Source organism: Notolepis coatsorum (genome assembly GCF_963971535.1).
Source record: "Notolepis coatsorum genome assembly, chromosome: 6".
In the NCBI taxonomy this organism is placed as follows: domain Eukaryota; kingdom Metazoa; phylum Chordata; class Actinopteri; order Aulopiformes; family Paralepididae; genus Notolepis; species Notolepis coatsorum.
This window is the reverse complement of record NC_140170.1, coordinates 184,340,165-184,412,253: the sequence shown is the minus strand read 5'-3', so window position 1 is coordinate 184,412,253 and position 72,089 is coordinate 184,340,165. Positions and strand designations below refer to the sequence as shown.

Genomic DNA, 72,089 nt, shown 5'->3' with positions numbered 1-72,089 from the left:
TAAGAGATTTTTTTGCGACTACGTAAGTTATATTTGGCTTATCTGTCATTTTGAAATCAAAACATTTGTGTTGGAATTTTCTTTTTTCTGTATATGGTGTTGATTTTTCAAAAAGATTTGAAAATGTTATTTATCGGTTACATTTTATTTTTCTTCTCCCGTTTAGAAACACGTAGCCGCCCAGAAGCAGAAGCCGTCAGGCATTTTGAACCATTAAAAAAAAATACAAAAGAAATATACAAAAATACAAAAAAAAAAATATAACTATTTTGAAAATCGACGACGACAACAAACGACGATAAAAAACGGAATGTTGCTTTGACTCTTTTTCTATATAAAAAAAAAAGAAAAACAAAGAGGATCCCTTTCTGCACTATCTGGTTATGAATGACAAATCTCTGTGGTGTAATTCTAGATGTGCTTCTGTGTGTTTTAACCGAGCTTCCCTGTCGTCAGTATTGCCCTCTCTAGCCTCTCAACCTGTACTCACTAGTAGTTAAAACTATTTATTGTGCTTTTTCACAACGACCAGATGTTACCGGATAAGACTACGTACAGAAGGCACATTTACCCAGAATGCACCGGGACAAAGCCCGTCCTTTACTAAACTAACCCCCCCCCCCCCCCCCCACGTACTGTTGTTGTTATTTCTATATCAAAATTGGAGTCGAGGATCAAGCATGATAGGCTCAATATGCAACTTGAATCAACCCCCCATTTTATATTCTTAACTCAAGAAAAAAGTGATACCCGTATAACACTGCTTAGAACAACACCGTATATACAATCATTTAATCCAACCAGTTCTATCTTTTTCTAGGATAATCTTCCCCCTCCTCCGTGGTCCCCCCCCCCCCCCCCCAGTCGATCTGTCTAAGCGTTACGCACTCAGCTCCGGCCTGTTGGTAACAGAGAAAACACAAAGCAACATGGACCGTTTGAATAGAAGTCTCCTCTTTTTATTTTCCCCGTTTTGGGAATCGGTCCGGATTCTTCTTGACGTTCTGCTTGGAAAAACTTGTTGTTGATTTTTCTTTTCTTTTCTTTTGAAATTTTTAACTCGACAGGTTCATTTTGTTTCTCTGTTATTATAAACGAAAACAAATGACAAAAATAAATAAAAAATATTTAACATTTTCAGAAACGACAAAAAAAAAAAGAGAAAGACTTCAGCCAACATTCTGGAACCATTTTTACATTCAGGTGGACGTTTCAGCTTTAAGAAGATGCAAGACACCCCGAGTCATACAGAGTATTCTTTTGTAAATAGAGCAATGATGTCCTTTGAGGACGGAAACCTCATGCGGACCAAGTGTGCAACAGGAACTCTTCTGGAACTACACTTCCCATCATGCACCACCGAGGTCATACTGCCAACACAGCCGATTGGCTGTACGTATAAACCAATCGCAGCTCCCGTCGCGTCAAATACGTCATGATTACATTGAAGCGATGACACTGCGTTGTAACGACCAATAATTAAGTCAACGATGACAATAATGATGATGATATTGACGACGATGATGATGATGATGATGATGATGATGATGATGATGATGATGATAATGATATCGATGATAACTTCTTGCAATATACTCTCACCTGCCTCGATGTACTGTACTTAGCAGCATGCCGTTTGTGGTACAAAGAAAAAGAGAAACGCCAACAGATTAAACATTTGGCATTCTTAGCCATTTATGGGTAAACGATTATGTGTTTCATTCATCTTGTTTTTACGATATATTTTTTATTATTATTATTATTATTACCTATACAATAATTGTAAATAAAGAACTCAATGTCTTTGTTCATTTAATACTATGCAAAAACGTCATGCTCTTACAGATTGTTATCCTACCCCTTATCCTAGAGTGTGTTGCCAGAATGTTCGTGGTCTCGACAGTCAGTAAAAACAATGTGATGTAAATTATTTTCTAGCTTGAGGGAAAAAAGTTATATGATGGCGATGATAATGATTTAAGATAATGGTGGCGGTGATGATGATGATGATGACGGTGATAATGATGAAGATAATGGTGGTGGTGGTGATGATGATGATGATGAACTGTGACCCTTGCTGCTTGCCTGTCTCATCTACCACTCCTGACAGGAGCGCAAGTGGGAAAACATAATAAAACAAAAAATGAAAAAGCACTAAATAAATTTCCCAGAGCAGCATGACCCAGAAGTGTGTGTCCTGGCCCATGTGACGTGTCCTGTTCTGATTGGTTTATTTCTATATACTCTTCCTGCCGGTGATGTCGTGCCACAGGCGCGACCGGTTCCGTCCGGTTCCGTCCCGCTCTCACACTCGAGGTTCCCACGTGGAAATGGAAAATGGTGCATTTATACAGTGGTAGAAAGTAACAAAGTACTTTTACTCAAGTATTGTACTTAAGTACAATTTCAAGCTACTTGTACTGTACTTTATGTGAGTATTTGAATTTTAGGGAATTTTATACTTTTACTCCAACTACATTTCAAGGGAAATATTGTACTTTTTACTCAACTACATTTATCTGAATCGGTTACTAGTTACTTTGAAGAAAAGGATTTTGCATAGAAAACACAATAATATACAAAATAAAGAATTTATGAAGATTATATACTTTCACATTTAAAGCCTGTCAACTTCAAGAGAACGTAATCAGAGCAGCATAACTGGAGCACATACCACATTAACATTAACCTTTATAACTCATTCTGCGCCACGGGTCGGGGCACCAGAGGGCGCTATTATGCCAGGACTGTAAGTCAATGGGGCGCTTTGTTCACTTGCGAGTGCTTAAAATATATCTTATATTATATCTATGGGTCTAATACACCCGTCGATTGTCAGCGAGTTGCTTCCAGTCAACATGTACAAAACGGATTGTTTTTTCATCCGTACATTTCCGTTTTATACAGTTTTGAATATGAATATAGTTTTGGTGATTCTTGGTAATCCCAGGAAAAGACGCGATAATAGCCCTTTAGTGGAATACACTAAACACGTTGTCATTTTTCGCCTGATTATCGAATCTTCCTGAAATCAACGCTAGATCATCATTATTATCCTTCCTCGTGCATACATGAAATGGCACTCGTAGCGCGAGGCTCCCCCCCCCCACCTCCTGCACCCAGCGACACACAGCCACACACACAGACAGCGTCGATCGGGGTAGAAAGAAATATCAGATCAATGCAATATTTTATATATAGAGTCCTTACCTGATATCTGATGTAATGCAAAAGAAATAATCCAATTATCTGATCGCCATTCCAAATACTGCTTGTGGAGGTCCGTCTCACATTACCGAGCGTTACACAATGACGGGTGGGGCGGGGTTACTGTTCCATGCCGTCGTTTAAAGCCCTGCCTCGTCTGAGTATTTAAACCCCGCCCGCATGGCTCAGATCGGCCCTGAAAAGAAACTACACCATTTCTAATAGAGTGCAATACCTGCTGGAAGGCGTAGGCGGCGGTATTTGCCCTTTTGCGAGCTCAGACCCATTCCCAATGATAACATCAGGCTGGATGGATGAAAATGAATGGATGAATGGAGCTAATAAAAGAAATAACGATTAAAACCCGACTTTTCTTGTGATTGGCGCTGAACGGTTGGCGAGTTAACCCAACTTTTTCCGTGATTGGTGCAGAATGAGTTAATCAGAGCAGCATAACTGGACCACATACCACTTTAACATAACCTATAAAGGTCAATGGATAAACGTCATGTAGAATGTGTACTTTTACTTTAGATACTTAAGTACATTCAATAGAAAATACTCTACTTTTACTTAAGTATAATTTGAATGGAGGAATTTTACTTTTACCAGAGTACTTATTTATCTGGAGTATTTCTACTTTTACTTAAGTAAAGGAACTGTGTACTTTTCCCACCACTGCTTCACATAAGTAAAAATAGCAATAAAAATAAAAGCATGTAATGGATGTAATAAGTGGCCGGATGTATTAAAAGGCTAAGTAAAGGTAAAGAGGTAAGTTTTAGGTTACTTTTGAAAATATTTAGTGAGCTAGCCTCACTAATGTCCATAGGCAGGGTGTTCCATAGCTTTATCTAGCCTCCCTAATGTCCATAGGCAGGGTGTTCCATAGCTTTATCTAGCCTCCCTAATGTCCATAGGTAGGGTGTTCCATAGCTTTATCTAGCCTCCCTAATGTCCATAGGTAGGGTGTTCCATAGCTTTATCTAGCCTCCCTAATATCCATAGGTAAGGTGTTCCATAGCTTTATCTAGCCTCACTAATGTCCATAGGTAAGGTGTTCCATAGCTTTATCTAGCCTCCCTAATGTCCATAGGCAGGGTGTTCCATAGCTTTATCTAGCCTCCCTAATGTCCATAGGTAGGGTGTTCCATAGCTTTATCTAGCCTCCCTAATGTCCATAGGTAAGGTGTTCCATAGCTTTATCTAGCCTCCCTAATATCCATAGGTAAGGTGTTCCATAGCTTTATCTAGCCTCACTAATGTCCATAGGTAAGGTGTTCCATAGCTTTATCTAGCCTCCCTAATATCCATAGGTAAGGTGTTCCATAGATTTTGTGCGAAATTAGCAAAGGCTGCATCCCCGATTTTATTTGCTGGGCACCTTCAATAAACAATATATTCACAAGAGAATTGGCCATGTAGCTTGGTCCTGTTCCATGTAGCTCGGTCCTGTTCCATGTAGCTCGGTCCTGTTCCATGTAGCTCGGTCCTGTTCCATGTAGCTCGGTCCTGTTCCATGTAGCTCGGTCCTGTTCCATGTAGCTCGGTCCTGTTCCATGTAGCTTGGTCCTGTTCCATGTAGCTCGGTCCTGTTCCATGTAGCTCGGTCCTGTTCCATGTAGCTTGGTCCTGTTCCATGTAGCTCGGTCCTGTTCCATGTAGCTCGGTCCTGTTCCATGTAGCTTGGTCCTGTTCCATGTAGCTCGGTCCTGTTCCATGTAGCTCGGTCCTGTTCCATGTAGCTCGGTCCTGTTCCATGTAGCTCGGTCCTGTTCCATGTAGCTTGGTCCTGTTCCATGTAGCTTGGTCCTGTTCCATGTAGCTTGGTCCTGTTCCATTTATGGCTTTGTATGTATTGTACACCTGGTCGCTGTCCGGCGTCCGCGTCAGACTCGTGTGCATCAAGGGGGCAAAAGGAACGTAATCCTGGTCAGAACAACGGGGCAGACTACAATATATTTGCATTTGTCAGCGATCTAAACAATCCATGCGAAAGCTAGATATGTAAACGGTGAAAGACTCACACTCACAGCCGTGCTGATTTGGCTAAATGACATCCAGCCGTTTTCGTTTGAAACTACTTTTAGTCAGGGGAGTGACCTGGTTTCTCCATAGAGCTCCATTATTCTTTTAGTCAGGGGAGTGACCTGGTTTCTCCATAGAGCTCCATTATTCTTTTAGTCAGGGGAGTGTCATGGTTTCTCCATAGAGCTCCATTATTCTTTTAGTCAGGGGAGTGACCTGGTTTCTCCATAGAGCTCCATTATTCTTTTAGTCAGGGGAGTGTCATGGTTTCTCCATAGAGCTCCATTATTCTTTTAGTCAGGGGAGTGTCATGGTTTCTCCATAGAGCTCCATTATTCTTTTAGTCAGGGGAGTGACCTGGTTTCTCCATAGAGCTCCATTATTCTTTTAGTCAGGGGAGTGACCTGGTTTCTCCATAGAGCTCCATTATTCTTTTAGTCAGGGGAGTGTCATGGTTTCTCCATAGAGCTCCATTATTCTTTTAGTCAGGGGAGTGACCTGGTTTCTCCATAGAGCTCCATTATTCTTTTAGTCAGGGGAGTGACCTAGTTTCTCCATAGAGCTCCATTATTCTTTTAGTCAGGGGAGTGTCATGGTTTCTCCATAGAGCTCCATTATTCTTTTAGTCAGGGGCGGACTCAGGCTGTTTGAAGGACAGGGGCGAAAAGAAAAAAAGGGCACCTACTGCACAACATGGGAGCCCATCAGTGAGCAAAAAGCTATGATGCGTCATGTATGGTGAAATAGTCTTCATCCTTGATTAAGATTAGAATAACATAGAAGACAATCCAGATTAATAGTATAACCACACCTCTATGATAAAAACACAAGGAACAATACACCTTAATGTTTATTTCACCTCATTGTCATGGTGTTTGAAAAGTAGATGATGATGGTGTTTGAAAAGTCAATTGTCATGATGTTTGAAAAGTGGCTTTATCATAGTGTTTGAAGGCCTAAACCATTGCTGCAGTGGTACATTTCTCAGTGCTAAAGATATCAGTGAGGAATATAAATATTTGGGAAACAGCGTTTTAATATGGTCTGGGTTGAAAAATAGTGAACATATTCTTTAAAAGCTATTTACAACATATATTTTACAGGATATAAAACAGTTTAACAGTTAAAGTTAATTCGAGTGCCATTGAGCTTCTTCCTTTCTCTCTCCTAACTCTCCTTCTCTCATGTCCTCTCCTTCTGTCCTCCTATACTCCCCTTCTCTCCTCCTGTCCTCTCCTTCTCTACTCCTGTACTCCCCTTCTCTCCTCCTGTCCTCTCCTCTATCTGTCCCTCTCTCTCCCCTCTATCTTCCCCATTCTCTCCATTAAACTTAATATATTGTACCTGGATAATGGCTGGATCAGTGGGATATTTTAATGGCAACAGGAGAGCATTCAAATTATTGGTTGTTGTGTCGTTTGAATAATTTCTCTCCCTATCATCATTTTCATCCTTGTTTTTTTTAGCATCTCCATGACCGTCTTCATCATCATTTCTCTCCATAGCATCATCTGCATTCTCTCTTTCCTCCACCATCTCTCTTCCTGGTATCATCATTTCCCTCTTGAATATCTCCATCTTCATTGTCTGCACTGTCTTTATCTAAGGTGGAGCAAATAATATTCGTTTTATAATAGTAATATAATTGTACTGTATATAATATTCATACTGTAGCCTACAATGTTATAATTGTATTATAAAATAAATATGTCATATAGCACTTCCTTGCCTTGATTGGAATACAAATGGTCTGGTCAATCAAAATGTTTAAGACACATTTTTCTGTCCAAAATAAGCATTATTGACCATGTTAGCACCAGATTCTCAGTTATAATCCAAACTATGGCTATGTGAGACAAGCTAGTAGTGATTTAGGATTTACAAATACATACCTGTATCCTTATCTCCTCCCTTACTATTGTTGCTTTGGACCCAATTTTTCAAAGAGAAGCTGCCTCTAGCAGCATTTTTCAGCTGTTTAATATTCTTCCGATTTCTTTCTCTCCTTGGCATTCTGTAATCATAGAATATAGGCCAATGCTAAACCCACTTTTAAGTTTACTACCACTCTTAAGTTATCTTTAAAAAGCAATTCACACTGAACTTTAAAGTGCTATGGGTATATTTTGTGCAAATTATCCTAAAATAATTTGTACACTTTATTTCTAAATTGAGAACACAGGTTAGCATAGAATCAGCTAAGCAAGGTACCTGTTTAGTTAGCTAGATACTGTAGCCTACAGTAGCCTAGGCTAAAACATACTGCCATCAATAAAAGCACTTGCAGTGTACATACATTCGTATTTTATTTAGTAATGCATAATTGGTTAAACAAACTCAATCTTTGCCACTTCAAAGAAAGCTTGCTGTATTACCTGCCTCACACACAGCAGTAGGATGCAGGGTTACAGCTAAGACTGCATTAAGCCCTCTGGCATCTGAACATTCAAGAGGGGATGTGTCTAAAACTGAAAACTAAACCTGTTAAGCCTGTCTTTATTATCATGGGGTATCATTGGGAAGCCACACTCATTGGCTACAACCCTGTCCAAAAATGTTCGAGCTCGCCAAATGATTGACGGAGCTAGAGCCCCCGGAGGTCGGGAGTGGTAATGTGTACTTTGGCGCACGCCTCACATATCGGCATGTAACTTGAGAACCGCTGAGCGGATTTTGTCACCCGAAAGGGCAATTGACAGACAACAAATAGGGCTATAATTCTATCTATATATTGTATTAAAATAAATGCACACCCGAGCCGCTAGAGGTCAGCACAGTGGCGCCTCGCGAATCGTCCTCATGAGGTCCCTTGGATGTTAAGAGGTAATGTTTTTATTAAAAAAAAAAAATTGCCAAGAGTAAAGACCATAACCCTATCAAAACAGCAGTCAAAGTGTATATTTTCATTTTTACCGATAAGATTTACCGAAAATAAGAATTTATCGAAAAAAATGCTAATTATATCTCTTTTATCGTAAAACCGTGAGGAAATGACTAAATCCAGATTTAACCCTGCCATTGGAAAGAGGAGCCTTTCCCCTATCCATAAATGTATGATTTGGCCATAATAAGGTCAAGTTCAAGGTAAAATATGAATTTATAATTAAAATCGATCATCATTTATTACTGTATCTACAAATCCTTCTGTTTAATCATCTTCCCTTTATTCATTTGCTTAGATTTTTTTTGTACACTTGATCTCAATAAGGTGGTGAATGAGCTCAGTGAGCGAGCTCGGTTTGCTCACAATTGTAACATGGTGTTATTCACCGGCAAAGAAGCAAAAAATATATCATCATTTATATTCTCCTTTTTTTCATTACAATTTACTCAAGCCTAGTAACAGACACAATATTTATGACACTGGGAATACATACCCCCAGCCCCAGGTCCCTAGATGTTCCTAGATACCAAGAACATGCAAATTGACCTTGTAGAAGTGGAGCAATCTTCCATTTACTTAGGCATGTACCTTTAGGTGAAATTTCTGAAAATAGGGCTACAGCTTAACAGGTTGGGTGGAATATTGTAGTGGCGGGGCTGCTCAGAGTTGTGCCTCAAGTTCCCAGCATGCTTGGACTTTGTGCCTCAGTTATTAAACTAACTTACTCTAACCTAACCTAAAGGATACATTGGGGGGGGGGGGGGAAATAGGGACAGATCGAGAAACATCAAAATGTTAAATGCTAGATATTAGCCCATCGGTTCCTTGCAAAAACTCAGAAAATATTTGCTAATTGCCATATAATGTGTTTAGAATATAAGCAGGATTTAACTATTTTGCAACACCCCTAGACTTCTTCATCATGGCAGGGAAAGCCTGCCCTAGTAAGCTGCACCACATTTTATCCACTAACAGAGCAGTCATTAAGACACGTTATTTAATTTTCTTGATATGTTTTCACCACTCAAAAGGGCACTTTAGCACGACGTTTTTCAACTGTGGGTGCACATGGTCAAGTTTAGACCATTGGAGGGGCACCAATGGGCACATCCTCTAATTTCCGCCACTCAAAAGAGAATTTTAGCGTGATGTTTTCAACTGTGGGGGCACATGGTCAAGTTTAGACCATTGGAAGGGCAACAATGGGCATGTCCTCTCATTTTTGCCGCTCAAAAGGGCACTTTAGGTTTAGTGCAATGTTTTCAACTGTGGGGGCACATGGTCAAGTTTAAACCATTAGAGGGGCACCAATAGGGCACATCCTTTCATTTCTTCCACTCAAAAGGGCACTTTTGCATGACATTATTTAACCGTGGAGTGCATGGTCATGTTTAGACCATTGGAAGAGCACCAATAGGGCATACCCTCTCATTTTTCGCCACTCAAAAGGGCACTTTATCGTGCGTTTTTCAGTCCGAGTCCGCCAGTGGTCAGGCGAGTGTCATGGTTTCTCCATAGAGCTCCATTATTCTTTTAGTCAGGGGAGTGTGATGGTTTCTCCATAGAGCTCGCGCAGGTAGTGGGAAACTTAGTCACATGACTCAGTTGGTATTGCTGATTGGCTGGAACACGGTATGTTTATATACAGGAACAGGTCTATAAGGAGGACCTGCTCTGACTGAATAATTCACATGTGTTCTTCCTGTGCCGCAGTTTAGTAACTTTTTGTGAACACGCATCACTATCGTTTCTTATAGTATACAAATTAAATTATAATTAATCAAATGAATGACTTCAGTGGAAACGATATACAGTAAATAATGCTATATAAATATATCATATTGGTGGTGATTATTGACTTTTACTGTTGTTGTCATCATCTGAAGTTCATAGCTTAAAGGTGGATTCTGTAATGTAACGTCAGGCAGTGACCTCTGGGCAAAAGAGCCCCCCTTGGCATTGCACTTTGTTTATATTTTTACATCTGGGTTGAAGTTGAGAAACGTATTCTACTGTGAATTTCTCCAGAGCCCTCTCTTGGCAGAGCCTGTGAGACGTGGCCAGGGATCGCAACCGGTCTCTGATCCTGGCTCAACTCCAACCCCCACACGTCAGACCAAAACAAAAGAAATGTAAATGAGGTGAGTGAAGTGGGGCTCTAGAGGTCACTGTTTGACAGAATTACATGCTGTAGCATCTCTTTTTGAAGAACCTCTTAACACGCAACGGCCCACGCAACGGCCCACATTTTTTTTTAAATACAATATATAGATAGAATTAAAGCCCTATTTGTTACCTGTTGATTGCCTATAGTATAAGTATAGAGTATAGTATTTTGGTTTGCAAAAAAAGTATGCAGTCCTCAAAAACAAAAATGGCCACTTTTATGCCCGGTTTTAATACAAGAGAGAGAAAACTTCGGACTCCGTTGGTGCATTTCAACAAAACTTTATTGATAAATACACCAGGACAAAGACTCTGGCCAAAACGTGGAACCTCGCTCTCTTCTTCTTGAGTTTTGTCCAACTGTCCAGATGACACCTAGTCTACTTTGTGTATACCTTGTGAGACAGTGCTCACTTGAAAACACAGCCCCCATCTGCCATAAGGATTATGGCTTACTCAGTGTCTTTGGTCTTTCTTAGGACACTTCCTAGTTTAAAGAGAAATGTATGATGCACACAAACTAGTACTTAATTAACATACCTGGCCTAAAGTTGAACCCTAAAAAGGTTAAAGGATAGTTAATCTATGGTCACCACCAGTTCCTCAACAGATGACCCACAGTACCCTTAAAACACAGGCCTTTTTGGTTTATATAGAAATACACTACAATACGTTACCATTAACCCTTTCACTACCACACTACAGAAGGTTAACCTTCTGCAGTGTGGTTGTGAACGTTTTTCTTAACCCTTTGCCGTGTGGCAGTGAAAAGGGTTAACCTTCTGTATTGTCGCAGTGGAAGGGGTTAACCTTTTGGTAGTGTGGTAGTGAAAGGGTTAACCACCTTTTTTACTTTACCTTTGGTTCCAACTGCCAGAAGGAACGCCTGTGTTGCCAGCCACACCGGGGTCCGACCGACACCACCAGGTATGTGTGTAGGATGAAATCTCACTCATTTCAGTTGTTGTGCCCTTTCAAGCATGGTTCTATGTCAAAGGGGCCCCAGCATACTGTTTAAAGTACACACAGTGGCCCCAGCATACTGTTTAAAGTACACACAGTGGCCCCAGCATACTGTTTAAAGTACACACAGTGGCCCCAGCATACTGTTTAAAGTACACACAGTGGCCCCAGCATACTGTTTAAAGTACACACAGTGGCCCCAGCATACTGTTTAAAGTACACACAGTGGCCCCAGCATACTGTTTAAAGTACACACAGTGGCCCCAGCATACTGTTTAAAGTACACACAGTGGCCCCAGCATACTGTTTAAAGTACACACAGTGGCCCCAGCATACTGTTTAAAGTACACACAGTGGCCCCAGCATACTGTTTAAAGTACACACAGTGGCCCCAGCATACTGTTTAAAGTACACACAGTGGCCCCAGCATACTGTTTAAAGTACACACAGTGGCCCCAGCATACTGTTTAAAGTACACACAGTGGCCCCAGCATACTGTTTAAAGTACACACAGTGGCCCCAGCATACTGTTTAAAGTACACACAGTGGCCCCAGCATACTGTTTAAAGTACACACAGTGGCCCCAGCATACTGTTTAAAGTACACACAGAGCATACTGTTTAAAGTACACACAGTGGCCCCAGCATACTGTTTAAAGTACACACAGTGCATACTGTTTAAAGTACACACAGTGGCCTAAAAGGATAAAGATATTCTCTTGGATCTTCCACTTATAATGTAAATTAACCCTGGGTTCTTTTAATTGAATGTCGGCGGGTGAGCAGAGATGAGACGAGTCAGATGGCAGTATACAGTTTACTGAAGTCTTGAGGCACAGGACAATAAGATCACAATCCGGACCACCTGCATGAAAACTCCTCTCCGGGAGCAGACAATTGCAGAATGGCCACGACACCAGACAGTCACAAACTTTTATACATTGGTAGTTAGACACACCTCTTTCCTGACTTGATGATTGATAGTTGTCACGTCATAGCTTGAGGACAAAGAAACTTAAGGCGGGAAGAGAGGTAGAGGGAGGGGTCGTTTCAGTACGTGTCTTTCATTAAGGGTGGGGGCCGAACGATAATTGGTCCCTGGGGTCCTCCGCATTTGGGCGGTTGTGTATCTGTGTGTATATGATTGTGTATGCGTTTGAATGAGTGTGTGCGAGACTAGACTGAGTTCATGTCCTCAGTTTTGATCATCACTCTTTTACTTCGTGCTATTCATGACATTTTTCGGATACTTAAGCAACCAAGTGGTGGCCATAAATCCTATGTGTGTTTATCTGTGTGTATGTTTGTGTGTGAAACGAACTGTCTATCGATGTGTACATGAGTGTGTGCGTGCATGTGAGACGGCCAGGCGTCAGACGCAAGCAGCAAGAGGAGATGTGCGCGTGGGTGCACGTGTGTGTGTGTGTGGGGAGAGGGGTCCGGAGCCAAAAGGTCGGCAGGTCAAACCAAGCTGTGTGTGTAAAACAGACTGGGCCCTAGCCTGCACCACGGGTCAAACCAAATGCAGGAGAGGAGAAAGCAGACATAGAACACAATGTAAGATCTTAATTCTATCACATCTTAATTCTATCACCTTATCAAAAGGGTATGACAGGAATTTGATAGTTGATTCCTTCAGGCCCCAGCATACTGTTTAAAGTACACACAGTGGCCCCAGCATACTGTTTAAAGTACACACAGTGGCCCCAGCATACTGTTTAAAGTACACACAGTGGCCCCAGCATACTGTTTAAAGTACACACAGTGGCCCCAGCATACTGTTTAAAGTACACACAGTGGCCCCAGCATACTGTTTAAAGTACACACAGAGCATACTGACTGAACCTTTTTTCAGGCCAAGTCATATTCTTATTTTAACCTCCACTGTATTTTATTTTTAATAGCGTTAACATTTTAAGGGAGCCTACTTGTAGAGCCTACTGTCCTGACTGTGACTATAGACCCTACTGTTGTGGTTGTTGTGCCAGGCAGGGAGGCTGTGTGCTGGAGAGCGTGAATGCAAGTCTTGTGGCTAGCTTCCGATTGATGGCGAGCTAGCACCCTTATCCCATTACTTTGAACCATGAACTAAAAGGCTTGTTATCATACAAACAAGGGACTAAACATGTTTCACAATTATGCCCCAACAATGTGGAACGCCCTGCCCTACCCACAGCCGTAAAAAAAAAAGTATCCTATTCCCTACCCACATTCAAAACCGCTCTCAAAGAGCACCTACGGGAGGCTGCCATTCGAAACTGGCCACCGTAAATGTCAACCCCCCCCCCCCCCCCAATGGACAGTCTCCTCCCCACCGTATGTATATATTTTTTACCACCCACCCACCCCCTCCTAATGTACAGTCATCATATGTATATATTTACTGTTAGGATCTCTAGGTAACAGTACTGTATATTTGCATATTGTATATGTGACAAATGTAACAGTACTATATACCTGTATCTGTATGTCATGTATGTCCCTATGTCATGTATGTCATAAATGTCACTAGGAATTGAAAATGGGGGACCCTGATGTAAACAAGACAAACGTCTTTCTCTGGTCTTCATCCCCTTAACAATTGTGTGTATTGAGCCGTACTGTATTGTACCCATTCTGCAATCTGTTAAATAAAGTTTTCATTCATTCAAGTTTCCACGCTCATATGGGCTCCGATGAGTATCAGAGGTGTGAGAAATACGTTTTTTTGGGTTTTGTCCGCTAAAGCAGGCCTAATGCAGGATTTGTGCACATGTGTTTTATGACATAGCCTAATGATGTGAATGCGTTTCTGCTACTGGATTTACCAGATCCAGAGTGAATGAATGAATGAAAACTTTATTTAATACACAAGACGCTCTTCTTGGGACCAAGTAAGGTTTCGTCGATAATCCAATGTACAGTTACCCCCCCACCCACCTCCAATGTACAGTTCCCCCCCCTCCTACCCAACCTCCTCCAATGTAGTTTCTTCGTCAAATGTATATACTCTCTTTTTTAGACTCTTTTTGTATCACTGTATTTGTAAATCTGGTATGTCATGAATGTATAGATGTAGCAGTATTGTCTATCTGTATGTCATGTGTGTCATATATGTTATGATGAATTGAAAATGGGGGACTCTGATGTAAACAAGACGAAAGTCTTTCTCTGGTCTGCATCCCTTTAACAATTGTGTGCATTGAGCTGTACTGTATTGTACCCATTCTGCAATCTGTTAATAAAATGTTCAATCAATCAATCAATATTTAACAGATCGCAGAATGGGTACAATACAGTACGGCTCAATACACACAATTGTTAAGGAGATGCAGACCAGAGAAAGACGTTTGTCTTGTTTACATCAGGGTCCCCCATTTCCATTTTCAATTCATAGTGACATTTATGACATACACAACATTTATGGCATAGGGACATACATGACAGGTATATATAGTAATGTTACATTTGTGACATATACGATATGCAAATATACAGTACTGTTACCCATAGATCCTAACAGAGATTATGATTGGGAGGAGACTGTACATTAGGAGGGGGTGGTGCGAGAAAAAATATACATATGGTGGGGAGAAAATATATACATACGGTGGGGAGAAAATATATACATACGGTGGGGAGAAAATATATACATACGGTGGGGAGAAAATATATACATACGGTGGGGAGAAAATATATACATACGGTGGGGAGAAAATATATACATACGGTGGGGAGGAGACTGTCTACACAGATACACCTGTGTGATGTTGCTACGGAGTTAAGCTAATAAAGGATACTCACAACCACAGCAGGGACTCACGTATTTGTACTGTGAAGTAACACAACAATGACAAATGTGTTGTTTCTGTTTTTCTTTTTGACATAGTTGCGGAACACGGAACAAGTTAACAACTCACCACTACAGCCCCCAGTAGCCTAGCCAGTCTCTTGAAACACCGCTATCTTCAAACTTCCACTCCTCTCGAAACTTTCTTTTGTTGGGTGGTGCCGCTCATCCTCTTCGTCTGAGAAAACCGGGGTGGGTTTTCTTTTTAGTGGCCGGCTTACTCCTTCCATTTATTTAACGCTATTAAGCTAACGTTAGCTAATCGGTATAGCAGGCGTGCGTAACGTTACAGTGCAAGCAGGTACATAAGCAGGTGGTGGATGTGACGTCGGTAAACAAGGAGAGATTGACGCGCGAGGAGATTGGGGCTGCAAAAAAGGCGACTGTCGTAAAACCAAGACACACCGCAGTTTTTATTATTTTACATTACTATTTTGTTACCCGCCATGTGGCGGACAGACCTCTCAGACCTCGCAAATGTCACTCGCCAAACCTAAATTAAAACCTGCCCGCCATTTGCGGGTGTTTATGTTGTTCCGTCTACAAATCATATTAATCCGTCATGACTCGATTCAAATTGACGGAATTCCGTCTCAAGATGGAACGCTTTAATGCCTGTGTACATACACCGGGAATTCTACCCCATACACACTTTTGGCAGTAGTTCTTTACCAGGCTTTATCTCACGGAGATAAAACTGGGAACAAGGTTAGTTTAAAGTATAGGGCCACCAATGTTATCACATATCCTTTATTTATTAGCCCTAGAAATCAGTATTCCAGTTTTTGGAAAATGTTTCTTCCTGGGGGAGCATGGCCCCCCGATCCCCCCATTGGTTATGTCTGTCAGGGGGAGGGGGCATAGCTGTTCCATGCCCCAGCCAGGGCACCCTATTGGCATAATCCGGTCCTGCACCCCAAGGCCTGCTGTGAGTACCAAAAGGCACATCAAACTAAAAAGCAGTGGTTAAATAATTACTTCAGTATTAAAGGAACACTCCAACATTTTGGGAAATTAGCTCATTTGCCATCTACCCTGGAGTTAGACAAGAAGATACATACCTTTTTCATTCTCTGTGCATGCAGTAGGAGTAGGAAGACGTTGGGAACTAGGCTAATGGAGGAACCTACTTCCATTGACTGACGCTAAGCTAGGCTAACGGTGCGCGTCTTTCTACTCCTGCTGTATGCACAGAGAAGAAAAAGGTATGTATCTTCTTGTCTAACTCCAGGGTAGATGGCAAATAAGCTAATTTCCCAAAATGTTGGAGTGTTCCTTTAAAATACATTACATTTCCAAATGTCTGTGCCTCTCCCCGCTGGAGAACCTGGGGTCAAAGTTGTGTCTCACGGCCGGAGAACCTGGGGTCAAAGCCGTGTCTCACCGCTGGAGAACCTGGGGTCGAGGTCGTGTCTCACCGCTGGAGAACCTGGGGTCGAGGTCGTGTCTCACCGCTGGAGAACGTGGGGTCGAGGTCGTGTCTCCCCGCTGGAGAACCTGGGGTCAAAGCCGTGTCTCACCGCTGGAGAACCTGGGGTCGAGGTCGTGTCTCACGGCTGGAGAACCTGGGGTCGAGGTCGTGTCTCACCGCTGGAGAACGTGGGGTCGAGGTCGTGTCTCCCCGCTGGAGAACCTGGGGTCGAGGTCGTGTCTCACCGCTGGAGAACGTGGGGTCGAGGTCGTGTCTCCCCACTGGAGAACCTGGGGTCAAAGCCGTGTCTCACCGCTGGAGAACCTGGGGTCGAGGTCGTGTCTCACGGCTGGAGAACCTGGGGTCGAGGTCGTGTCTCACCGCTGGAGAACCTGGGGTCGAGGTCGTGTCTCACGGCTGGAGAACCTGGGGTCAAAGTCGTGTCTCACCGCTGGAGAACCTGGGGTCGAGGTCGTGTCTCACTGCCGGAGAACCTGAGGTCGAAGTCATGTCTCACTGCCGGAGAACCTGGGGTCGAGGTCGTGTCTCACCGCTGGAGAACCTGGGGTCGAGGTCGTGTCTCACCGCTGGAGAACCTGGGGTCGAGGTCGTGTCTCACCGCTGGAGAACCTGGGGTCGAGGTCGTGTCTCACCGCTGGAGAACCTGGGGTCGAGGTCGTGTCTCACCGCTGGAGAACCTGGGGTCGAGGTCGTGTCTCACGGCTGGAGAACCTGGGGTCGAGGTCGTGTCTCACCGCTGGAGAACCTGGGGTCGAGGTCGTGTCTCACCGCTGGAGAACCTGGGGTCGAGGTCGTGTGTCTCACCACTGGAGAACCTGGGGTCAAAGTCGTGTCTCACAGCCGGAGAACCTGGGGTCGAGGTCGTGTCTCACCGCTGGAGAACCTGGGGTCGAGGTCGTGTCTCACCGCTGGAGAACCTGGGGTCGAGGTCGTGTCTCACCGCTGGAGAACCTGGGGTCGAGGTCGTGTCTCACGGCTGGAGAACCTGGGGTCGAGGTCGTGTCTCACCGCTGGAGAACCTGGGGTCGAGGTCGTGTCTCACCGCTGGAGAACCTGGGGTCGAGGTCGTGTGTCTCACCACTGGAGAACCTGGGGTCAAAGTCGTGTCTCACAGCCGGAGAACCTGGGGTCGAGGTCGTGTCTCACCGCTGGAGAACCTGGGGTCGAGGTCGTGTCTCACCGCTGGAGAACCTGGGGTCGAGGTCGTGTCTCACCGCTGGAGAACCTGGGGTCGAGGTTGTGTCTCACGGCTGGAGAACCTGGGGTCGAGGTCGTGTCTCACTGCTGGAGAACCTGGGGTCGAGGTCGTGTCTCACCGCTGGAGAACCATATTTTTTTTATCTATAGCACCTTCAATTTCTTGTAGGGTTGTCCTCAACTAAAGAATTTCTTAAGTTGATAGTCATAGGCCTTGGTAGACCAATCAATTAGCTGATGAAATCGTCAAAAACTGTGTGTCACCATGCAAGCGTGCAGAGGAACCCCTTAAACCTTTCAATACCACACTACCAAACGGTTAACCCTTTAACTGCGACAATACAGAAGGTTAACCCTTTCACCTACACACTTTGTAAATAGTTTGTAGGTTATGTCCGGTTTGTCTATATTTCACCATTCATGCGCTACAACAATCCAGCGCTACATTAATTTCAAACCTCAACAGTAACTAGACTTTTCTTGTTTGTCAGGAGTTAATTGATGCAGGTGCTCTTGATTAGTTAATCAACCAAGCCATGATTTACCAGGTGTGTTCATGGTGAGAGTGCGTTTTGAATAGTACCTGCCAAGGGATGTGTTTGTAACTTGCTTTTGATGGACATTAAAGACTATGTTTCTGGTAGGAATGCTTCTCACTGTGTCGCAAGCCTTTCGGTGCACAAGTTATGGGAAACTAATAATTTAAACAAAGTCTTGGTTGACTAAGGCCCTGTCCACACAAACGCGGGTGTTATATAACCGAGCCTTAATGTGCGCGGTTGCACTGCTCGGCCACACGCAACCGGGGTGTCCAGGGTGAAGTTTTGCGCGCATTCCCGGTTACAGTGGTTGCGTGTGGGCATAGTAACCGAGGCTATTTCCAGTGTTTACGGCAGAGCTGTCGCTATTATTTCCCATGTTTACGGCAGACTGTCGCAAACAATAGCCAAACAATAGCAAGTTAGCAACCGAACGCGGGGTAGAGAGATTAGAGCAGAGCCAGCCACATCTGAGGGAACGCCGTTTTGAAAATGACAGCTACTGAAATGGAACAAACTTTTGTTCGAAACGTATCGTCTGTGTTGAAGAGTGTTGTGATCGACTGATGATGTCTGTTGTCGCATTCCTGACCAGAGTAAACCTGTAGCTGCGGCTAAACTAAGCTCATGTGTTGTCAAGTTATTGTTATAAGGAACCCAGTCCAAACTATAACAGTCTGCATCCCCTTAACAATTGTTTGTATTGAGCCGTATTGTACCCATTCTGCAATCTGTTAAATAATATTTTCATCCATTCATTCTACTAGCATTAACGTTACTACGTTAATGTATGCTAGCCACAATACTATACTATTATAATGGCACATCCCAAATCACGTTAGCACGTAAGCTAACAAAATCGGCGATCTTGGTGGTAAATTGTGTTGATGTTGGTTTTGTTTCATCAACAAATGAGGCAGAACACAGTGAATGTATCCTTTTTTGTTTATTGCACTTTTATTGCACATTGTTTCTTGCTGAAAAATAAATGCCATCTTGCTAAATGGCTCACGCGAGGTGATTTAAAGATGGTTGGCTGTTGTTTTTGAGCAGGACATGGAGTGACTCGTTCAACCCTTCCGATTGGTTGAAAATGGCCTTCATGTTTGAGCTACATCGCCACCTACTGCTTTGGCATTGTACTACATGTATATACATCACTCGGTGCAGAATTTAAACCAGTCGTGTGGACAGAGTTTATTTATTTTTAATAATTAAAAAAAGAAACTGTGTCAAAAATAGAGGGGGCAGCCCCTTATTTCCTGCATAGAATTCATGATGGTCAAGGCTTTTTTCTTCTTCAAATTTTTTTGTATCTTAAATTCAAAATATACATTCCCCATTCTTGATTATTTCTCACACCTCTCATGCAAAGAGATGTATCTCCCAATATACCCTCAGTAGACGATAACAACGAGGCCTACGTAGTCAAACTGAAAAAGACATTGCAAATAGAATCACAGGAATAAAGTCAGATGGGTTGAAGGAATTCTGTCAATGTTAAGAGCTTCCGATCCCCGTGTAGTCCAGTAGTTCAATGGATACCACAGGGTAGCAGTGGCCCAAAAGTTAGTGAAGCAAGCTTGTGACCGGAACGGGTCGCTGGTTTGATCCCCCTGACCGTCGGAAGAGAAAAATCTGGGTGGAGAGTGAATGAATAAATCATGTCCCTCAAATATCCATCGCTTGAGCAAGGCACTTAACCCCCCAACTAGAATAGAATAGATGATTATGTTAGGCTGTGTGTATGTGCATGTTATGTTGCATTTCCATGTGTATGTATTTTGAACTCTTTATGATGTGTGTCCTGTGCATGGTGTCTGGCATTTTACGTGTTTATATATTTCTAACTCTTGCACCGTTTGTATTTCATGTGTTTGTATTTCATTACAGATGGAAATTAGCTTCTGCTAAATCTGGTGCAAACATATTTTCATGTAACAATGATTAACCCATTCAGTGCCAACCACGAGATTAGTCGGGTTAACTCGCCATGCGTTGCGTGCCAATCACGAGTATACTCAGGTTTTCATCGTTATTTCTTTTATTAGCGATATCCAGTAGTTTTTCATCCATCCAGCCTGACGTTATCATTGGGAATGGGTTAATCTTTGGTTAATCTTTTTGCTGATGTGAGGTAAGGAATTTATGTTTACGAATCTTGGGTTAATCAGATGTTCCTATCACTGCCATCGGAGCGTGCGCGTGTGTGTGTGACGTTAGCACTGAGCAAGTCACGAATAAGCGATTTTTCAGCCCGCTTCTCTAGCATGCATAAGTACACATATACCATCGATAATCTAGCGTTTATTTGAAAACGATTGATAAATCAGCCGAAAAATTACAACGTGTTTTGTGTACTCCACTAAAGGGCTATTATCGCGGATTTCTCTGGAATTACTAGAAATCTCCAAAACGTATTCGTATTCAAAACGGTATAAAACGGAAATGTACAGATAAAAAAACAATCCGTTTCGTACTGCAAGCAAGTCATTGATAAGCGACGGGTGTATTAGACCCATAGCCATAATTTAAGATATAGTTTAAGCGTTCGCAAATTTCCCCGTCTTCCCATTGACTTCAGTGCGGGCACGCTAGCCCTAATTTGGTAATATGGGCGTGGCTCTGAATGAGTTAATGTAAATGCACATTGTCTATAAAAAAATATATAATAATAAAAAAATGCTCCAGTGGCCAACAATGTCAGACTGTGGTTGCATCGCAGATTCCCACTGGGGACACCCATGCTGATGCACGTATGATACTTTAAAGCAGTGCTTCTCAAACTTTTTCTGTCAGGCCCCCCTTTGGCGGACCAAAATATTTTGGCCCCCTCGCCCCAACAAAATAGTCATGAAATGGGCCATGTTTAAATTGATTGAAATAACACCAATATCGTGACCTTTCAAATTGGCCCTATATTTTGTTTTCAGAGCTGTCATGGATGAAAAGCCAGCTTCACACAGATACTGTATGTGGTGCTGAATGGTATCAACACCTTAATTGCTGCATCATGAGATACTTGGTGGGCCATGAGATGAGATACTTGGTACTCAGCACCACACTCTGAAACGAGCTCTCCAGGTGGTATCAGATGAGATTTCAAATAGTTCTTCCAAGAGTTTGGATGGAGATGTGTCAGGAAGCTTTGTCTCAATGTTGTCTGTAAAGGTTTTTTTTATCCAGAGTAACTTGGTGATCCTTTTCTGTGTTTTATTAAATAATGATTTTCAGATTTTGAGAAATGGTATTTTCATGGAGAACAGTGCAGCTGCAACAGATAGCACTTTAGTGATAATTTTCTGTAATAATTTTTTTTTTTTTTTTTTTTTTTAAATAAATCTCAAGGCCCCCCCTGTCATGCCTCTGCGCCCCCCCTGGGGGGCGCGCCCCCCACTTTGAGAAACACTGCTTTAAAGGCAGGGTGCCCAACCAGAGGAGCCCGTCAGGAGAGGAAGCTCTTCAGGGAGCTTCGCTTTCTGGACGGTTTGCTCCAGGTTCCCAGGTCCAACTCTTCCAGGCACCGCTGCAAGTTGGCATTCCTTTTCGGGTGCCGATTTTCACCGATCACCTTTTTGAGGTGAGCGGCGATGTCTTCGGTGACGGGTGACCACCCGCTGGCCGAGGTGGTGGTGGTGGTCAGGAAAGGCCCGAGCAGGTCGTGGTTGACCTTCAGAGCCATGCCCAGCAGGAAGCGCAGGAAGACATCCAGGCGTCCGTCCTCGCAGTGCAGGCTCTTCTCCACGGCGCTCTTGTAGAGGTTCAGCGAGACGTTTTCCTTGAACAACCACGAGAGCTTGCCCTTCAGCGGCTGCTCGAGGGCATTCTTGCCGTGGTTCTCGAAGGTGAGGAACACGTGGAGGGCGGCCAGGTACTCCTGCATGGTGGCGTGGCTGAAGCAGAACATATTCTGTAACACCATGAAGATCTCCTCCGTGTCGAAATCCGAGCACAGGCCGCTGTTGACCACCGCCTCCACGAAATCCACCCCGCTCTCTTTCAATTGATCCCGGTCGATCCGAACGTCCTCCCCTTTCTCCAGCATGACGTAGGCGAGCTTCCCCAGTGTCACGAGGAAAGCGATCGTCTCTGCCGCGGTGCGCGCCGGGGCTCGGAGGCTGCGGCCGCTCAGGAGCGCGAGCAGGTACTTGGTGTGCATCAGGGTGATGCCCCCGGGCAGCTCGGCCTGCGAGCCGCCTTCCCCGAACGCCCGCCGGAACTCTTCGCTCGCCAACCAGCAAAACAGCGGCACGTGGCACATGATGTAGAGGGTCTTGTGGGCGCGAAGGTGGGCGACGACTCTGTCCGCTTGCGTCGGGTCTTCAAACTTCCTCCTGAAGTACGCCTCCTTCTCGTCGTTGCTGAAACCGATCATCTCCGCCCGCAGGCACAGGTACTCCTGGGGTATGCAGCGGGCTATTTTCGGGCGTGAGGTGATCCAGATGTAGCTCTGGAAGTAGATGTGCCCCTTGAGGAAGTTCACCACCAGTATCTCCAGCGAGGTGGCCGTCTCGGGGTCGTTGCAGCGCCTCGTCCGGAAGTCGAGCTCCCCGGTGTACTCGTCGAGCCCGTCGCAGATGAACATCACCTCGCCCTCGTCGCTCGTGAAATTCTTGAGCCGCTTGGTCTCCGGATACAGCGCGTAGATGATGTCCATGAAGCTCATCGTGGCGGCGTGGAATTGGTTGAGCTCTCTGAACGGCAGCGGGAAGAGGAAGTAGATGTGATGGTGGGACCGCCCTTCGGCCCAGTCGCGGATGACCTTCTGCACGACCACGGACTTCCCCATCCCCGCCATACCGGCCATCATGACCTTCCTGGTGTACTTCTTCTCTATCATCTCGGACCCGGTGCCCAGCATCTCCTGGAGCGTGAGCGTCTTGTTTTTCAGTTCGAGGTTGGTGAACCCCTTGATCTCCCTCTCTTCGTGTTCGAGGTTCGGCCCGTTATTCGATTCGTACGAGATCTGGATGTTACTGAAGACGTCGCCGATGTCTCTCTGCTCGCTCTGCTCCCCCCCCTGTGGGGTCCCGCCCTCGTTGACGGGGCCGTACTTCTTCTTCAGTGTCATTATCAGCTCGTAGCGGACTTCATCTGCGAGGGGAAAGAGAGAAGGTTCAATTAGGGATGAGGAGATAATGTGTTCAAGTTCAAGTTCTTCATTTGTCAAATACACAACAATACAGGGGCATTGCAGGCAGTGTTGTAGTCGAGTCACTAAATCTCGAGTCCGAGTCGAGTCTCGAGTCCCCAGTGTTCAAGTCTGAGTCCGAGTCTCCAAAGAATGGCCACCACAACCCAACGTGTAGATAAGGCAGCGAAATGTATGAAAACTGTATGATTGTATTGCTTCCATGTGGCAAATAAAACTCTGAAGCTGAGAGACAGCATATCACCAGGCCTATCAAGTGGGCACCTCCGTTCACTGGTGTTCTGTCAAGTTAGGCCCACGACACTGAGCTGGGCTCTTTGTAATGTGGTGGGGGGTGGAGCTAGACTCTCTGGTGGTGGTGTCAGAGAGCAGGAGCCAGTAACGTGGTGGGGGGCGGAGCTAGACTCTCTGGCGGTGGTGTCAGAGAGGAGGAGCCAGTAACGTGGTGGGGGGCGGAGCTAGACTCTCTGGTGGTGGTGTCAGAGAGGAGGAGCCAGTAACGTGGTGGGGGCGGAACTAGACTCTCTGGTGGTGGTGGTCAGAGAGGAGGAGCCAGTAACGTGGTGGGGGGCGGAGCTAGACTCTCTGGCGGTGGTGTCAGAGAGGAGGAGCCAGTAACGTGGTGGGGGGTGGAGCTAGACTCTCTGGTGGTGGTGTCAGAGAGGAGGAGCCAGTAACGTGGTGGGGGGCGGAGCTAGACTCTCTGGTGGTGGTGTCAGAGAGGAGGAGCCAGTAACGTGGTGGGGGGCGGAGCTAGACTCTCTGGTGGTGGTGTCAGAGAGGAGGAGCCAGTAACGTGGTGGGGGCGGAGCTAGACTCTCTGGTGGTGGTGTCAGAGAGCAGGAGCCAGTAATGTGGTGGGGGTGGAGCTACTCTCTGGCAGTGGTGTCAGAGAGGAGGAGCCAGTAATGTGGTGGGGGGCGGAGCTAGACTCTCTGGTGGTGGTGTCAGAGAGGAGGAGCCAGTAACGTGGTGGGGGGCGGAGCTAGACTCTCTGGTGGTGGTGTCAGAGAGGAGGAGCCAGTAACGTGGTGGGGGTGGTTATTCAAAGATATATATCTTTTTTTATAGTTATGGGACTACCGTACTTTTGATGCAGGCTTGCTCCAGGTCGGCCTGCACGTCTCGCCTGCCGATGCTGTTCAGCAGGGCCCTGAGGATCTGCAGGGAGACCTCCAGGTCGTAGGCCTCCAGCAGTCTGTCCACCAGGTCCAACAGGTCCATGAACTGGGGGGGCGTGGTGAAGGTCTCTGGGTAACGGCTCCACAGGGCGCGTTTGAAGATCCTCAGGTGACCCTCCGGAAGGGTCCCCAGGGCCTTGCAGAGAGCCTGGCGGTAGAAATGTACATTTAGTCATTTAGCTGAACGCTTTTATCCAAAGCGACTTACAAGTTCTGTACGACAAGTCAGTGGGTACTAGGGTACAACTCTATCAGTAACAATGTAACAAGTAACAATGTTTTTTGAATATTTTTTTTTCTTTTTATTTGAAATCTTTATTTCGAACATGTAAATAAATACAAACAATATCAAATCAAAACAAATCATTGATCTCAAGTAGGGATGCTCGATATTGGCTTTTTTACCGATACCGATATTCCGATATTGTCCAACTCTTAATTTCCGATACCGATATCTACCGATATCAACCGATACCGATATATGCAGGGTTTCCCCGTCCAAAAAACTGAATAATTTCAGGTAACTAATAATTTCACTGGATATATACATAACAAATATTGTTATTGTTTTAAAAAAAATTTAAACAGATACCGATATTTTCCGATATCACATTTTACTGCCGATATCGGCCGATAATATCGGTCGGCCGATAATATCGGACATCCCTAATCTCAAGAAATTAAATGAAAAAAATATAAATAATAATAATAACTGTATTTGTATAGCACTTTTCATACAGAAGTTGCAGTTCAAAGTGCTTCACAACAGTAAACAATAAAGCATAAGCGAGCATAAGAAAGATAGAGGTAGCGAGGTAAGGTAAAGCACAGTGTTTCACATTAGGATCTAGCATCCCAATAGGCCTTTCTGTTTACAGTTTCATTCAGTAATACAAATAATAAAAATAGTTTAAAATGATTCAGTTTAAAAATAGGCTAACAATTATAAAATAGAACGGACATGGGGGCGGCTGGGTGGCGTAGCGGAGATTCCGGTCTCGACTCCCCGAGTCAGCGTTGCCTGCGGCTTGGGCCAGTCGTCATACTATCTCAATTGGCAGAGGTAGCGGGTGGAAAGTCGATGGGTGGGGATTGGACGTTGTGGACAGCGACTCCTACAGGTCGGTTGGGTGACGCCTGTACAGCAGAGACGGGAAGTATCGGGGGCAGCGTGAGCCTCCCGCGCGTTACTCCTCGCCACTGAGAGTCCGCGCTGTCTGGTGAAAAGGTGCGACAGGCTGCCTCCTCGTGTACCGGAGGGGACACGTGATGCAAGGCTTCTATCCTCACTACAGCCGACCAGTGGGAGGCATAGTCTAGCAACGTTCAAGACAGGGGAGGGGAGAATTGAAGGGGAGAATTGGCGATACGAAATTGGGATGGGAGAAAAATAGAAAAATAAGGAGAAAAAGTGGATCAAAAAAGAAAAATAGAACGGACATACAACAGGGTATTTAACATACAACAGAGCAGTGCATCAGTAATTAGTAATTACAACAGAGCAGTGCTCTTAAAATTACAGTGCATAGGAGGTAGTGAGATCAAATTAGCATAGAACCGACACATGAATTTGATAGGAATTGTATAAAAGTAGGTAGGGTAAGAATAGTGCAGGTAAAGTACAATTTGTGTCAGGATATCCCTGATGTTTCATTTAAATGCCTGAGCAAAGAGATTTTTTAAGAGTTTTGAGCTGTCTTTTGAAGATGTCTAGTGAGTTGGCTTCCCTGATGTTTTGGGGTAGTTTGTTCCATAGTTTTGGAAACAAAAGCAAAACATAACTCAATTTACATGTTCTAAAAGGAGTAGGAAGAAGTATACACTTATTTAATCCTACCCCTTTTCCACTACTCAAATGAGTGTACTAATTTAAAACCTTACAAAACAAATATATATACAGTATATAAATATGCAAAACAAAAAATATATATGTAAAACATGAAAGAAATAAAATAAAAATGTAAACCCCCGTGAAGTGAACTTGAGTGCTACAGTGTTGAGTGTATGTTAGTATATTAGGAAGAGTGCAGGACAGTAAGAAGGTTTGTTTTTTTATTTAAGAAAATATATATATATTGTATATATATTTCTCATTTCAGATATTGATTGAAGAAGTGCGTCAGTCGACGGCAAAATATTGGTCGGGTTTCGGCTGTCCTAATTGTGGTGGGAAGTTCGTTCCACCATTCTGGGGCCAGGACCGAGAATAGGCGGGAGAATAGGACACAGTGATTTTCACAAGCTACAAGGGCAAAGAAAAGGCTTTAAATGGTTAAGTGGTGCATTTAAATAGCAGCTTTTTTATCCAAAGCGCTTTACATTTTGTTTCTCACATTTTACCCGTTCACTCGCACACTCACACACAGACGGCGGAGGCGACCATGCAAGGTGCCAACCTTCTCATCCGGACGCCTGAACACTTAAGGTAACCTACTTGCGTTCAGCGTCCCACGTGACCACGCCTAGCACGCCCCCGCGGCGACGTGGCAGCGCCAGAGCGGAGCGGCGCGCAGGTTGCCGCGGCATTATGCATACGCAATCCCCCCTGTTTTAACATCGACGGTTAGCTCAACTCGTTCCTCAGCTTGCTGTGGAGCCTGTGGTCCAGTTGGTGACAAGTTCGAATCACTTAATTTTTTTTTTTTACGTTTAATTAATTTATCACCTCTTTATATAAACGTAACTAGCATCTGTCTTTCTTTCGCCGGTTAAGTTTAGGCATTATTTCGGAGTTGGTTAAGGTTAGTGTTAAGTTTAGGCATTCTTTCGGAGTTGGTTAAGGTTAGGGTTAAGTTTAGGCATTCTTTCGGAGTTGGTTAAGGTTAGGGTTAAGTTTAGGCATTCTTTCGGAGTTGGTTAAGGTTAGGGTTAAGTTTAGGCATTCTTTCGGAGTTGGTTAAGGTTAGGGTTAAGTTTAGGCATTCTTTCGGAGTTGGTTAAGGTTAGGGTTAAGTTTAGGCATTCTTTCGGAGTTGGTTATGGTTAGGGTTAAGTTTAGGCATTCTTTCGGAGTTGGTTAAGGTTAGGGTTAAGCTTAGGCATTCTTTCGGAGTTGGTTAAGGTTAGAGTTTGTCGCAGAGCATGGCAATAGAATGCCTGTCTTTCTTTCGCCGGAGCAGCAGCCTATTTCCGCTCTGCCGCTCTGCCGCGGTCACATGGGCGTCGTGGCCAATCAGAGAAACGCTGAACGCAAGTAGGTTACCTTAAGTGTTCACGCCACCCGGACAAATTAGGGGTTAAGTGTCTTGCTCAAGGACACTTCGACACGCTTCCCGGGAGGAACGGGAATCGAACCGAGAACCTCCGGATTACCAGATGACTGCTCTACCTCCCGAGCCACTGTCGCTTTAACAATTTATGTTTACATGAAATTACTATCCATTTATTGACTTTATTATTGTGGGTACATATATTTAAACGTACAAAGAATAGTGCATTTAAGTGTAGATATGTGTATGTATGTATTATGTACTGCGAGTTGGAATGATGTATATTCACAATCACCGAGTAGTAGAGATGATTATATACACATAACACTTTTTGTTGATATTTCTGTTGATATTGTAACACGTTAATATCGTTTATTTGTTTTAACTATTTTGGTTTGTTGCAGCGCCACCTACATGGTCAATATTTATTTACCATCTCTGTTGACATCTTAATTGTCTGGCTAATAGGCGATTTTAATGTCCCAGGTCCTGTTTCATTTGGCTACAGCTAAAACTATCACTTTAGAGTGCACATAACCCCCATCCTCCACTCACTACATTGGCTCCCCGTCTCATCCCGGATCAACTACAAAATCCTGCTGCTCACCCATAAACGGACACGCACCCCTCTACCTACAGGAACTCATCACTCCACAATCCTCCACCCGTACCCTCAGATCTGCAGGTAGCCTGCTCCTCCGGGTCCCCAGTACCCGGCTCTGCTCGGCTGCACCACGCCTGTGGAACAGCCTCCCCATCCAGCTGAGGGCACCACAGAGCCTGGCCTCTTTTTAAAGCAGGCCTAAACACCTATCTATTTCAAAAGGCCTTTGATTGCTAGCTTTTTTTTCTTGTGATTTAATTTAATTTTTCTTGTGCCGTTGTCTTAAATGTTCTGTTGTTCTATTTTTATTTTATTTTATTATTATTATTAATAATTATTTAATTTGTAGTTAATCTGTAGCACTTTGGGATCCTAGTGAAGGAAAAGTGCAATACAAATGAGGGCTGACCCCTATTAATCGATTAGTCGACTAATCGGTCGAAAGGGGCCGTAGTCGACTGGCCAACCTCTTAGTCGAATATAATAAAAAAAATTAAAAATAAAAATTAATATTAATTTTTAATTTTATTTTTTTTATCGTTTTTTTCAAAAGAAAAGATGCCTAGAAGCGTGGCTAACGCTAATGGCACGCATACCAGATGCTAACTGCCTACGAAAACAGGCACAGAGGCACTGAAAGAGGATTTCACCCATCTAATGAACACACTAGACTAGACAAATATCAAGATGTATCCATCAGTGGACCAATTGCATGCTTTTGCAGAGGACAAGACGCCTTCAGTCGACTCCTTCAGACATTAAGCACCGCCACAGCCCAAATGGAATGATAAAAAAAAAAAAAGTAAAAAAAAAAAGTAAACATTAAAAAATATTTTTTAAGTCGACCAATAGTCGACTAACGGCAAATTTTGGCCAATCCTAGTCGACCATCCAAATCCTTAGTCGGGGACAGCCCTAATACAGATACAATTTATTATCTTCACAAACATGAACACGCTTGCCACACGGCCCTCCTACTACACACACAGTCACATAAGAACCCTTACGTCGGGACCCCACCAGGTGTCGTGCGAGAACAGCACGCGTGGCCAAGATTTCCAGTTCCATTGTTCCATTGTCCATTGTTCCATATTTGCATGTATACAGTTATTATCTAATTCATTAGAATGTTAGAATTAATTTTAGAAATTAATGAAATCAGTGTGACTGTACTGAAAAAGTATAGTAATATGGTTTATTTGTATTTGGGAAAGATACAGACACACGTTAGCTGGTTGAACAACATCTATATGTGTGGTAATAATGCAGATATTGAGTGTATTTCTGTGAAAATGCACGTGGCGGCGCACGCCTCTGAATCCAACCAAAGCTGAAAGAATTCGCTTCCCGCCCCGTGCTCGGCCGGTGTGACGCCCGTTAAGTGAAGCGATGATCGCCCGCCCGCCCGCCCGCCTCACGCCCGAGTTCGGTGGGTTTGGGCAGTTACACATCGTTGTACCCTCTACTCACTTCTGAATTGGACGTCTCTATACTTGCGTAGGACTTCCGCTGGTACCGCTTCCTCTATAAATCTCTCCTCGGCCTGTTCCCCTCTTACCCGTCGTCCCTCATGGTGCAGAAACAAGTCGTTTTGGCCTGCGGCCACAGGATCTTTTAACCTATCTCCCGCCAATGACTGATTAACACGTCATTCTCCGCCATGCGTTGTCTGCCAATGACTGATTACGACGTCATTGAGATCAATATTTCAAATTTTCGTCATGGTATTCACATTTCACCCACGGAGTCTTGACTGGTGCTGTAGATCTCCGCTCAACTCTCCAACGCTTCAATACCGCCACCTGGTGGCCGATCGGCGAGTTGCCAAAACCGGAAGTGACCGGAAATGCTTGGTCCGCACACTATTCCGTCCGGCCACTCGCTATCGCTCGCGGGACTCCATCTTGACACACTGGCTATTGATCCGTTGCCATAACTCAATAAACAACATTATTTGGGACGTATATAGTATTATACAACCTGGAAATGGATCGCATAGATCAACATCCCATAATAGCGATCTTTTTGCTCCAGTATCATCCCCCATCGCTACGAGGAAGCTGCCGTGAGTTATAGCATTTTTGATTATTATTATCCATACAAACTGTTCTGATCTATATATCACCCATACTACATGAATCATTTAACGTCGGTCATTGCATTATAAACGACCCCCCCCCCCCCCCCCCTCCGGTCACCAGCAGATGATGAGTCATGACGTTTAGGACCTTGTACAATTGACATTTTTAATATAACGTTGATCGGTGTCAAACGGCATTTGATAATCTAATATATGCATTTATGGCTATAACTCACGTTCTATGAAATACAGCAGAAAACGATAAAAACATATTTATACTCTGGACGGTATTTTAGTATGAATGAAAAAGTAAAAACGTTCCTACATCCTGAACGATAGATAATTGATGTTGAATGGGCCATAGTAATGTCAATTTAGCAATACAATTTAAAAAGTTATAGCCCTGCAAAGAAGGTGAACATCTCCATAGACAAATAGAGCTGGCAGAGGACGGTTTAGGATGAATCAAAGTGGTGGCGGAGAATGGGTTTTAACTCTCTCTGTACCATTTGCCCGCACAGAACTCGGGGGGGAAAAAAGCCTTCTCCTATTCTGCCCCACATCTACGTGGAACTTATTGCAAAAGGAACCGAGGCTCCCGAACTATAATTCCCATTGGAGATGTTAAGCTTCTTATACTCAATATCGAAAGGGCATCCATGGGGCCTGTTCTTGTTCTCGCTGTTCATTTAATTTATCTAGGTTTTAGCCTCTCAGACTTTTATTTGTGTTACTCGTCTTGTTTTTGCCTGGAACTTGTTTTTATGTATTTGTTGTGTTTGTTTTGGTGGATCAGGTCGCTCTTGTAAATGAGACAGTGGGATTTTTACCTGTATAAATAAAGGTTTGGAATTCAATTAAATTAACCATCTTTTTTAAATGTCGGTTCCAAGTCGTTCTTGCCAAGGCACCCTTGTTTTTTTTCATATCTTCTCCCAGCGCTGAAAAAAGTCGTCGGTATTTTCTGCCAATTTTCGACTTCCGGTCTCGTCTTCTGAAGCCAATCTCCTATTTGACCCGTTACATTTTAAAATATCTAAAATATTGTCATGTCCATAGCTCTGTGTTAAATGATTGAAATGATTGAAATTCTTTATTGGGAAAACCACATTGAGATACAGTATCTCGTTTTCGAGAGGGTCCCACATTTTGTGCAATGTAATACAGAATCAGAACACATAACACACAACAACAAAAAATAACAAAGGACACGTACAAAAACACAACAGAACAAGTACACATTATAAGAGGATATGTCTCTCATTATAAGAGGATAAATAGTTAAATAATAATAGTTAAATCTCTGTACAGCTTTGACTGGTAAATATAGTTAACTAGTATATAGCTACAGCTCAGACATTAGGGCGACAGTCTTTTTTTTTATCCACTTTTTCTCCCATTTTTCTATTTTTCTCCCATCCCAATTTTCATATCGTCCAATTCAACCCTCCCCTGTCACGAACGCTGTTTCTTGCCTCCCACAAGCCGGCTGCAATGTGGACTAAGTCATACATAGCACGAGTCCCCTCCGATACTCGAGGTAACAGCAGTCGCATCTTTTCACCTGCGCGGCTCGATCTTTCAGCGTCGGGGGTCTGGGCTTTGGAGGGGCCCCGCCCCCGTCGCTTCTTGATTCTACTGCGCAGGCGCACCAACCGACCTGTAGGAGTCGCTGTCCACAACGCCCGATCCCCACCCTTCAGTTTCCCTCCCCGTAATACGGCCAATGTGTATTACTGTGGACGACCAGCTAAACTGAAAGCAATGTGGAGAGCGGGGCTCGAACAGGAGGCATCCTGTTCGAGCCTAGTCTCCAGCATTCGTTGCGAGCGCCTTGCCCACTGCGCCACGTAGCCGCCTTTAGGGTGACAGTCTTAACAGTGTTCTTAAAACAACGGCCAAGGCTCAGAACAGTTTGATGTAGATATGACACGGCCAAGGTTCTTTTCTTGTCTCCAGTCTTGTGTCAGACACAACAAAGCGGCCTAAACCCCTCTTTTGTTTTCATCGTCTCATATTTGTTCCTTTTTGTTTACCTTTCTCGTCGTATCTGTTCATCTTTTGACGACGTGTCAATTATGTATTTATTGTAAGTCTGACCAGAGCTCGCTCTCACTTTCTGGTCAGACATTTTGTCTCCGATTGTAAACTGAGCATACTCTCTCTCTCTCTCTCTCTGTGGCCACAGAAACGGAAATAAACTAAGTTCTATTTTTATACAATTTGACTCATCTGAATGTCTAACAGTTCACTGTCATTTGTAACAAGCAACTATGACCACAAAATTACTAACTACTGTTAAACCACTCAATTACATGTGAATTGAAATGCTGGATCAGCCTGCTACTAGACACTAGGGGTGGGAATGACCAGAGGCCTCACGATACGATATGATCACAGTACTTAAGTTACGATACGATAGTATTGCGATTAAAAATATATTGCAATATGCTGAGTATTGCGATATTAATATTGCGATTTATTACCTTTTTTCAACTGCAAAGTAAAACTTTGTCAACATGTTTTATCTAATAAAATAAAGTGTTCAGTCTGTTCATCTCACTTCAATATTTTTTTATTGCAGCAAATGGGATTTTCTCAAGCAGACAGATGTCAACAGTGTAATCTGTGTTGCATGTACCTGACAAACTGAACTGTTTGTATTACAGTCATATTCTGACTTAACTGAATGCACATGTGTGTGTGTGTGGACTACTGTACTATTACAGGTATTGAAATGAACAATGCAACTTCCTTATACAAAAGAAATTTTTTTTTTTATAAATAAATAATAAAATATCTATACTTGGCGTCCTTGCCACGCAAAGTATCGCGATACTACTACGTACCGATATTTCCCCCCACCACTACTAGAAACCCACCTTGAAGACGAACCCCACGTTCAGAGCAGGGTGTCTGGGCCCGTCTGGTCGGATGAGTTCTGGTCGGAGGACCGGCTCTGGGGCGGTGTGGTTCCCCCTCCCAGCCCTGGTGGGGGACACAACAGTGGTGTTGGTGCCTGCCAGTGTTGTAGTACTCGAGTCCAGGACTCGTGACTCGACTTGGACTCGAGCATTGACTGCATTCGGACTCGGAAGGTGCAGACGAGGAGGACTCGGGACTTGTTAACTGATATAGTTTATTTTTGCAATAGGCCCTAATCATTTGGTATACAATATTGATGGCTAGTGCATTTGTTTGGCTATTGTGTCACAAAGTAAAATAAACTCCCTTTGAATGGTGACCGCTGTGTCATTTATGTTTAACGTAGACCTTTCTTTATTTGTATGTCAGCTCTTTGACTGCCAGAGTGGAGGGGACTCCACCTCGATGACTCAGACTCGGACTAGGGTAATGGGGACTCGACTCAGACTCGACTCGGCTCTTCTTTGGTGACTCGGACTTGGACTCGGACTCGAACACTGGAGACTCGACTACAACACTGGTACCATCACACACACGTACATGGTATAAAACAAATATATAGAATTCAAGTATCATGACAGGTATGGGGAATGATAAGAATCCAAATGCATCGATCTGTAAAACTGATCATACAATTTATTCATATATAATGTGTATTTATTTGTGTATTTATTTATTTATTTATTTATACAATATTATGCTGTGAGTTACTTTGGTGTTAAGGTTTTAAATTGCATTTATTCAAGTGTTACTCAAACGGCCCGACATATTTGTATGCCATACTACAAAAAGGAAATCAAAATCGTGATCAAAATGTGGTATTATGATCATTTATGTTCAGATGTTGTGTATATGTTATAGCAAATGTGGGAACATCATTTTGTTAATTGAATTTCTAAAATACAGTAAATACTTGTTGATATCCTAATCTGATTAAATTATCCTCAGGCTCCTCACACAGACTTCAAATTACCCCAGGGGGGTAACCACTGGAATCGCAGAGCGATGGGATAGGGTGGGGGGGAAACACAAGAATAACAAGAAACCAAAAGCACTACAGACAGAGAAAACACTAGAACACGAACTTCAGACACTCCTCTACTACTGAGAGCAAACATGAAATGGACAAGCGTCCGAACACAGTCAACCAAGCCTACTTCAATGCACTGCACACCTGACACCAATCAGGTGGCAATCAAGCCCACACACCTGCCATGCCGCATGGCAATTACCTGGTGTCTGGTGATTGACAGCTCACCAGAGAAAACAAAAAAACAACTGGTCTGGTGATTGATAGCTCACAAGAGAAAACAAAAAAACAACTGGTCTGGTGATTGATAGCTCACAAGAGAAAACAAAAAAACAACTGGTCTGGTGATTGACAGCTCACAAGAGAAAACAAAAAAAAACTGGTCTGGTGATTGATAGCTCACAAGAGAAAACAAAAAAACAACTGGTCTGGTGATTGACAGCTCACAAGAGAAAACAAAAAATACATCCAAAGCATGCAGGAATAAACTAAAACCAAATCCACATACCGGGTAGACTGATCGATCACAGTGACATATACATCACTAGGGAGTGTTCTTACTTGGGTCTTCTTATCTCACAGTCATCACTGTCGTACGAGTAGCAGCTGGAGAAGGAGCCCGTACTCTCAAACTGGAGGCTGTAAACACAGACATTTAGAAGAAAGAGGTACCTTATTAACGGTGTGTAAACACAACACAGACATTTATAATAAAGAGTTACCTTATTACCATTTTGGTTGCCGAAAACGTAGAACGCTTCTGTCGCCCGATCGTTGAGTTTTTCTACGTTTTTCTCACTGTATTTCTTTTATTCGCTATTGCCATTCATAATTCAGCGGGGCACCTTGTGCATGCTGTACTGAATGTGTCTGAGCTGGCAGACAGTCTTATACCGCCCTCTAATGCCTTTGGCCATTATTGCACCCCGTTAGAAACTGGTTAGTCTACCGAGCTGCGGCGTGGGGGCGGGTCCTAAACACTCCGGCAAAACACACGCTTGTAGGGATGGTTTTGATAACTGACCCCGCCCGCCCGTTGAAGTGCAATGCCCAACAACGTCGGAGACAGGATCGCTGTGGATAACTGGAATGGCGATCAGATATTTGGATTCTTCTTTTTGCATTACATCAGAGACCAGGTATATATATGAAAGCTTGCGTTGATCTGATATTTATTTCTACCCCGATCAACGCTGTCTCTGTGTCTGTATGTGTGGCGGTTTGCCGTTGGGTTGACAACGTGTTTATTGAATTACACAAAAACGCAGTTTTCGCGTCTTTTCCCTGGAATGACTCAGAAGCACACAACAACACATTTATAATAAAGAGTTGCCTTATTAACGGTCTGTAAACACAACAACACATTTATAATAAAGAGTTACCTTATTAACACATCCTGCGCTCGTTATTGCCCGCCAATCTAATAACGCCAACAACGAGTTTACTCGTTTTTATGATTTATTCGCTATTGGCATTCATAATTCATCCAGGAAGGGTCCGGGAGCCAGCTGGACCCTGTCTGATATTTCAACACCATAATACCGCCACCTGGTGGATGCTGCTTTGACACCCGAATTTCCCCAGGCGGAATAATAAAGTTACATTTAACACGAAACGCAACAGACCCACCACTTAGAAGTAGTGCTTTAATCTGAATCAAGTATCCAGATATGACGAGTTTGTGACCAGGTGTGAAAACACTTTATTCTCAAATCCTGGTTCACTTCAAATTTCCTCAAACTAAACAGTGATAAAACAGAGGTAGTCCTCATTGGCTCTAATTCCACACTCACCAAGCACCCCAGTTTCACCCTGACCATAGATAACTCCTTGGTTTCCCCCTCCCTCCAGGTCAAGAGTCTGGGTGTCGTCCTCGACAGCACCCTATCATTCCATTCCCACATCAACAACACCATCCGGTCCGCCTGAATACTTTTACCAACGGATTTCCAGTTCCACGTTCGCGTTCTGCGCTCTGATTGGCCACGGATGTTTCTGGTCGCGCCAATCGTGTGACGCCTGTTTCTTTCACCGGTTAAGCTTAGGCACTCTTTCGAAGTTGGTTAAGGTTAGAGTTTGTCTTAGAGCATGGCGATAGAACAACAGCACTGATTCCAAACACTAACCTTAACCAACTTCGAAAGAGTCGCCTAAGCTTAACCAGTGATAAACTAGGCGTTAGGTAGTTTGCAGTCACGCGATTGGGCGCACATGTCACATGACCAGAAACGTCAGTGGCCAATCAGATCGCACCAGAAACGTCAGTGGCCAATCAGATGGCAGAACGCGAACGCGGAACTGGAAATCCGTTGGTAAAAGAATAGACGCATCCGGTCCGCCTACTTCCACCTTCGCAACATCAACCGCCTCCACCCTTCACTCACTCCCAACAGTGCCGCAATCCTGGTCCACTCCCTCGTCACTTCCCGCTTGGATTACTGCAACTCCCTTCTCTCTGGTCTCCCCCACAAACTACTCCATAAGCTCCAACTGGTCCAGAACGCTGCTGCCCGTATAATAACCAGAACCCCCTGTCATCAGTCACATCACCCCCGTCCTACGCCAACTCCACTGGCTTCCCATCAAACACCGCATTGACTACAAGATCCTCCTCCATACATTCAAGGCCATCCACAACCTCGCCCCTCCATACCTGTCCGACCTCCTCCACATCCAACATTCCCACCCGGTCCCTCAGGTCTGCCTCCTCCATCAACCTGACCGTCCCCCCAGCCCGTCTGTCCACCATGGAGTCAAGAGCCTTCAGCTGCTCTGCCCCCCGCCTCTGGAACCCCCCCCCCCCCCCCCCCGACATCAGAAACATTGCGGCACCAGACCCTCTCGTGACCCGGTGTGAAAACACTTTATTCTGCTGCGGCACCAGACCCACTACCCTCTTGTGTGACCAGGTGTGAAGACTAAGGCTAAGGTGTGAAAACGAATGGCTTGGAAGAATCAATAAATCGGGTCCAAATGATCGATAAATATCGATATTTTTATTAGAATAATTTTTTTAATTTATTTAAACAACACATTTATGTTTATTTTGCAGAGATTCTTTGTTGTTGCCGCCATCTTTAGTGTTACAGATTTCCCCATTCAAATCTACCACAGTGATCCTTCTCATTTTATAGTCGGTGGTCTCTGGATGGGATGGAGGAGTGCACTGCATATTGAATGCACGGTGCAGAGTTGCAATTCAACTGAATTTACATGAAATGGGGATGTTTTAACTAAAACATGCCACAAGTCCTAGTATTTTAGTATAGTATGAAGTAGGGATGTCCGATATTATCGGCCTACCGATATTGGCATTAAAATGTGATATAGAAAATTATCGGTATCGGTTTTCAAAGAAACATTTTTATTTATTTTTTACATTTATTTAACCTTTATTTACCCAGGCAAGCAAGTAAGAATAAATTCTGATTTTATTTATTGTCAAAAGTATGCATAATGTTGTGTTAATTCCATGACAAGAGATATGTAATGTTAATTACCTGAAATGATTCCATTTTTTTGGAAACCCTGCATATATCGGTATCGGTTGATATCGGTATCGGAAATTAAGAGTTGGACAATATCGGTATATCGGTATCTGTAAAAAAGCCAATATCGAACATCCCTAGTATACATTTTTTTTTTAAATGATGCCACTTATCGATTTCACACAGTTATCGATAATTATCGATGAGTGAAAACACTTTATTCTTTATACTGTACCTTGTGGCGGGTTGTTCTTCACCCACTTCAGTCTGACGGACACCATCGCTCTCCATGGAGGAGTAGTTGGAAACTGGAGAGCCAGCTCTTTCCACCTCATGGCTGTGACGCGTGCAAACAAACAAACAAACACACACACATAAATAAGTAACATACACTATCAATATAATTTAAGCCACTTAAAAGGATGCTTAACCCTTTCACTACCACACTACCAAATGGTTAACCCTTTTCACTGCAACAATACAGAAGGTTAACCCTTTCACTGCCACACGACAAAGGGTAAACTCTTTCACAACCACACTACAGGAGGTTAACCTTTGTGGAAAAACTGTATCCTCCCCCGCCACCCCAAATTGCAATTACTCCCTCCCTGACATTGTCCCCCAATAACCAAGTTCTGTCTAAACCCGTCTAACCTTCAACCCCCCCCCCCCCCCCCCCACCCCACCCACAGAACAAACCAACCACAACACTTGCCTTTCCAGTCCCAACTACCCCAAGACAATGGACACCTCTCCCTTCTCCTGTATATAATGTAACCAATATCATCGATCTAGAGCTCAGTCTGGACACACTCGGCCAGTGCTCACTCTGAGTCATCCGCTGTAACTCTTTGATTTACCTGAACCTATTTTGGTGTATTAGTATTATTGTACAGGTAGGGAGGGGCAAGGTTGTTGAGGGCTTTACTCATCACATTTAAAGCCCTCAACAACCTTGCCCCTCCCTACCTGTCTGACCTCCTCCACCGTCACACACCCACCCGTCGCCTTAGGTCTGCAGATGTCAACCTCCTAACACCTCCCACGACCAAGCTCCGGACCTGGGGAGACAGGGCCTTTGCTGCTGCTGCCCCCTCCCTCTGGAATGCCCTCCCCAGCCATATCCGTGATGCAAACACCCTGACATCTTTTAAATCAGCCCTCAAAACTCACCTTTTCAATCTTGTTTTTGACCTCTAATTCGGTCGTTTTATTTTATTTTGTCATGTATTATTTTTGTTCTGTTTTTGTTCTGTTTTTTGTTTTGCCATAGTTTGTCTCTCCTGCCCATGTAAAGCGTCTTTGAGCACCTGGAAAAGCGCTATATAAGATAGATGTATTATTATTATTATTAAACCCATGTTTATCAAGCCTACCTGACTGTCTACATTGATTGATCTGGGAACATTCTCCCACACCTTTCACTAGCACACTACAGACCGTACAGACTAACTAGATTGATGAAATATCAGATGAAAGATCTCTCGTCGTTAGCAATGAACGGTTGGCATGAACAAACGAGTTATGTCGTTGTTGGCATTGAAAGTGTTAATGTCTCCTTGTTGTCTATGTGTCTAATATTAGCTGCTGAAAGATCTCTCACCACCAGCGAGTCGTGTCCATGGCCATTAGCGCATCGTCAGCGGCCAGAGGGGGGTGCCATTCAGCCACAAACAATTCATCGTCCTCCGTTTCATCGGCATCAGATCTAGAAGAGGGAGATCACGAGAGGTCAAGCAGCAGCACAATAGCAGATAGCAAACACAAACCGAACAGTTTCTACTAGGGCTGGGCGATTAATCGAAATAAAATCGCAATCTCGATATGACGATTTTTTTTATTAAAATATTTTTTTTCTTTTTTTCTTCTACTTTTTACCTAACTATTTTAAATGATAACAATTCTGACTTGAGTTATTTTGTATGTTACAAGAGACTTTTAAGTTTAAGTCAAGCACTTTAATATATGTATGTTATGTTTAAGTTTAAGTCAAGAACTTTGATAATGTTATGTTGTCTGTTTAACACAATGGCGCCCAAGGACGTATATCTCCGTGTTTCGATTCCAACGGTTGTGGACAGAGGCACGGATAAATCCGTGGCAAGTTGTTATTGCTTTTATTCCATTTTAATAACCTATTCAAGGTTGCCGAGCGGCACTGCAGATCTACCCTACTCTATGAATTCGAGAAGGTGCAAAGGACTATTTTTTTTTTTACTTCCAATGGAGTTTTATGTTAGCTCGATTCTGGATCTGCTGCCTGTAGCTTGGATTACGTTTTGCATGGCAGATTTCACCATGCAATAAGGGGATTTATCATCAGCCAATGGACACATCGATCTACCAGATGGCAATCGTTAACGGGGAAATGCTCGGGGACATCCCACTGGACCACGGTAAGATCTTTTTCACGTAAAGTACATCCCGATCGGGCTTTGTTTTGATAGCCATCCAGGCGTTCGGCCTATGAGGCTAACGCGGTTATTGGTAATCGATAATCAGAAACGACGTCCCCCGCCCCCCGCCCCCCCCCCTTCCATGCATACATGCGTGAGGATCGTACCGATCATATGTAGTTTGAGTTTTAACTGGAGCGTATCTATAACCGAAATGCCATTGGATTTAACGTTATTAGCTATTAGCCCTGTATCTCGGCTTCCAGGAAATATACTAGACCAAATCCGGTATAACGCTTATATTCACGGCGCTATAAAATGAGAACCTATTGATGATTTTTTTTTCTTTAAGCCATTTTGAAGGGACGGTTTATGGACTCAATTGACAATGAGAATGGACAGATAGCAATACTATAAAGTATAGATTTAGCTGTACAAACAGCCCCACGTCTGTTTACATTTCCCGGTCCTCTTGACATTAATTAGACTCATCCCAGTGGCCGCAAAAGTGTTAAGAAAGAGTGCAATAAATGATTTTATTGAAAAAATAAGAATCGTGAGAAAATCGTGATCTCAATTCTTAGAGAGAAAAATCGTGATTCACATTTGAGCAAGAATCGCCTAACCCTAGTTTCTACCCACAGGCAGGACGCCTGATGAACAGTTCATCCGCTTACTGGACTCAAATGCTGCTACAATGCTCAGTCACTTTACTGCACCCTTGTGCATCAATATAATGTGCAATTATCTTCAACTAGATGAATGTGTACTTATTTTTATTTACTTATTTGTACTTATGTTATTGCACATACCGCAGACAGTTTATTGTATATAAATACCTGCTTTTTATTTCAATTTTATTATTATTATTTTTTTTTTAAATAACAGAATAAGCCAAATCCACAACAATTATGGAAGTGTTTGAAACAGACAGGGTATGGTAACATGCTTAACACATTCGGGACGGGCCACGGATAAATCCGTGGTTCGGCGCCATGCTTAAAGGACCAACCGCGGACATGTCCGTGGCAAGGTTGTTTTGGCTTTTATTCCATTTTAATAACCTACTCAAGGTCACCGAGCGGCACTGCAGAAGTACCCTACTCTTTGAATTTGAAAAAGTGCATTACCGGCCAGATCCTCTTAGGGGCGCTATCTCGATAATGCAGTGTTCCCTGTGGCAGAAGTTGTCTTGTTTTTTCTGGATTTCCAATGTAGTTTTCTACTAACCTGAAGCGATGCCTATAGCCTGTTACACGGATTACGTTTTGGGATGCGGATTTCACTATGCAGTAAAGGAATATATCATCAGCCAATGGACATATCGATCTACCAGATGGCGATCGATAACTGGGAAATGCTCTGGGGGATCCAACGGGCCCACGGTAAGATCTTTTTCACGTAAATTACACGCTCATCAGGCATTGTTTTGATAGCCATCCACCCGGTCAACGAATGTGGCTACTGAGGCTAACACGGTTATTGGTAATCAATAATCAGAAACAACGCCCCCCCCCCTTCATGCATTCATGGTGGACCATCAATACCGATCATATGCAGTTTGAGTTTTAACTGTAGCTTCTGTATATCCGAAATGCCATTGGATTTAACGTTAGTAGCTTAGCAGCCTGTATCTCGCCTTCCAGGAAATATCCTAGCCGAAATCCCTTATAACGCTTATATTCAAGATGCTATAAAATGAGAACGTATTGATGAAAAAATTATTTCTTTTAGCCATTTTGAAGGGACGGTTTATGGTCTCAATTGACAATGAGAATGGACAGATAGCAATACTATAAAGTATAGATTTAGCTCTACAAACAGCCCCACGGACTGTGCAAGTCTATTATGAAATGCTGGCCGTTTAGCGTGAGCTTAGACGCATCCAAGTGGCCGGGAAAGTGTTAAAACAAAAACTAAAAACATGAATTTGAGTTACCATTACCTTGTGTCAGACATACCGTGTGTCACATTTAGTTAAAGGCCCACTTGCAGGTTGTATTTTTGTTCAATAAACAATGTGGACTAGGCCAACGGTGACTTTCATGAAGAGGGGGAAAAAATGATCGAAATTGACCCAGTTTTAGCGTTTTTATCAAACATTTTGTCCGCCCGACCACAACCACCACGCACATGCATATTTTAATCCATGTTTCATAGCGTGCGTGTGTCATCTTAATGATGATGTCACACAAGGTACAGGGCAGCAGGGGGCGCTGAGAATCACAGGCAGGTAGTGGCAGGAAGCAAAGAGCCTTCTTGTTACTACTAGCCGAGGATCTAGTATCTGTTTCACCTAACACTATTGCTCCGTGATCATAGCCATTTATCTCTAAAGCTAACCACTATTTGTAAAAGCCACAACCACGTTACCATATTTGTAAATAGTATACTAATGTAAATCATTGTGTCGTTGTACATATTGTGTATAGTTTATAACGTTAGTAGCTAGCTTGCTAGCCGGCATTCTCGAAACTCCTAACTCCTGTATACCTTTGTCCTCACAAACAAAGTATTCTGCCAGGGAACTTATGGACACGACAGTAGTAGTAGTTATAAGGTGTTTGAGCTTGTAACGGTAACGTTAGTTAGCTATCGTGGTAGCCCATTTCGTGACTGTGATGCACCGAGTGCATCAGTCATGAAAGGGGCTACTATCGTATCAACATGCCGTGACGTGTAGCTTGCTAGCCGGCATGATGCGTGCAGTGCTTTGCCCCACAGGTCTGAGAAGAGGACCTGCACATTTTACTCGTTCCCGAAACTCTTCTACATGCCCCAATTTAAAATGGTTCATGACAGTAGACATAATGCTAACGTTAGCTAGCTAGCTTGGTACTATGACCCGTGATGGGTATAAGGCGACAGCCAATAGCGCTGCTGTACTGAACAACAGGCTGCCTAGTGGTAAATGTGGTTCTTTTTTTTACGACATTAAAAACCTTATAACTACCTTTGTATCAACCAAAAATGCAGTAGTAGAGGTCCATCAAAGTCTCTCCGACGATTAAACCCATTTTCGTCTTGTAAGGCGTCCATTTGGATCAAGGAAATGGCTTTCTGCACTCGTCAAACTCCATTGTAATGGATGAGAAGTAGGGGAAAGTTACCTTCAGTGACGTCACGGCACTGATAGCGTCTGATAAGCTTTTTGATTGGCTCCATACATGTTATTCGTGCGTGGACATTTTTAACCCTTTCTGAGTGGAATTTCCGGCGTCAAATGGAAAAAAATAAATAATGAAATTAGATACCAATGATGTAAACTACCCATAATTGAAGAGTAGGGTTTAACCTGCAAGTGGCACTTTAACGTTACCTGGTGTCACATTTAGTTAACGTTACCTGGTGTCACATTTAGTTAACGTTACCTGGTGTCACATTTAGTTAGCGTTACCTGGTGTCGCATTTAGTTAACGTTACCTGGTGTCACATTTAGTTAACGTTACCTGGTGTCACATTTAGTTAGCGTTACCTGGTGTCGCATTTAGTTAACGTTACCTGGTGTCGCATTTAGTTAACGTTACCTGGTGTCACATTTAGTTAACGTTACCTGGTGTCACATTTAGTTAACGTTACCTGGTGTCACATTTAGTTAACGTTACCTTGTGTTATATTAGTTAAAGTTACCTGGTGTCGCATTTAGTTAACGTTACCTGGTGTCACATTCAGGGAGCGAAATTAACTTTTTGACTCACCGGCCAGTGGCGGGTAGATGGGAAGAGTCTACCCGCCAAGCATATTTCTTACCTGCCAAAATTGTTTTGATTAAAAATATATATATATATATTTTATATATAATTTTTTTTTTTAATAAAATATATATTATATAATCATACTTGTAGTTGTATTATCTGCGAGACATCGCCACCACACAATAAGTCAAAATGCTTGCTATCTGCAAACAGCTCCACTGTCTGTTTTGCCTGTGTTGCTCTTCTAGAAAAATAATCCTTTCAGGGTTGCCTATTGAAATACTGTACACTTTCCTACTGTACACTTTCCTGATTAATTTAAATGGGGGACCCTGATGTAAACAAGACGAAAGTCTTTCTCTGGTCTGCATCCCCTTAACAATTGTGTGTATTGAGCTGTACTGTACCCATTCTGCAATCTGTTAATAAAGTTTTCAATCAATCAATCACACCTCCAGTACAGAAACATTGTTTGAGTTTGCGTGTCAGGTAGACCATTGATTGACAGTCGAGTCTGCCAATTACATCACATCGCTTGCACTCCGGTGCTGCAGCTGGACCCATTGCCCACCTCTGCTGTTGATAACGCTAGCCAAGTTATTATACACACAGATACACAGTGGGCCAGTGACTTTGGTGTAGGGGTGTAACAATGCATCGATCCTAAGGGGGAAATTCAACTGCATCGATTTGAAAATGTTAGAATAGATTATCGCAATTTTAATGTGTACACGTTATGTTATTGTCATGTCCGTTACAGCCAACACACCGACATACGCTACTGCATCAACGTTATGATTAACAAAGCAAGGCATTCGTTTTGTTGCATTAACGTTATATTACTATTGCTATCGATAAATCTATGTGTTCTAAAATCTATTGCTATTGGTAAGAGAGACTATAATAAGTTGGTGTCTCGGAAAACGAGAGCCCTGATCGCGGAGTTTCAGGAAGTAAACAAGAAAAATGAGAGCTTCCGATTGGTCATTTGCTTTATTTCCCATGAAACCAGTCACTTCACTCTACTGTGATTGGACCGTTGGCTTGAGTGCAATGTGGGACTTGTAGTTTTTTAACGATCTCGCAGCGGAGGAAAAAAAAGACGAGAGGCTATAATCTGTATTCGCACAGCGTGCGCGTAATTGATTTTTACCGTTCGCATACAAATATTTTTAGGGGCCTGCTTATGAACTACACGTCTACATGCCACACGGCGGGCAGCCCTCTAAGTGTCATGCGCCAAAGGTAAAAACAGACCGCCCCTGGCGGGCGGCAGGCTTTAGTTTCGGTCCCTGGTCACATTTAAAAGATGGTGGCGCCCATAGGCGCCCGCCTTGTTGACATATTCTTTGCAGGAAGTGTATTGGCACATTCAAGTTCTGATTGGTTGAAATTGCCTTCATGTTCGCCACCTACTGCCACCTACTGCTTTGGCAGTGTACTACATCACTGTGCTCAGGTGACAAAAACGAAAGTGCGACTGTGTCCTGCTACGTTGGGGCGAAAACTCATCTGACAATGAAACGAAAACGAAACTAAGGTGTAACCGGCGCCTTAGTTAACGTTACCTGGTGTCACATTTAGTTAGCGTTACCTTGTGTTATATTAGTTGAAGTTACCTGGACAGGTCTCTCCTGAGAGGCACACTGCTCCCATATGGAGTCACAAGTTCCTCCTCCTCCTCCTCCATGGTTTGACTTTCAGCTTCAGCCAGTTAACTAGGGACCTCAGACCGGATTCTGCAGTTTCACAAAAGATCATGTTTATCACCCGTTATCAAAGCCCCATGTTGATGGCTTTGGGTTTTGTTGAGTGTTTAAGGCTTGTGAGATATATATATCAATGTCTTTTCTAAAAAACTAGAGATTTGTTTTGTTTACCTTTATTTAACCAGGAAAGTCACTTTGAGATGAAAAATATATTTTTCAAGTAACCAAGACAAGCTGCAGCAAAGGAATATAAAAAAAAACTACAAAACAAATGACACAAATACACTAAACAACCATATTAGAGCCAGAGGCAACCTAGCAGGGCAGCCATCAACAATCATTTAGGGAAAATCAAAACAACAACAGACTATTTACATACATTTACATTTAGTCATTTAGCTGAAACGCTTTTATCCGAAGCGACTTACAAGTTCTGTACGACAAGCCATCAGGAAGGGCACAACTCTATCAGCTGAGTAACAATGTTCATCAAAGTGTTGCGTGTTACAGTATAGGTTAGTTTATTAGGACAAGTGAATGACAGTACGGTTAGTTAGTTAGACCATAGTTAGACCATTGACTCGACCATAGTTAGACCATTGACTCGACCAATGTACAGTTTCTTTGTCAAATGTATACTCACTTTTTTTAGACTCTTCTTGTATCAAAAACAATACTGTATTTGTAAATCTGGTATGTCATAAATGTATAGATGTAGCAGTACTGTCTATCTGTATGTCGTGTATGTCATATATGTTATTATGATGCATTAACAATTGTGTGTATTGAGCCGTACTGTACTGTACCCATTCTGCAATCTGTTAAATAAAGTTTTCATTCAATCAATCAAACCTCTAGTCCCTTCATGAGGCTTTTAAAAGCATCCAGTGACAGAGTCAGAGAGTTTCAGGTCCTTCTGTAACATGTTCCAAGTCCAGGGAGCAGAATAACTAAACGCTCCCTTTCCCATTTCAGTACGAACATTGGGAACAACAGACAATAGACAACAATAAATGTACATGTATGGATGTAGAATTAGCCAAATAATATAGTAGAACATTTAGTACAAAGTCCAAGAAGGGTTCAGTTTATAACTTCCTGGTTTCTCCGAGGAAACTATAAAAGAAGGAGGGGTCACCACGTCAGAAGGTGTCAGACTTGTACGTCAGCTCGATTGAAAGAAACATGTATTACATTTTTTTAAATATACCAGCCGTCGAGGAAATATACAGCTAGTTAAGAGTGCAACACATTGCTGATGATTCTGACATAATGGCCGAACTGAAAGTAATAATAATAATAATAATAATAATAGATTGGATTTGTAATGCACTTTTTGTTCGCTGGGATCCCAAAGTGCCCAAAGTGTCCACACCTCACCCCCACCACCTCCTAATAGACAGTCTCCTCCCCACCGCATGTATATATTCCCTCCCCGCCGTATGTATATTTCTCTCCCACCCACCCACCCCCTCCTAATGCACAGTCCCCTCCCCATCATATGTATATACTCGGTCAGGATCTAGGGGTAACAGTACTGTATATTTGAATACCGTTTGTCACAAATGTATCAGTACTAAATACCTATATGTCCCTATGCCATAAATGTCATGTATGTTGTTTATGTCATAAATGTCTATATGAATTGAAAATGGGGGACCCTGATGGAAACAAGACAAACGTCTTTCTCAGGTCTGCATCCCCTTAACAATTGTGTGTATTGAGCCGTACTGTATTGTACCCATTCTGCAATCTGTTAAATAAAGTTTTCATTCATTCACACCCTTCCTTCTTCTTTTCGTGTCCTTGGTTCAGATGACAGTAGTGTTGCTCGCTGTGTTAATAAACCATCTCTGGCTAAACATTACAGCCAACTTGTTTTGGTGAACGAGTAACTAGATATGGAATCAGATGCACATTTAAGGCTACAGTTACTTTACGTATATAAAGAATACTAACGTTAGTCTTTTATTTTCTAGTATTTGGTGTTCACGTGAAGCGATTGATTCATTGATTGAAAAGTTTATTAACAGATTGCAGAATGGGTACAGTACAGTACAGCTCAATACATACAATTGTTAAGGGGATGCAGACCAGAGAAAGACTTTCGTCTTGTTTACATCAGGGTCCCCCATTTTCAATTCATCATAACATATATGACATACATGACATACAGATAGACAGTACTGCTACATCTATACATTTATGACATATCAGATTTGCAAATACAGTACTGTTTGTGATACAAAAGTGTCCAGAAAAGGAGTGTATATACATTTGGCATAGAAACTGTACATTGGAGGAGGTTGGTTGGGTGGGTTGGGTGAGGGCTGTACATTGGAGGTGGGGGGGGGGGGGGGGGGGGGGGGTTGGGAAGGGGACACACACACATTTTACACTGTACATTGGAATATTGACAAAGCCTTACTTGGTCATTTACTGTACAACTAGGTTAGGACATTTGTAGGGGCCAGTTTCGAATTGCAGTCTCACGTAGATGTTTTTTGAGAGTGTTTTTGAAGGTGGGTAGTGATTCACATTCCTTTACAGCTTTAGGTAGGGCGTTCCACATTGATGTGGCATAATTGCGAAACGTGTTTAGTCCCTTGTTTGAGCCGAATCTGGGTTTTACATGATTTGTGGAGCTCCCTCTGGTGTTGTGATCGTGGTATTCACTGACCTTTGGGAAGTATTTTGACATGTACATGGGTACCTTGGTCGCGTAGTGTATCTTGTAGACCAGGCCCATTGCAAGTTGCTGTACTCTGTCGTCTACTCTAAGCCATCCTAGGTTGTCAAAGTGGGCAGGGGTGAGGTGGGTTCTAGGAGTCAGGTCAAGTAGTAGTCTGACCAGCTTGTTTTGAGATGTTTGTAATTTGTTTTTTAGTGCCTTTGAGGTGCTTTGGTACCATGAGGTGCAAGCATAGTCGTAGTACCCTTGAATGAGTGCTCCTGCTAGAGTCTTCAGGGTATTCTTGTTTACCAGAGAGGAGATCCGGTACAAGAATCGCGTTCGTTGGTTGACTTTTTTTATTACATTGGATGCCATTTTGTCACAGGAAAGATTAGCCTCTAGGATGGAACCCAGGTAGGTAATTTCATCTTTCCTTGTGATAATATTGTCACCCACTGTAACCGAGAAGCCGTCGGTCTTGCTGAGTTTGTTATTTGAACCGAAGAGAATGGACTCTGTTCGTGAAACCGACACAAATCCAGTTTAACACAGGAGTCAAATACACACTATATTGATTCTGACGTTATATTAATAACGTTATTTATTAATGGCAACTTACTAATAGAGATCACGGTGACTGACTACTTACAGTGTTTGTCTTCAGTATAGATTCACTTTTAGCGAAACGAGTTAAGTTAGATGTTTGCGGAAGTTGTGACGACACTTCCGGTAGAATAAAATACGTAAACGTCAAAATAAAAGTCTAAACAGAGGCGTGTCTTAACTCGTGTAGTTACATGTGTAGTGTAGTTATAGTTACATGTGTAGTGTAGTTACATGTGTAGTGTAGTTATAGTTACATGTGTAGTGTAGTTACATGTGTAGTGTAGTTACATGTGTAGTGTAGTTAATGTTATAGTTACATGTGAAGTGTAGTTACATGTGTAGTGTAGTTACATGTGTAGTGTAGTTAGTTACATGTGTAGTGTAGTTACATGTGTAGTGTAGTTAGTTACATGTGAAGTGTAGTTACATGTGTAGTGTAGTTACATGTGTAGTGTAGTTAGTTACATGTGTAGTGTAGTTACATGTGTAGTGTAGTTATAGTTACATGTGTAGTGTAGTTACATGTGTAGTGTAGTTACATGTGTAGTGTAGTTACATGTGTTTGGAAAAACCATATGGAAGTTTGAGGTCACCATTTAATTTACTCTTTACTTTATTATTTTTTAAGTTTCACTGTTTCCGCTTAACTTTTAAGTTTCACTGTTTCTGCACACACTGTTAGGATCTATGGGTAACAGTACTGTATATTTGTATATAGTATATGTCACAAATGTAACAGTACTATATACCTGTATATGTCATGCATGTCCCTATGCCATAAATGTCATGTATGTTGTGTATGTCATAAACGTCACTATGAATTGAAAATGGGGGACCCTGATGTAAACAAGATTAAAGTCTTTCTCTGGTCTGCATGCCCTTAACAATTGTGTGTATTGAGCTGTACTGTACTGTACCCATTGTGCAATCTGTTAATAAAGTTTTCATTCATACCTAAATGGTCTACCTAAATATACATACATACATATACATTTACATTTAGTCATTTAGCTGACGCTTTTATCCAAAGCGACTTACAAGTTCTGTACGACAAGTCATACGTATAACGTATGAAGTATATGACGGCATACATACCTTATGCATACTGCACCTGTGTATACTGTATACTTAATCATAGCAGATATTTAGATGATATATTGTAGCTATATTTATTGTAACGCAAATATAACCGAGGGGGCATACATACCCCCATCTGCACCTTGACCTATTTACACTGCCTACTTGCCCATATGCGCATACTCAAGAGTTAATTATATTGTTTACACTGCATATACGAAATTTTACTTCTCCACTGTTTGAATTTGAATTTGAATTTTTGAATTTGAATTTTGAATTTTCTTTTTTTTTTTTTTTTTTTTTTGAATTTTTATTCACACACACACACGATACATTTTACATGCGAGTATCCTCATGTGATATAATATGTATGACCTGTATCATGTCTTCCAGCACATGTACCTCCCCTCCCCCATGAATGAATGAATTAATGAAAACTTTATTTAACAGATTGCAGAATGGGTACAATACAGTACGGCTCAATACACACACTTGTTAAGGGGATGCAGACCAGAGAAAGACGTTTGTCTTGTTTACATCAGGGTCGGTCCCCCATTTTCAATTCATAGTGACATTTATGACATACACAACATACAGGTATTTAGTACTGTTACATTTGTGACATATACTATATTCAAATATACAGTACTGTTACCCATAGATCCTGACAGAGTATATACATATGATGGGGAGGGGATCGTACATTAGGAGGGGTGGGTGGGTGGGAGAGAAATATACATACGGCGGGGAGAGAATATATACATGCGGTGGGGAGGAGACTGTCTATTAGGAGGGGGTGGGGGGGGTTTGGAAATTTACGGTGGCCAGTTTCGATTTGCAGCCTCCCGTAGGTGCTCTCTAAGAGCGGTTTTGAATGTGGGTAGGGATTCACATTCCTTTACAGCTTTGGGTAGGGCGTTCCACATTGATGTGGCATAATTGCGAAACGTGTTTAGTCCCTTGTTTGAGACGAATCTGGGTTTAACATGATTTGTTGAGCTTCCACTGGTGTTGTGTTCGTGGTATTCACTGACCTTTGGGAAGTATTTTGACATGTACATGGGTACCTTAGTCGTATAGTGTATCTTGTAGACCAGGCCCATTGCAAGTTGCTGTACTCTGTCGTCTACTCTAAGCCATCCTAGGTTGTCAAAGTGGGCAGGGGTGAGGTGGGTTCTAGGGGTATGGTCAAGTAGAAGTCTGACCAGTTTGTTTTGTGATGTTTGTAATCTTGTTTTTAGCGCCTTTGAGGTGCTTTGGTACCATGAGGTGCACGCATAGTCGTAGTACCCTTGAATGAGTGCTCCTGCCAGAGTCTTCAGGGTATTCTTGTTTACCAGAGAGGAGATCCGGTACAAGAATCTAGTTCGTTGGTTGACTTTTTTTTTGATTACATTGGATGCCATTTTTTCACAGGAAAGATTTGCCTCTAGGATGGAGCCCAGGTAGGTAATTTCATCTTTCCTTGTGACAATATTGTCACCCACTGTAACCGAGAAGCCGTCGGTCTTGCTGAGTTTGTTATTTGAACCGAAGAGAATGGACTCTGTTTTGCCCATGTGTAATGATAGTTTGTTATCAGCGAGCCATATGCAGATTTTGCCTAGTTCCAAGCTGAGGGTTTTTTCAACCTGCAACTTGTTCTTGTCAGAGACCAGCAGGGCTGAGTCGTCCGCAAACAGGAACAAGTTGCAGTCACAAGCTGACATGTCATTTGCATAAATTAGGAACAGTAGCTCACTGTGAGGGGGGGGAATAGGGTACCGTTTACCACCACCATCTGTTCTCTCCCCTCCAGGTAGGATTGCATCCAGCTCACAGAGTATCAAAACCAATTGCTTTTAGCTTGTCAATCAGAATGGAGTGATTGACAGTGTCGAAGGCCTTTTGTAGGTCCAGCATGACCATGCCGCAGTATGTGCCCGCATCCTCTTGTTTGATGTGGTCGTTCAAATAGAGAAGGCATGAGTCAGTGGAGTGGGATGTTCTGAAGCCAGATTGGAATTCGTAGATTTGATTCCCCCCCCCCCCCAGGTACTTTTCAACCTGTTCGTAGACTATTTTCTCCATGACTTTCGAGATGGAGGTAAGGATAGAAACAGGGCGGTAGTTGCCTGGGTCTATTTTGCTGCCCTTTTTGTGCAGAGGGGTCACTCTCGCAATTTTGAAGTCCTTGGGGACGTGTCCCTGTTTTATGGAGAGGCTTATTGTGTGTGATGACTGGGGTGATGGCGGCTGCCGAGTCTCTTGAGGAAATGCTGCCTGCATTTCCCCCAGGGGATCAATAAAGGAATATCTTATCAGTAGATTGCACAAATGGAAATGGAGAAAGTAATGAAATGAGAATTTAATTAAATAGATAACTATAGCACTATATACATTATAGTGTATACAACAGTATTGCACATTGGTGTGCAGTAGTCCAGGTTCAATAGGAGCCGTTGTTTGATACTAGTGCATTTTTATGTTAACATTGCAGGTTTATGAGTAAAGGAAGATGGCCTGGTGAAAAAAAAAACAAGTCTGGTGGTGCGGCCTTGCTCCTGTATCATCTACCAGACGGTAACAGTCTGTGTGCTGGATGGCTGTGGTCCTTGCTGATGCTGTGTCTTCTGCAGGAACCGCTGATGAAAGATATCCTGGATGTCCAGGAGTCTGTTGCCAGTGATGCGCTGCCTCCACTACTCCCTGTAGTGATGTGTGGATGTGGGCAGCACAGTTCCCCTATCAAGCCTGTAGTGATGTTTGGATGGATGTTGTTAGTCTTATTATACTAAATATGTCTTTACTACGATGCACTCAACACTGCAGCACCCAACTTTCAGCACCATTTGGTGAACATCGTTACTCAGCTGTAAAGAGTTGTACCCTTCCTGCTGACTCGTCATACAGAACTTGTTACAAAGGGTCAGATTAAACCGAATATATATATTTATTACTTGATATATTGTATAGTATTTGTATATCGTCTGATATCCCTTGTATATTCTTTGTACATATACACGGAATATCCCTTTACCTAGTACAGACTATAATATTTCGTTCTCCTATTGGACAGCGATCCCCTAGGCGCCACGGCCATACCCCCAAGGTCTAGTTCAAAGTCACCGCCAAGACATGCCTGGACATGACCGGCTCGGCGCAAGAATACGAGACAGAAATAAGGCTGGTACTAGATTGTTCACCTAACGTATAAATACGGCGCAGGTGAATACAGCAGTATGTTACCCCAATAAGTTGAAGCCTCACACCACGATACAACGTGCTGTGAAGTGGGCCCGTTTTGCCCCAAAATAGAGCCTTGAGACCGTGTGCAAATTGATAGCTGAAGTGTCAGTTTAACGCTGTATCGTCGAGTTCGACCCATTCTATTATTAAGTAATAATTATGTATAGTGTATCGTGCGGCTACCGTTCTACAGTGACCAGCATTACCAACGCTTCCTCATACCGAGCTAGTGTGCTTATCCAGGCTGGGCGGCCTAACCTGGTGCAGTCATCCGAGGAGCCCTAGACGAGAACCGTGTGGATATGTACACTGGATAACCTACCCCGACGACTACAGAGCCCTTTTCGGCTGGATTATATTTGCTTTGGTCCTGTAGCTGATGGAGCAGAGAATCGTCAACACCCACAACTGTGTGGGATTTACCCTGTGTGGAGCATCGTCGAGCCCGCCTCTAGGACCCCTGAGGCTGGCTAGCTATCCTCCATGCGGCACTGCATACCGGAGAATAGCTGTTGTTCGTCTGCGGATCAAGGGATTATTGCACTGTCTCCTGTACCTGGAGTCTCCTTATTCCTCATTGACCCAGACTTTCGCTACCGACAAATCCTCTCCCCTGCTGGCCTACAACCGGAGGGACCCTATTAGTATCTCCAGCTGCCCTACTAGTGTACCATATATAATTCTTATGATACAGGTGGTATTAATTATCTCCTGCGTAATATTCTCATGGACTTACGCTCTTGACCTATTCATGCACATTCTTCGCCTTACAAGCGCAACTCTCAATCTTGATAAGTAAAGTAATGTAAGATAATCTTCGTGCTGCTAATAAATATTCTTCTAAACAGTATTTGTTGTGAAGCCGTGTTATTGTGGAGGTGTTCATCTCATACATGTGTACTGTATGGCCAGTAGTAATGTACATAACTCAGTAGTGGTTTAATGATACCATACTTATTCAATACAGTAAGGGAATTGTACCCCTCAGTTACAGAACTTGTAATTCACTTTGGATGAAATCGTTTGGATAAATGACTACATGCAAGTGGTACGTCTCCGTTTAGACTGTTATTTGGAAATTAACTAAATTAATGTGTGCAAAACTGAGTTTTTGGATGAGTGTGAGATTCTGTGCTAAATAAATACGCATTGTTCTTTTGGTGAAGTGCCCCTTTAACAGTGAATTTAAAAACATTAAAACCTCATACCTAGTCATGCAACATGTTCAAAGATATAATAAATGCATTTCCTGAAACGGGTACAAAGGCTGCTAGAATGTATAATCGGGAGTGATTTTCCCCAGCAAAAAATACCTCAAAGACCCAACGTTATATTAACTTGTTGAAAATAACAAAAATACGTCCCCGCTGAAAGGATATGAGAAGTGACTGGGTCAAGGGTCAATCCTGAATCTAAAAATAAACCTTCAAACACCCCTTTCCACCTAAAACCAAATAACAAAAAGACACAAAGCAGTGAAGAGAAGGTGGAACCCAGGAGATGTTTTGTTAACAAACCATAGCTTTATTGTCAGGGTGGTAATAACAGCGGTCTATGGAGGAAGTTACGGGGGACATGGTGGGGGACGAGGTCTCTAAGGCTGGGGGGCAACAACGGCGGCAGCAGCAAGAGCAGCAGCCTTCCTCGCCGCCTTCATGCCCTTCTTGTTGTGCTTCTTGGCGAAGCGCATGTTCTTCAGGAACTTAGGATCCACCTGGAAACGACAAGAGAACGTGAAATTAAATAATTATGCCGACCGATACTCTGCGATCAAGCCAACATGAATATAAAAAGCCAACATGAATATAAACAATCAATAATGGTGGTGCCGAGCGCACGACACTCGACACACCTGAGCCCGTACCATGTTCCATCACCTGAACGCACCTGAGCCCGTACCCATGTTCCATCACCTGAACGCACAACATATTCCATAACCTGAACACACCTGAGCCTGCAACAATTTCCACTGAACCACATTCCATCAACTGAACAAGTCTTTGCACAGAGTCTAGACCGGTTGGGTCACGTAGGCAGCTTGTCAGTAGCTGCGGTTACATGGACAATATCTCCTCAACAGATTGAAATCATTCAGATTTCAAACCCATTTACACGGACTCTAAATAAGCTGAACCGTGTTTACATGGACTCTAAATAAGCTGAACAGTGTTTACATGGACTCTAAATAAGCTGAACAGTGTTTACATGGACTCTAAATAAGCTGAACAGTGTTTACATGGACTCTAAATAAGCTGAACAGTGTTTACATGGACTCTAAATAAGCTGAAGCGTGTTTACATGGACTCTAAATAAGCTGAACAGTGTTTACATGGACTCTAAATAAGCTGAACCGTGTTTACATGGACTCAAAATAAGCTGAACAGTGTTTACATGGACTCTAAATAAGCTGAACAGTGTTTACATGGCCCAAAGCATGCAATGACAATATGACTTGTTTGACAACATGTCCAGAAAGACCCTGCATACACCCAGGGGAGGAAATTAGGCCATTTTACTCACCAAATGAGTATTCTTTATGTTTGGCGAGTGATTCATGAAGAGCACTCGCCACACTGGCGAGTAGTAAACAAAACAAAAAATGAATTCTGCAATCTGCTGATTCGCTCACTGGCACAAGCCGAACTCCCCCCTTATGATTCCTCCCATTTGCGCCTCATAAAAATCCATAACCAATGAACATCATCGTTGCGCTCTAAGCTCCTCCAATGAACACTCGTCTTCTAGAAGATGCTGCCCATCTAGGGGTAGTGGACAGACCACTGCGTGCGGCCCTACAGACTCGTGTCACCGGCTTGACAACGTAGACAAACTGACAAAAACACATCGGTGGATGAAAATAATTGCATGTAGAGTCGTCGCTTTTGGATATCAGTGCGGTCTGACATGGGGGCGAACAGCATGCAACGTCATTTTTATAAACTAGTAAAAAAAATCACTGAGCTAGCCTTGGCTAAAATGGCTGCTTCCGCATTTTCACACAGGAGCGCTGCGATTGCTGGCTGCTTTGTCACATGCCTGGTCACGTTTCAGCGCTCCTGTGTTGTTTTATTTAGCTATTACATTACAGTGAAATGCTTGGTTCTTTCACTGCCCAGTCCAACCTAGACCAGCCCAACCCAGTCCAGAATAGTTCCCTCTTTCATGTTATTATGTGATATCCTAATATTTTGAAGAGTAGAGAAGGTGTGATTAATATATGTTTTATGCTAATATTGTGAAGAGTAGAGACAGTTAATGTTTTATGGTAATAAATATTTTAAAGAGTAGACACACTGATTATTACTATGATTGAAAATCAATTTTAGACGAAGACATACAAAGAATTATCACAATTAGCGATTTATTTATGGCTGGTAAAATAAAAGTTAGTTTCCTCCCCTGCATACACCCCTCTTGCACTCGCCACCTATATTCTGCGGATTATTAAGAAAGAGGCACAGCGTGAATACCTTCAACAATCCTTTTAGCTAATGCTAAGCTACCAATAAAGACATTCAACGATCATTTAGCCAACGCTAAGCCTTCAAGTCACTTAACCACGTCAAAGAGCCGTTAACCCATGTGGGGCAAACATGCACAGAAAGAATATATTTATTCCATCTAGTGAGAAACTATCGGATCAAGCATTTAACATGGTTATTAGGCGCCAATATTTTCCTTGTTCTGTGTCCATACCAGCTGTTTGACTAGGATTTTGTAGTCTTTCCAGAGCGCTCTAATTCACATGACACCTACAACTCGCATGCAAAACCATAGCTGCAACTCGTGAGAAACCACCCAGAAATCATAAAATTAAGTGCTCTAATTTGGGATAAAAACGGTGACGGCTGGGCGATATGGCGTAAATATGATATCATTATGAGGCTTACCAAGACAGTATTTGAGTTTGCAAGCCAACATTAAAGACAAAAGATTTAATATTATTTATTAGATTTAGATTATTGGTTTCTTAGATTATATATTTAGCATTTTAGCCTTTCGTTTTTTTAGATTATATATTAGATTCGATTTAGATCATTAGATTATATATTGTAACTATTTATTTATATACACATTTATTATTTGAACGTAGGGGTGGACGGTATGGTCTAAAATTTATATCACGGTATAATTTGAAGCATAGACGGTAACGGTATATATCACGGTATCAGTGTTTCTGTTAGAATACATTTTTTTGCCTGATAGGCAGGCTATATAAAGAATGACATCCTCAAGGCATGTAGATTTATAATATTTTAACTTAAAACTAGGCTACTTTTGCGTATAAAGTCATTATATTCCAAATAAAATAAGTCCAGAGTCGAGACTCCTGCTCCCATTGCAAACAGCGGGGCTGGATTTCGCTAGAAGCATATGTAGCCGCAGAGCCGCAGAGCGAATTGAATTGAATAAGAATTGAGACAAAGGTGCCACTCATCCTCAGCTTTAAGAATTGACAATTGTGTCAACAAATTGACACATGTCAACAAATTGACACACAAAATGCTTAGAGACGATGGGGGTCAGAACGGCGCAAGGGTGGGGGGGCGCTGTTTGACGGGCCTGTGATCAGACCTGAAAGAGCCACTGGCTCTGCGGCTCTGCAGCTGCATGCTATTCGCAAATCCACTGCTGCACGCCTTCCTCCCGGCTCCCGCTGCTGCCGTCGTTATCATAACACTACACACATATCGTAATGTTTACAGCAAACTGTAGTTGATCACCAGGTATGTTTTATTAACGTAGAATAATTCATATAAGAAAAACGATAGTTCTCCACTGGTTAAAAATACCAGGAACTGAAATTGAAACTTGCTGTGCGCCGCGGTGATGTTTATTATGAAATGACAATTGCGTGTTGACACGCCCACTGCGCGAAGCCTCCTAAATAACCTTTTCCAGTTTGCACATATCTATTATCACATCATTGCTATTTTAGAGCTGCTCTACCGGTTAAACGGTATAGTCAAAATCCATACCGTAGAGCAAATTAATACCGTTTATAGCGTATACCGTTTATACCGTCTACCCCTATTTGAACGGCTTAAGGCTATATCTGTAGTTGATGTTTGTTTGTTGTGTTGCATACTTGAAATAAAATCTAATCAAATCAAACCCCCCCTCTTAAAAACAAAAACCTGTGTTTAACCTGGCCATCTATAAAACATCATGCTACAGGGTTAGAAATTAACATTTTTTTTTCAAGGGCTTTTTTGCCCCCCTTAATTGCTTTTCGGGGGCTTTTTTTTGTATTTCGGGGGCACAACATTTTTATAATGAAAATTAACATAAAGATTATAAAACATTGTTGACACTTTTTTTACAGTCTTCGTCCCTATGTTTGATAACGTAATGTTAATGTCTCCATATATAGGGCTCTACGCTAACCTTTTTCCCAAGGAGCACATGTGCTCCTAAATAAAATGTTAATAAATAAAATCTAAATACAAATTTAGGAGCACACAGAAATTTAGGAGCACAGTGACAATTGTTCAAGTAACACACACACACACGATGTGTGACATCATGGCTTGGTTTCATGTTTTGAGGTACCTTCAATTATCTGTAAATAATACATACATACTCTATCTAAATAGATTAAATATTATTGTCCCTGAGTGAGGGCAAGTTGTGTTGTTGTCTTGATATAATAACCGGTTGCCTCTGGATCAATGAATGTCTAATATTGAATAATATTATTAGATATTTTATTTTTAACATCCCTAATCCTGATGAATTGAAAATGGGGGACCCTGATGTAAACAAGACGAAAGTCTTTCTCTGGTCTGCATCCCCTTAACAATTGTGTGTATTGAGCTGTACTGTAATGTACCCATTCTGCAATCTGTTAATAAAGTTTTCAATCAATCAATCAATCAATCCAACAGTCAAGAAGCTTGTTTCAAATTGATGAAAAACCCCACACACGCAACGTTTGTGAGTATAGGCTCTGGCCAGATCGATCAATGAAATACGTTGCGCGCTCAGCGCTGTGGAATGAAGGAAATGCGCATCGGGATCGGATTTGGATGTTATTCTTTTGGAGTTGTGTTACAAATGGAATGGTCTTTCCCCGCCGAACACAAGTTACTTAACGTTACACAGAACACAGGTCGCGCTATGCAGATGCTTAGCTTGCTAACGTTAAGATAGCAGTATAATGCTTGATGAGAGCAGAGCGCTCTCTCTGTGTGTTCGCATCCTCTCAAGTGCCTGTAACACGCAGCGGGCCCCGCCTCCCTCCTCCTTGGAACAAACATTCCACCCAAAAACTGAATTTCAGTCCAGTTTCAATCTGAACTATTAACAGCGGAGCTGTTTTGTAATCTTCACAATCACTCGTCTGTCTCGCACACTGCAAGTAAATGATTTTTCCGGTTTGCACACACACATATTATTAGGGGCAATACGAGGGAAATGCTCGCACTGTAGAGCATATATATAATTATATATATAATTAGTAAACTGTCTGGGGCTTTTTTTGCCCCCCTTAACTGATGTTCGAGGGCATTTGGTCAATTTTCGAGGGCATTTTGCCCCAAGCCCCCGTTAATTTCGAACCCTGTCACGCTAACTGTGAAACAAATGTCCTATTCCCCTAAAGAAAGAAATACATAGCAAACATGAGTCAGTTATCCAATAGTGCTGCTGCTTTTTATTTTGTTAAAATCTTTTAGTTAATAAGGCTAAAAGACTACAATATGACTACAACGGTTTCATGACGCCTTCCTGTCCTCGTCGAAGTGCGTCGGATACCTAAGTTAACTTAACGTTAAATGTTCCAACAACAGAACAGATTGCTGCTAATTAAACACTTCATGGAAACGGAGTAACGTTAAGTCGAGTTCATACGTGTAGTGTAGTATGAACTCGACATAACATTAACATTACTCAGTGTGCACTCTTGCGTCGCAGATGGATGGTACACTGTTAGCTCCGTAGCTAATCTGCTCATAGACAAATTTACCGATAGTAGTACTGTTAACGTCGGAGCTCATCAATACTCCTGGGTTTCGGGGGGCATCCCTAGCACCGAACCACCGCCTCTGGCTAGGTGTGTGCGTGTAGATGACGTAATTTGGGCAAGTGTGTGTGACTGACTTTTTTTTCTGCAAGAGGGAGAGGAAAGCATTTAGCACTGCACTTGTAAGTCTCATCTCAGCCGCGGCGACCTCGAACGCGAGGGCAAAACATCACGATATCCACGATACGTTTAAAAAGTGTATCGTTAATGAACTGTACCCTATATTTATATAATATCGCCATATCGCCCAGCCCTAGGTGACAGTCACCTAAAGGGGACTAGTTTGCAGGTATGTCTAGTTCAGAGGGCTATTTGACGATCAGTGTGGGAGAAATGTTCCCGGATCTCAATGTAGACAGTCAGGTAGGCTTGATAAACATGGGTTTAATACACCAAAATAGGTTCAGGTAAATCAAAGAGTTATAGCTGGATGATCAGAGTGGACAGTGGCCGGGTGTATCCAGACCAGTGATGGGAATAACGGCGCTATAAGTAATGGCGTTACTAACGGCATTCGTTTTTTCAGTAACGAGTAATCTAACGGATTACTCTTCCAATCTTAATAACAAGCGATTCAGTCAGCGGAGACCACGGGTCTGTGTAGTGTACAAATAATCTAAAACGAATCCAACGGAACAACATAATAAGCGAGCAGTCAGCGTGAGACAGCGGTTCACTCTTGTGTTGCAGCGCAGGGCAGTAGTGGCTCTACTGCTGACAGGCTCAACCATAGATATATATCTATGGGCTCAACATAGTGCTGCACTTCCTGGTTTAATAGCACAGTCTGGTGCGCAGAGATATATCTGTATGTCATGCATGTCTTAAATGTCATGATTAGATTGGTTTAGAATGATTCGATTAGATTCTTATATCTGTATGTTGTGCATGTCATGAATTGAAAATGGGGGACCCTGATGTAAACAAGACGAAAGTCTCTCTGATCTGCATCCCCTTAACAATTGTGTGTATTGAGCCGTACTGTATTGTACCCATTCTGCAATCTGTTAATTAAAATGTTCAATCGCCGCTTACTTTCGTTTCATTGGAATGGAGGCGCAAGATTTGAGGATTTTTTTTTATTATTATTATTGTTGTTGGTGACGAACGCAATCTCCGCTACGCCACCTGACCGCCCTAAGACTTATTCTTCTATAGAATGCGGTTATGGACCGTTTATTAACCATGGGTTCACTTCCAGACATTGGATGATTGAGGAATCGGGAAACGGAGCGTTTTCGTGCATGAATGTGGACTCTGGGACACATTGTTTGGGTACCGGTAAGTAAGTTATGTTATGGTTAAGCGATTGGAAGATGAACGTATGAGATATGAATGCTGGTGGTAGTGTATGTTTGGTAAAGCGTTCCAGTTCGACTGTGTGTGAGTATTGGCTTCTTCGCGATTCACTACATTGGTTTAATGGCTTAAGCTGGGTTTTGAGCATTATTAATGCAGAATACATTGTGCATCTGTGTAGTTGTGTACTACTGTCGTGAGTTTGTGAGTCATATTGCTCTAATGTCAGCCTCCGTTATACGCTCCGTATGACTAGTTTCACATTTGCGTGTATCGAATGACTGTGCGCACTGGTTTGTTTACAGCGCGTTTGTTTACACGTGGTAACACGGGTCGCTAAGGAATTTAGGCTCGAGGTTGAAGAGTGCACTTTTAGGTTGAAAGAACGGCCCTAATGTCAACGTGTTTCAATATAAGCGTTATGTATGGTGATAACGAGTATATTGTTAACTTAACTTTATTTATTAGAGATTTGCACTACATTCAAACCTCATTTGCACCTTGCTTTAAAAAAGTTGTAACTCATTGTCTGCATTTTTACTTCATTGTACTTTAGTTTGTATAAAGTGTCATTCCTCTTTTACTGTATGAAGCAGATTCTCAGGGGCTCATACAGAACCAAGCATTTCACTGTGACGTACATGCACCTTATACGTGACAAATAAAAACAAACTTGGGGGTTACATGTAGCAGAGCAACCCTGTCTGAATTCCAATAGTCTGATATCGGTTCTCCCCTTTGGCTGCCCGGTAGACGTTTCGTTTCACATGCAGGGGACACAGGTCTGATTGCCCCGTTTCTGCACTTCAAAACACTTGCATCGGTTTGGCTCTTTTGACAAGTTTGTTTTGAGAAACGGGCGTCCAGAGAATAAAAGCCAGGAATCCGTGCACCAACGGTATGTTTTGGATCAGAGACCAAGTGGTCTACCGGCCGTTACAACGGCATCCGTGTGGCTTCACCCTAAAAACACACAACAAGCGCATAGATCCACACGGACGGCTACGTACCCCCTTCAGCGACTCATATCGGTTAGACGTCGGCTTCTTGATGCCATTTCTGTGGGCCTTACGCGCTGTAGAATGAGAGGGAAAGAGGAGGGCATGAGAGCGATGGAAGGAAGAGAGAGAATCAACACAATGGCCATGTTCTGTCTGCTGCCAGGCGTCGAGACACGATCTGACCATCAGTTGATTCCCGAACAGTGGCACTGGTTACAAATACACTGGTTGTGGGTCGTGTGATTCTTGGACTTCGCCATTTCGACTCTGGTGAAATACTGTGAGAAATAAAACCTGGTGTTAGCTAACCACACATCTTTATTACTACTCACACTGGTTGTGGGACGTGTGATTCTTGGACTTCGCCATTTCGACTCTGGTGAACTGCTGTGGGAAATAAAACCTGGTGTTAGTTAACCACACATCTTTACTTTTTTTCCCTCTTCTCCAGTGAACACAAGTTAATATACCCATTTCTTCTGTGCATTCTACTGTCCATCTGTATGTCGTCATGTATGTCATATATGTTATGCATTGAAAATGGGGGACCCTGATGTAAACAAGACGAAAGTCTCTCTGGTCTGCATCCCCTTAAATTGAGCTGTACTGTATTACTGTACCCATTCTGCAATTTGTTAATAAAATGTTCAATCAATCAACACTATCCTGCTGCAAGCTAGCCTAGCTTAGCACAAATGAATGGAAGAGGATATGGACCACTAGCCTGGCTTACAACGTGGAAGTGTTTTTGGCCAACAGTTTGTGCTTAACTACTAGGCTAGCTTGCAGCCAGATAGCCTTCCACTGAATGAATTAATGAAAACTTTATTAACAGATTGCAGAATGGAAGCGCTCAGCTCAAAGAAAGGCATCCTATACATAATATATATATACAGTATAAACACTGGACTACAACAAGACATCATTCAACGATGCTAACGTTAGCCAGCCTCTTGGCTGACAGACCGGGAAGCATCCTTCAAGATGTAAACAGCTCTGCGTCTCTACAAGCGCCAAACGTGTCCATAATCAATACAATTGAATGTCAAACGCCATATTATCTTTGCAAGAAAACGTTGTTGAACGCGACTGTACATCAAACTGTTCCTAGATGCCGGTCACGTCTCCATGGGGATATTTATGCAAGGCGGTAGCGTTAGAAACAAGTCATTATTACACAACTCAAATTGGGCCAAATGTGGCGAATAATCCATCGGACATGTAGGTGATGAATACTTCTATCTCGGGAGACTGGCGTCAACTAATGAACATTTGGAGTTTGGAAGGATGGAGTTAGATTTCACAGAAACATTAAGTGTGTAGAGCTGTGTACCTGCCACACGTACGGAGACGATCACCGGAAGGGAAGAGAGAGAAACAGGCGACCCGGAAGCAGTTAAGAATCGTCGAATCAAGAGAGGAATCAACGACACAGCTGAACCGCAACACCGCCGCCTATGGGACGTTTTTATGATCTGCACTCCTACAGTCTGGAGTGGACTGGCCGGTAGGTGTTGCTGTCTGCCCGCGTGAACGACAAGAAAGGGGACGGAAAAGTGTGTGTGTGCGCGCGCGTGTGTGTGTGTGTGTGTGTGTGTGTGCGTGCGTGCGTTGCGTGTGTGTGCGTGCGTTGCGTTGCGTGTGCGTGCGTGCGTTGCGTGTGTGTGTGTGCGTGCGTTGCGTTGCGTGTGTGTGTGTGTGTGTGCTTTTATTGTTTTACTGTGGATCCCTATTAGTCTACACACCAAGGTGAGCCTACTCTTCCTGGGGTCCAAACATTTAAACTACAAACACAAAAAAAAAATGTAAAATAAAAATATAAAACCACAAACATTGAAGTACTCACAAGAAAACATCACAACAAACAAAACAAGTGAATCAAAGCTCATTCAATCATAAGTCAGATATATCACAATTCTCCAACCATAGAATACATAATTCCATAATCAGTGCATAAAGAACAAAACAGATACAATCGTTTATATTATTTTAACTCATAATATAGCATAACTGGTTTCAAGTCACCGATCACCTTTATATTTCCATACTAATTTCCATAATAAGTCAATGACTAAAATGTATCTCGTTATTCCTGAGCGTAATTTTTTACTTTTTTTTTGTTTTTTTGTTTTTTTTTACATACATTTGTTCCTTACCATAGTTATATTTCTCTGTATACTATTCCAATAAGCAACTGCTCTATTACCGTCTTTTTCAGAGCATTTGTTAGTAAAGCATGAATCTAAATGGTAAAGTAAAGCATGAATCTAATGCTTGCCTTGTGGTATATCCATGTCTCATATTAGATGGGTACAGTTGTGAGTGCAAACCCTCTGGTTTCCCAGTATTCCAGATATTAAACAAAAAAGTTACCAGACATTTTTTCCTAGGCCCCAGTCGGTCGTCACTTTGAAAATCAACGATCACGCACACAAATCATCTGTCTTTAATCAGAGCAGCATGGACCATATACCACTTTAACATAACCTTTAATCAAAGCAGCATAACTGGACCACACACCACTTTAACATAACCTTTAATCAGAGCAGCATAACTGGACCATGTACCACTTTAACATAACCTTTAATCAGAGCAGCATAACTGGACCACATACCACTTTAACATAACCTTTAATCAGAGCAGCATAACTGGACCACATACCACTTTAACATAACCTTTAATCAGAGCAGCATAACTGGACCACATACCACTTTAACATTAACCTTTAATCAGAGCAGCATAACTGGACCACATACCACTTTAACATTAACCTTTAATCAGAGCAGCATAACTGGACCACATACCACTTTAACACAACCTTTAATCAGAGCAGCATAACTGGAACACATACCACTTTAACATAACCTTTAATCAGAGCAGCATAACTGGACCACATACCACTTTAACATAACCTTTAATCAGAGCAGCATAACTGGACCACATACCACTTTAACACAACCTTTAATCAGAGCAGCATAACTGGACCACATACCACTTTAACATGACCTTTAATCAGAGCAGCATAACTGGACCACATACCACTTTAACATAACCTTTAATCAGAGCAGCATAACTGGACCACATACCACTTTATTATAACCTTTAATCAGAGCAGCATCACTGGACCACATACCACTTTAACATAACCTTTAATCAGAGCAGCATCACTGGACCACACACCACTTTAACATAACCTTTAATCAGAGCAGCATAACTGGACCACATACCACTTTAACACAACCTATAGAGGTCAATGGATACACAGACGTCATGTAGAACGTGTACTTTTACTTTAGATACTTAAGTACATTCAATAGCAAATACTTCTCAACTTTTACTTAAGTAGAATTTTAATGGAGGACTTTTACTTTTACCAGAGTGCTCATTTATCTGAGTATTTCTACGTTTAAGGACTGTGTACTTCCTCCAGCGCTGCCCGGCTGCCCCGCGTCAGTGTAATAAACATCAGAAAAGCCACACACAGTGATAATCGTGAGTTACAGTAATCATCATGCATCACGTCCGTTACGGGAACCGCCGCGAGATGGTGAAATAACTTCCACCCGTCGCCTGTCAGCGATGGAGGAGCTGCCCGCCGTGATTCAGGGGCGCAGCCTGGCGCCGCTTTATTCCCTTTCAAATCAATACTTCATGAAGTCATATAAGTCAGCCCCCCCCCCCCCCCCCCCCCCTTCACCCTGAGGGGGAGGACAGACGGACAGAGGGACAGGTGGAGGGACACACAGGTTGACAGACGGATGGACAAGCAAGCGGGAGACGTTAAGACAAAGATAGACTGAAAGACTGAGAGATAGACTGAAAGACAGAGATATAGACTGAAAGACAGAGATATAGACTGAAAGACAGAGATATAGACTGAAAGACAGAGATAGACTGAAAGACAGAGATAGACTGAAAGACAGAGATAGACTGAAAGACAAAGATAGACTGAAAGACAGAGATATAGACTGAAAGACAGAGATATAGACTGAAAGACTGAGATATAGACTGAAAGACAGAGATATAGACTGAAAGACAGAGAGATAGACTGAAAGACTGAGATATAGACTGAAAGACAGAGATAGACTGAAAGACAGAGATATAGACTGAAAGACAGAGATAGACTGAAAGACAGAGATATAGACTGAAAAACAGAGATATAGACTGAAAGACAGAGATATAGACTGAAAGACAGAGATATAGACTGAAAGACAGAGATAGACTGAAAGACTGAGATAGACTGAAAGACAAAGATAGACTGAAAGACAGCGATAGACTGAAAGACTGAGATATAGACTGAAAGACTGAGATATAGACTGAAAGACAGAGATAGACTGAAAGACAGAGATATAGACTGAAAGACAAAGATATAGACTGAAAGACAGAGAGATAGACTGAAAGACAGAGATATAGACTGAAAGACAGAGATATAGACTGAAAGACAGAGATATAGACTGAAAGACAAAGATAGACTGAAAGATAGAGATATAGACTGAAAGACAGATATAGACTGAAAGACAGAGATATAGACTGAAAGACAGAGATATAGACTGAAAGACAGAGAGATAGACTGAAAGACAGAGATATAGACTGAAAGACAGAGATAGACTGAAAGAGTGAGATATAGACTGAAAGACAGAGATAGACTGAAAGACAAAGATAGACTGAAAGACAGAGATAGACTGAAAGACAGAGATAGACTGAAAGACAGAGATAGACTGAAAGACAAAGATAGACTGAAAGACAGAGATAGACTGAAAGACAGAGATATAGACTGAAAGACAGATATATAGACTGAAAGACTGAGATATAGACTGAAAGACTGAGATATAGACTGAAAGACAAAGATAGACTGAAAGACTGAGATATAGACTGAAAGACAGAGATATAGACTGAAAGACAGAGATATAGACTGAAAGACTGAGATAGACTGAAAGACAGAGATATAGACTGAAAGACAGAGATATAGACTGAAAGACAGATATATAGACTGAAAGACAGAGATATAGACTGAAAGATAGACTGAAGGACTGAGATATAGACTGAAAGACTGAGATATAGACTGAAAGACAAAGATAGACTGAAAGACAGAGATATAGACTGAAAGACAAAGATAGACTGAAAGACAGAGATATAGACTGAAAGACTGAGATATAGACTGAAAGACAGAGATAGACTGAAAGACAGAAATAGACGTTAAGACAAAGATAGACTGAAAGACTGAGATATAGACTGAAAGACAGAGATATAGACTTAAAGACAGAGATATAGACTGAAAGACAGAGATAGACTGAAAGACAGAGATATAGACTGAAAGACAGAGATATAGACTTAAAGACAGAGATATAGACTGAAAGACAGAGATAGACTGAAAGACTGAGATATAGACTGAAAGATAGACTGAAAGACAGAGATATAGACTGAAAGATAGACTGAAAGACAGAGATAGACTGAAAGACAGAGATAGACTGAAAGACAGAGATAGACTGAAAGACAGAGATATAGACTGAAAGACTGAGATATAGACTGAAAGACAGATATAGACTGAAAGACTGAGATATAGACTGAAAGACAGAGATAGACTGAAAGACAGAGATAGACTGAAAGACAGATATAGACTGAAAGACTGAGATATAGACTGAGAGACAGAGATATAGACTGAAAGACTGAGATAGACTGAAAGACTGAGATATAGACTGAAAGACTGAGATATAGACTGAAAGACTGAGATATAGACTGAAAGACTGAGATATAGACTGAAAGACAGAGATAGACTGAAAGACAGAGATAGACTGAAAGACTGAGATATAGACTGAAAGACAGAGATATAGACTGAAAGACAGAGATAGACTGAAAGACAGAGATATAGACTGAAAGACTGAGATAGACTGAAAGACTGAGATATAGACTGAAAGACAGAGATAGACTGAAAGACAGAGATAGACTGAAAGACTGAGATATAGACTGAAAGACAGAGATAGACTGAAAGACAGAGATAGACTGAAAGACTGAGATATAGACTGAAAGACAGAGATAGACTGAAAGACTGAGATAGACTGAAAGACAGAGATAGACTGAAAGACTGAGATATAGACTGAAAGACTGAGATAGACTGAAAGACTGAGATAGACTGAAAGACAGAGATAGACTGAAAGACTGAGATAGACTGAAAGACAGAGATATAGACTGAAAGACCGAGATATAGACTGAAAGACAGACAGAGGGACATGTAGAGAGACAAGTAGACATGCAGAGGCAGGCGGAAAGATTTGAGAACAGCTTCTGTTTCTGTCTCTCTGTGTGTGTGTGTGTGTGTGTGTGTGTGTGTGTGTGTGTGTGTGTGTGTGTGTGTGTGTGTGTGTGTGTGTGTGTGTGTGTGTGTGTGTGTGTGTGTGTGTGTGTGTGTGTGACGTGTGTGTGTGACGTGTGTGTGTGACGTGTGTGTGTGTGTGTGTGTGTGTGTGTGTGTGTGTGTGTGTGTGTGTGACGTGTGTGTGTGACGTGTGTGTGTGTGTGTGTGTGTGTGTGTGTGTGTGTGTGTGTGTGTGTGTGTGTGTGTGTGTGTGTGTGTGTGTGTGTGACGTGTGTGTGTGACGTGTGTGTGTGTGTCCAATGCCAACGTCTTCCGCAGAGGACTCAAGGTATATGTAGACGCGGACTGGTTTTGTTATTTAGTTATTTTGATCATGGACTCTTGTTCTATGTAACTATTTGTTCTGATTTGTGATTTTAATTCTGTATTATACTGTTAATTGTATTCTATCTTTTAGAAAAGCCTCAATGGGGCACCCGAGTGGTGACCCAAGTAACGCACTGCGTCGTGGCACGGCCGACCCGGGTTTGATTCCCGGACCCGGCATTGTTTGCCGAATGTCTTCCCCTGCTCTGTCTCCAATTCTTCTCTCTCTCTCTCTCTCTCTCTCTACCAGACTGCCCGGTAGTAAGAAACCAATACAAATCTACAAAAAACATAATAAAAAAAAAAAAAAAAAAAAAAAAGAAAAGCCTCAATTGTGCTATAAACACACAAAACAACACATCTGGTATGTCCACTGTGACAAGGGCGGCACGGTGGTGTAGTGGTTAACACTGTCGCCTCACAGCAAGAAGGTCCAGGGTTCGATTCCCGCTTGGGGACCAGGTTTCCACCTTGCCAGGTACCCAGGTAGGGTATCTCCCGGGCCTTTCTGTGTGGAGTTTGCATGTTCTCCCCCTCTGTGCTCGCAAGGGTCCCCCCCCCCCCCCCCCCCTATAAGATAAACCCAATGGAAAAACATGCACAACAACAGATCGCTAACGCTGTGGCGTCCTTGACGAAGACGGGCAGGAGCACTTGGATTGGTCCCCGGGGCGTGGCTCACGTTGATGCCTGTCTGCTCCCGGCTGCCCTTGGGGGGGAAGGACGATGGGATGGGTTAATCGCAGATACGAATCGCATCGGCGATCCTACAAAGACAATGCATGCGTGTGTGTTCCGGTGTGTGTGTGTGTGTGCTAACCGCTAAACATTGAGGATAATTGCATGCCAATTAAAGACCTCTGAACAGGTCCTGCATTATTATTATTATTATCTAGCTGTGGTGTCCATTTTAAATAAAAGTTTTCATTAATTCATTCCTTTGAGTGTGTGAGAGGGTGGATGAATGTATATGCATGTACATTTTTAAGTGTTTGCATGCGTGTGTGTTGGTACAGTGTGTATGTGTGTGTGTGTGTTTGTGCGTGTATGTGTGTGTGTGACTGTACATTGATTATCTCTTGGCTATAGTTAATGGTATTGGACTGCCGGTTGAATCCCAATCACACTCTGACGGTGTCCCAGGAGACCCGCTGGTTCGATTCCTCATTCCGCCTTCTCCTCTGGTTATCATTCACACTCTCTCTCTCTCTCTCTCTCTCTCTCTCTCTCTCTCTCTCTCTCTCTCTCTCTCTCTCTCTCTCTCTCTCTCTCTCTCTCTCTCTCTCTCTCTCTCTCTCTCTCTCTCTCTCTCTCTCTCTCTCTCTCTCTCTCTCTCTGGTGCCACTGCAATTACCAGTCGCTTCTAATTGCTGTAATTGAGTAGATCGTCTTAGGAAAAGCAGCGTTTTGAGTAGCATGAGGCCATCTTCTTACACAGGAACAATTTGGACTATAGAGCTTTTCAAATGTGACAACGTCGACGTTGTAGCGCTGGGAGAAAGGGGTCGGAGGCGGTGTCTCGAAGTTGAACTTAACTCCTTTAATATTCAGCAACATAACAACATGTCGACGTGGTCGAGTCGATAGATAGAATGAATGCCCGTGGCAGGAAGTCCCACCCTCTATATCGTCCGGGGGGGAACTACTATTCCCAACAACAGTTCTGTGTGAATTATGTACAGTCACTACACAGTTCAAATACTGTTCATTCTATAGGGATGTTCGATATTGGCTTTTTTTTTTTTACCGATATCCGATATACCGATATTGTCCAACTCTTAATTTCCGATACCGATATCAACCGGTACCGATATATAATGCGGGGTTTCCAACCCAACCCCCAAAAAAACGGAATAATTTCAGGTAATTAACATTACATATCTCTTGTCGTGGAATTAACACAACATTATGCATACTTTTGACAATAAATAAAATGAGAATCTGTTCTTACTTGCTTGCCTGGGTAAATAAAGGTAAAATATATATGTTTAAAAAAAAAAAAAAACGATACCGATAATTTCCGATATTACATTTTAATGCCAATATCGGCCGATAATATCGGACATCCCTAGTACTTAGTACACACTACATGAGCCCCCTCAGCCTGTACTTAGTACACACTACATTAGCCCCCCCAGCCTGTACTTAGTACACACTACATGCATCCAGTCCCCTCAACCTGGACACCTGTATTTGGAATTTCGAAAAACGATACTACCCAGCTCAAGCCAGCTCCTGTCAATCAAATGACTTGTTGTGGATGAATATTTTTATTTATCTTATTTTTCGGGATTATCTATCACAAAACGGAATGTTATTGGCATAAATTAGAATGCAGTTAGTTTATCTACCTTTGAACGTCTAACAAAAAAAAACGGCATTGCAATCCGATTCAAAATGGCGGAGAAATGTAACTGTACTTACAGTAGATTTCATTCACGGTTTGTGAATCACACCTGGTGGTACTAAATCCAGATTGAACTCTGCCATTGGAAAGAGGAGATTTGGCCCCACCCACAGACGTGCGACTTGGCTATAATAAGGTAATTTATAGGCCTGATATTCTATATTCTATAATAATATTTCAAATTGCATGTGTCCGGATGGCATCCTTCCTTTATTCATTTGCTTAGATTTTTTGTACACTTGATCTCAAGTCAAAGATGAACATTTAAAATAAAGAAAAATAGAATTGATATTCTCCTTTGGTTCATTACAATTTACTAAAGCCTAGTAACAGACACAATATTGCTGACACTGGGAACATTCCCTGAGATCCATAGATGTC

General features: G+C 42.6%; 2 protein-coding genes across 2 annotated transcripts; both read right to left on the bottom strand.

Annotated features, from left to right (window-relative positions):
* Positions 1-19,274: 19,274 nt before the first annotated feature.
* On the bottom strand, positions 19,275-49,096 carry LOC311230625 (NACHT, LRR and PYD domains-containing protein 6-like). The gene is made up of 8 exons (XM_084316966.1): positions 49,037-49,096; positions 45,624-45,743; positions 39,517-39,621; positions 38,149-38,250; positions 34,987-35,064; positions 33,353-33,458; positions 24,485-24,725; positions 19,275-23,338 (listed from the first exon to the last, which is right to left on the bottom strand). The coding sequence occupies exons 2-8, from the start codon at positions 45,692-45,694 to the stop codon at positions 21,690-21,692; spliced, it is 2,352 nt and encodes a 783-aa protein (XP_084173092.1). The 5' UTR covers positions 45,695-45,743; positions 49,037-49,096; the 3' UTR covers positions 19,275-21,689.
* Positions 49,097-54,801: 5,705 nt separating this feature from the next.
* On the bottom strand, positions 54,802-64,001 carry rpl29 (ribosomal protein L29). Its single transcript, XM_084316936.1, has 4 exons — positions 63,956-64,001; positions 62,955-63,009; positions 62,632-62,696; positions 54,802-55,012 (listed from the first exon to the last, which is right to left on the bottom strand). The coding sequence occupies exons 2-4, from the start codon at positions 62,989-62,991 to the stop codon at positions 54,893-54,895; spliced, it is 222 nt and encodes a 73-aa protein (XP_084173062.1). The 5' UTR covers positions 62,992-63,009; positions 63,956-64,001; the 3' UTR covers positions 54,802-54,892.
* Positions 64,002-72,089: the final 8,088 nt, after the last annotated feature.

Bases quoted from the DNA above. Each gene is read 5' to 3' on its own strand.
- rpl29 (XM_084316936.1), bottom strand. From the start codon at position 62,991: ATGGCGAAGTCCAAGAATCACACGTCCCACAACCAGT. The intron at 62,697-62,954 runs GTGAGTAGTAAT...CTCATTCTACAG, and splicing joins TCACACGTCCCACAACCAGT to CGCGTAAGGCCCACAGAAAT. The intron at 55,013-62,631 runs GTACGTAGCCGT...TGTCGTTTCCAG, and splicing joins GATATGAGTCGCTGAAGGGG to GTGGATCCTAAGTTCCTGAA.
- LOC311230625 (XM_084316966.1), bottom strand. From the start codon at position 45,694: ATGGAGGAGGAGGAGGAGGAACTTGTGACTCCATATGGGAGCAGTGTG. The intron at 35,065-38,148 runs GTACAGTATAAA...CTGTGTTTACAG, and splicing joins GAAGAACAACCCGCCACAAG to CCTCCAGTTTGAGAGTACGG. The intron at 23,339-24,484 runs GTACGGTAGTCC...TTCCCCTCGCAG, and splicing joins GGAGCAAGCCTGCATCAAAA to ATGAAGTCCGCTACGAGCTG.